The following is a 72,089-nucleotide window of genomic DNA, read 5'->3' as shown; positions in this document are numbered from 1 at the left end:
TTAGATCCCAAAATAGACATGGCAGCAGAGAATAGAATTCTGTTGTTGCAAGTGTCAGAATTGCCTGGGGTTTCTTGATATTTCCTTGTAACCTATGCAACCTTTGCCCACTTACAAGAAATCTCAATAAGAAAGAGAATTGTTTTCTACTTCCTGACTTCAACAAGATCATTATTCTTTTATTGGGTAGCTTTGCAGGAAATAGTTCTCATTCATAAAGCTTTGAATATCCAGCTCTATTTTAGCTCTGCTCCACTGTCGGACGGGTGCATTTCTCCTCTGAGTCATCCGTGACGCTTCTCCCACCTCCCCTCTCATATGCGCTTCAGTCTCATGGCATCCTAAGTCGCCCTGTCCATTAACACCTGTCTAATCTTCTCTATCGTCATCTCTGCCTCTTCAAGGCAAACCCACCATCCCGTCCCATCATGTTACATCAATTTAACCAAATCTGCTATTGTGCCCTAATCTATTCTCATTATGCCTGCTTCAAAGAAGAAACAGGAATCTCAAATTCTTAATCTTCTTAAAAGCCCTGCATCTTCTAGTTCTTGTCACATCTCCAACTTCACCAGGAGCTGGTTTTCTCTCAGACTCTCCTCTTGAACTAAGATGTACTCTTTCAGTTGCTTGAATGTTCCATGCTTCTTCATCCCTCCCCAAAGCCTTGGCATAACCCATACCCTTTGCCCAGGGTTCTGTCCTCCACTCTGCACACAGCCTTTTTCTTGAGAAAGTTCCCTCTGCCCCCATTATTTCATCTACTGCCCCTTGCTCTTTTCCTTCACAATCTTATCAGTGAGTGGGTGTATGTGTGTGCATGTGTATGTATCAGTGTTTCTCTCTTTCACTAAATCATAAGCTCCATCAGAGCAGGGACCATATCTATTTTATTCAACATTCAATGTTTAACACACAGCACTTACCAAACCCTTGTCTTGGTGCACATGTTTACTGAATAGTTATTGAACTGTAAAAATTGGGTATCTGTATCACCTGACGAATGAGTAAGCAACTGGAGGGTAGAATCCCAGAGATCTAGCAGTGTTTATGAAAAATGAACTGAAATGTATAAAGAAACCAGCACCCTTACCAACTAGACCATCAGTAGCTGCCCCCATAGCTCACCAATGGCTACCGTGCAGGATCCCTGCATGTGAAGTACCTGCCAGGGCAGCTCTCCCCTCACGAGTGCAGCTACGCCACCTCAGATGTTCACTACTTAGCACATCCAATATACCTTCCTGGCTTAACTTCTCAGGCGAACTAAGCAAACTCCTAAACACAGGATCCTCAGGGAGCTGGAAGAGCACATGCGAGCTGTAATCAGGCAGGAAATGGAAGCCTGGATACTTAGGACTGAGAGAAGCTCCCCAGGTAGCAGTGGGGAGGGAGGTAAAATGCAAATGCCAGGAGGGAGCATTTAGCTGTTTCATCTCTCCTTTAGCTATTTACCCTTTTGGGGGGAGAGTAAGGACAAAGAAAATTTTAAAATAAAAAATGTGAGTTGTGTAGTATTTTCATGGCTCTTTGCAGCATCCCATACATTTCATTGCTTCCTTTCCACGCCCACATGCCATTATCCTCTCAAAATGTGAAATTCCCTTGTCTCTCTATGTTTAGGACCTCTGGTTTTTGCATATTTAATATATCTCAGACCACTTGTAACTAAAAAGCTATTCTTAAGGAAATTGTTTTTTCCTTGAATACTTTTACCTTCAAAACAAACAAAATTGGAAACATTTTTGTATTTAAATAACTTCAAACTATGAATCCCTATGATTGAACCTGTGATCATATCTATTCAAAGACATGGCATAATAATTTGATTTGCCTTTGGTATATATTCCACTTACTATTGAGGACTCTAAGAAACAGGAATCCCTAAACTGTCTGAAAACATTGCTTTCCTAGGGTTTTAAGACATTCTGTCCACATTTAAAGACAATAGTAAAGCACTACTGGAGGCAACTTTGACATCTTTTGAAACTGAACAAATAGTAGCATGGTCATTAGCTATGAAATCCACAGACAAATGAAATTCACTCTAGAGGTGAAATGCTTCCTGCCCAGGGCAAAGATGTATGAAAGCAGATTGTGCAAAGAATGTATACAGATGATGCAAAAGCTAAAAAAAAGACAAAACAAAACAAAAACACACACACTAAGGCAAATATATTATCACTGCCTTGGAATTCATATTTTTGTAATTCTCTAGGTCTACAAAGTATTACTCCCAGAAAAAGTGGCTGAGAACTATTTTTCTGGCTCTCAAAATTAATTATAAAGTTATGTTAACAAAACCAGTAAAGTTTAGGGATAGATAAATGGAACCAAACAGAGAATCGAAAGTTAACCCAACATACACATAGGAACTTGGTATATAATAGATGTGCCATTATAATTCAATGAGGTTTTTTTTAAAAAAAAGGTTGTAGAATATTTAGCTATTGTTACGGGGAAAAAATTTTAATTAGACCTGTGATAGATCACCAAACTCTCTTTCTCTTTCTTTTCTCTTCTTCATGGGCATATGGCTAAATGACATTTCTCAGCCTTCCTTGCGTTTAGATGTGACCACGTGCCTGAGCTCTGGTTGGTGGAAGATGGGCAGAATCAATGTATGTATTTCCATGTGGGACCCACTGAAGACTTCCCTGCACAGTTGCATGGCTTTCCCGCTTCTCTGACAACCTTGAAGCCAAGTCTAGAAGAGTAGAACCATGATGTGAAAGGAGCCTGGGTCCCTGAGACAAGTTTTAGAGGATGGACACCTGCCAATCAGAAACTCTCATTTTGGACTCGCTTGATGGAGGTGAATTTTCTTGGGTTAAACCACTGAGATTTGGGGGTTTATTTCTTAAAGCAGTCAGCATTACCTTTTCTAATACAGATTCCCTCTTTATACCAGGCACAACATGACACCTATGTCATTAAAGATCTTTGACAACCTCTAGAAGAAAATACAGGAAAATATATTTGTGACATGTAAGTAGGAACGGAATGCTTAAACAAGACACAAAGGCAAAACAGCAAATCATAAAGGAAGAAATTAGCTACATCAAAGTTAAAAAGAAATCTGTGTAATAAAATACGTTATAAGCATAATAATCAAAACAACGTCAAGCAGACGAGGAGAAGATATTTATAATGCATGTGACTGACAGAGGGTTAGCATCGAAAAAATTTAAATTCTTGTAAATATTTTTAAACAAAGAACACAATAGAAAAAATGAACAAAGGATGCAAATAGGCCATTCACAGATGATGAAATATGAATAGCCCATATAAATATGAAAATGTGGTCAAATTACTACAAAATTACTAGTAATTGAGGGAATACAAATTAAACCACAGTGAAAAGTTTGACAAACATTTCAAAGCCTAATAATACCACATGTTGAGAAGGAGAAGAGTCTAGAGCAACACTCACGCTGTACTGCCAGCAGGGCTGTGAATTGGGGCAGCCTCTTTGAAGGGCAGTTGAGAATATCTGGCTCAGTTGTATATGTAAACCTGCCACAACCCAGCCAATTCCACTCCTAGGCATAAAGCCCAACAAAGTTACTGCACACACATACATACAAGAAAATATACCACAGAGACATTTATACTTGCAGAAACTCGGAAATAACCTTAAAAAGTCCATGAATAAATAACAGGAAAGTAAATTCGGGAGTGGTCATAAAATGGAATGCTATATAATAGTAAATATTAATAAACTAGATGTATTATGTTTCAAGAAGTCTAATATTGACAGAAGAAGCAAATTGAAGAATGGTAAATACAATAAGAATAAATACTTCTAAATTTTCAAAACATAGAATAATATTTTATTTTGCATATAGAGACATGCATTTATCACTAAAGTTCAAAACTTTGCATGGGAATGACGCAGAATAGCTTCAGTAGAGGAGGGAGGGCATGAGATGTGGGTCGGTCTGTGACTGTGGCTGCCTCTGCAATATTTTGTGTTTTTGAAGAAAAGCATCTAAAACAAATATAGAAAAAATTATAAAAAATCTAGATCACATGCCAGTTGCATTATTTTCTATATGTTTACAATATTTTAAAATTAAAAATTAATTAGAAATGAGTTAATAAATATGGTAACCAAATCATAAGAATAATTATCCTACATTCTTTGAATCAATGTCTTCTTATGAGTGAACACGTAAACTTTCAAACATCCTCCCCACAAAAAATAAATGAAAGAAAAAGAAGGAGGGAGGGAAGGAGGAAGAAGTGAGAGAAAGAAGTGAAAGGAGGGAAACATTTAGTTTTAGAAAGATGTACTTTTCACCCAAATGAAAAGATGACAATCTACTGAGAAGAAACCATTTGCCCAGAAAGTAAATTTTTCATGTATTAACATGCTAAGGAACTAGAAATTTACTATTAAATGTTCTTGCCTTCAGCTAATATGTCTCACCTCCTGATGGATCCAGCAAACACTGAAGACATTATTAATCATCATCTTGAATCCTCACAACAAGCCTATGAGGTAGCAAAATTGAAATTCAAAGGACTAAGCTGGCCCTAGTCAGAGAGCTAATACAGGGGAGGGTCTGGATGTGAACCCAGGTCTTCTGACTCCTCATTTGCTTCTTATTCCTCTGGACCACAGCTGCATAGAAAAGAGGAGAAAGAACAGAACCAGGAAGGAGGAGAAAAGCACAGGCTGTTTCTGTACTTCGAAGCGCAGACATAATTCAAGACACCTTTTTAGAGTAGCGGCTCATGTTTTCAACTTCAGATTTTTCTCCAAAGAAATAAAAACACTAACTTCTCTCTACTAAGAACGTTTATACTTTCAACTGTTGAAAACAAGACTACAGAGGAGTGACATCAACATCTTGGTGGAGTGAGGTCTCTCAGAAATTTTTCCCCTCCAATATACAATGAAGAAAACATCCATACTCCAACAGATGACATGCAAACACAACACAACAACTTCAGAGAGATCCACGCAGCCATATGGCAGATGGCAGAGAGGCTGGAGCCCCATTCTGAGGAGGTGGAATGGGGTAAGAGAAATCTTCACTCCCTCCCCTAAAGAGTGTGATCTGGGACTGCCAGAGGCCTCCAAGAGGGAAGGAATAGGGAAGGGCACATTCATTCACAGGAAATGCAAGGACTGCCAAGGGCCCTTGCAGCCTAGAGGGAAGCCTTCTACCAGGGCAAAAGCTTTCGTGGCAGGTGACCTTATCAAGCCAATACCCCAGGAGAGCAGAGGGAGAAAACCCTGAGAGCATGCAGGAGAAAGTGCCCCTCCTCCCACTCACCCAATGTCAGCTCCAGCCCCTGGGATTTTGGCTGAAGGCAGAGGGTTCAGAATATGTAGCTCTTGACCCCAACCCAGAGGCTATAGGTGGTAACTGCAGCCAAATAACATCAGGATGCATAAGAACCATGTCACTCCCTCTAGCAATATCAAACACTTTCTTAGATCTCCAGACCAGAGAGAAAATGACAAGTACCCAAAAATCAGTCCTGAGGTTGCATAAATATGTAATCTAAATGACAAAGAATTCAAAATAGCTATCATCAAAAAACTCAAGGAGGTAAAAGAGAATGTAGAGAAACAATTCAACAAGTTCAGGAGCTACTTCACAAAAGAGATTGAAACTATAAAGAAGAATCAATCAGAAATATTAGAGATGAAAGACACAATGGAAGGAATAAAACAAAATGGATTCCCTGAACACTAAAGTGGACACCATAGAGGAGCATATCAGCATACCTGAAGGTAGACATGTTGAAATGATCCAGAAGGAGGAAGAGAGAGAACTAAGACTGAAAAGAAACAAAGAAAGTCTCCAAGAAATATCTGACTCAATTAGGAAATGCAACTTAAGAATTATAGGTATTACAGAAGCAGAAGTGAAGGAGAATGGAGCAGAGAACTTCCCAAACTTAGGGAAGAAAATTCATATGGAAGAGGCTGCCAGATCTCCTAAATATGTCAATATAAAAGACCTACTGCAAGGCATATAGTAGTGAAACTGGCAGAACTGAATGACAAAGAAAGAATACTAAGGGCAGTAAGGCAGAAGAAAATGACCTACAAAGGAACCCCAATCAGGCTTTCAGCAGATTTCTCTGCAGAAACCTTACAGTCTAGGAGAGACTGGAATGAAGTATTCAAATCATTGAAGGACAAAAACTTTCAACCAAGAATATTCTATCCAGTGAAAATATCCTTCAGACATGACAGAAAAATAAAAACTTTCCCAGATAAACATAAGCTAAGGGAGTTTGTAGCCATGAGAACCCCCCTACAAGAAATCTTCAAGAAGGTCCTCATACATGAAAAAAACAAAGTGGGGGAGAAAGGAGTAACAAAACGTGGAGTAAGGATTTAAGGAGTTAAATAGGTAGACAGAATCAGAGCAGGAGAGCAAATACTCAAGTATAGCATTAAAGACAAAGGGAAGGAAAACACAAAAAACAAAGATAATCTGGTCATTTTAATCACAAACTCATACCACAAAGGAAAACACCATAAACAAAGATAATCTTGTTATTTTAAACACAAACTCATAACACAAGATGGAATAAAATGTGGGCAAACAACTTAGGAGGGGAAGAGGAAAGGGACTGAATCGATTTAGTCTAAGGAAATTAGAGGCCATCAGAAAAGGGACTATCTTATCCACAAGATCTTGAATACAAACCTCAGGGTAACCACTAAACAAAAAAACAGAACAGAGACACAAATAAATGCAACATAAAAAAATACATAACTCGATTGGTAGACCAAAATATACAGAATGAGAAACAAAGAAAATGCAGGAGAACCAGAAAACGAAGTATAAAATGGCAGCATTAAGCTCTCATATACCGATAATCATCCTAAACATAAATGGATTGAATCCTCCAATAAAAAAAACACAGAGTGGCAAAATGCGTTAAAGAACAGGACCCAACAGTATGCTGCCTCCAGGAAACACATCTCAGCTCCAATGACGAACATAGGCTCAAAGTGAAGGGGTGAAAGACGATACTCCAAGTTAATGGCAAACAACAGAAAGCAGGTGTTGCAATACCTATATCAGACAAAGTAGACTTTAAGATAAGACAGGTAAAGAAAGACAAAGAGGGGCAGTACATAATGATCAAAGGGACATTCCATCAAGAAGAAGTAACACTTATATCTAGGCACCCAACACAGGAGCACCAAAGTACATAGCAACTATTGACAACCTAAAAGAAGATATTAATAATAACACAATAATAGTAGGGGATCTCGACACTCCACTCACATCAACAGATAAATCATCTAGACAGAAAATCAACAAGGAAACAGTGGAATTAAATGAAAAGCTAGACCAGATGGACTTAGTAGACATATATAGAACTTTCCATCCAAAAACAGCAGAGTACACATTCTTCTCAAGTGTACACAGAACATTCTCAAGAATAAACCATACGCTGGAAAATAAGGCAAGCCTCAATAAATTTAAGATTGAAATAATAACAAGCATCTTTTCCTATATAAAGCTAGAAATTAATTACAAGAAACAATCTGAGAAAAGGACAAAGATGTGGAGACTAAACAACATGCTATTGAACAAGCAATGGATCATTGAAGAAATTAAAGGAGAAATCAAAAAATATCTCGAGACAAATGAAAATGAAAACATACCATGCCAACTCATATGGGATGCAGCAAGAGCCATATTAAGAGGGAAATTTGTCACAATACAGGCTCATCTTGACAAACAAGAAAAAACCCAAACAAGTAATCTCAAACTACACCTCATTGAATTAGAAAAAGAAGAACAAACAAAGCCCAAAGTCAGAGAAGGAGAGAAATAACAAAAAGCAGAAACTAATGCCATTGAAACAAAAAAAAGCTAGAAAGGATCAATGAAACAAAGAGCTGGTTCTTAGAGAAGATAAATAACATTGAGAAAACTCTAGCCAGTCTTACAAAGAACAAAAGAGAGAAAGCTCAGATAAATAAAATTAGAAATCAAAGAGGAGAACTAATAATGAATACCACGGAAATACAACAGATTATAAGAGAATACTACGAAAAACTACATGCCAACAAAATGGACAATCTAGAGGAAATGGATAAATTCTTGGACTCTTACAACCTTCCAAAGCTGAATCAAGAAGAAATAGAGAATCTGAATAGACCAATCACAAGTAAAGAGATTGAGACAGTAATCAAAAGCATCCCAAAAAATAGAAGCCCAGGACCAGATGGCTTCCCTGGGGAATTCTACCAAACTTTCAGAGAGGATTTAATACCTATCCTTCTCAAGCTATTCCAAAAAATTAGGGAGGATGGAACACTTCCTAACACGTTCTACGAGGCCAACATCACTCTAATACCAAAGCCTGACAAGGACAACACAAAAAAGGAAAACTACAGTCCAATATGCTGATGAACATAGATGCAAAAATCCTTAACAAAATATTAGCAACCTGAATACAGCAATACATCAAAAAGATCATACATCATGATCAAGTGGAATTTATTCCAGGGACACAAGGATGGTTCAACATCCACAAATCAATCAATGTGATACACGACATTAACAAAATGAGGAATAAAAACTACATAATCATCTCAATAGATGCAAAGAAAGCATTTAACAAGATCCAACAGCCATTTATGATAAATATTCTTAACAAAATGGGGATAGAAGGAAACTACTTCAACATAATAAAGGTCGTATACAACAAACTCACAGCAGACATCATACTCAAAGGGGAAAAACTGAGTGCCATCCCCCTGAGAACAGGAACAAGACAAGGATGCCCACTCTCATCACTCTTATTCAACATAGTACTGGAGATTTTGGCCAGAGCAATAAATCAAGAGAAAAGAATAAAAGGAATCCAAGTAAGGAGTAAAGAAGTGAAACTCTCACTGTTTGCAGATGACATCATCTTATATACAGAAAACCCTAAAGAATCCATTGGAAAACTATTAGAAATAATTAACAACTACAGTAAAGTTGTGGGCTATAAAATCAACTTACAAAAATCAGTTACATTTCTGTACTCTAATAACAAATTTACAGAAAGAGAATTCAAGAATACAATTCTACTTACAGGAGCAAAAAAAAGAATAAAGTACCAAGGAATAAATTTAACTAAGGAAGCGAAGGATTTATACAATGAAAACTATAAGACATTATTGAAAGAAATAGATAATAACAAAAAGAGATAGAAAGAAATTCCACACACATGGATTGGAACAATAAACATGGTTAAAATGTCCATACTATCCAAAGCAATCTGCAGATTCAATGCAATCCCAATCAGAATCTCAATGACAATCTTCACGGAAATAGAGAAAAGAATCCTAAAATTCATATAGGGTAACCAAAGACCCCAAAAAAGAGCAAACCTGGAGGCATCATAATCCCTGACTTCAAAATGTACTACAAAGCCATAGTGCTCAAAACAGCATGGTACTGGTACAAAAACAGGCACACAGATCAATGGAACAGAATTGAAATCCCAGAAATAAAACTGCACATATACGACAGCTAGTCTTCAACAAAGGTGCCAAGAACATATGATGGAGAAAAGAAAGTAATGGTGTTGGGAAAACTGGACAGCCACATGCAAAAGAATGAAAGTAGGTTATCTCATGCCATACACAAAAATAAACTCAAAATGGAACAAAGACTTGAAGATAAGTCCTGAAACCATAAAACTCCTGGAAGATAATATAGGTAGTACACTCTTTGACATGGAACTTAAAGGGATCTTTTCAAATACCATGTCTTCTCAGACAAGGGAAACAAAAGAAAAAATAAACACAGGGGAGTTCATCAGACTAAAGAGCTTCCGCAAGGGAAAGGAAACTAGGATCAAAACCAAAAGACAACCCACCAATTGGGAGAAAATTTTTGCAAATCATATATCTGATAAGGGGTTAATCTCCATAATATATAAGGAACTCGCACAACTGAATGACAAAAAAGCAAACAGCCCTATCAAAAAATGGGCAGAGGATATGAACAGACATTTTTCCTAAGAAGATATACAGATGGCCAATAATAAACACATGAAAAGATGTTCAACATCACTAATCATCAGGGAAATGCACATCAAAACTACACTAAGGTACCACCTTATGCCTGTTAAAATGGCTATAATCACACAGACTAAGAGTAACAAATGTTGGAGAGGGTGTGGAGAGAAGGGAACCAACATATACTGCTGGTGGGAATGCAAACTGATGCAGCCACTATGGAAAACAGTATAGAGATTCCTAAAAAACTAAAAATAGAACTACCATATGACCCAGCTATCCCACTACTGGGTATCTACCCAAACAACTTGAAATCAACAATCCAAAGTAACATATGCACCCCTATGTTCATCACAGCACTATTCACAATAGCCAAAACGTGGAAGCAACTCAAGTGCCCATCGACTGATGATTGGATAAAGAAGATGTGGTGTATATATATATACACAATGGAATACTACTCAGCCAAAAGAAAAGACAAATTCATCCCATTTGCAACAACATGGATGGAGCTGGAGGGAATTATGCTAAGCAAAATAAGCCAGACTGAGAAAGACGAACACCAGATGATTTCACTCATATGTGGAATATAGATAAGCACATGGACAAAGAAAACAGTTCAGTGGTTGCCAGAGGAAGCGGGGTGGGGGTGGGCACAGGGGGTGAAGGGGAGCACCTATATGGTGACAGACAGGAAATAGTGTACAACTGAAATTTCACAATGATGTAAACTATTATAAACTCAAGGAAAAGAAAAAAAACAGGCCCAAAATGGAGTGGCTTATGCTAAGGCTCATGTCACAAAACCCAGACTTCCCTTAATCACAGTGTCACCTCTCTCGGAAATGGAATCTGAAACCAGTCAATCAGGGATCGCCTGATCAGCACTAGTGAGGTCATCAGCTAACAGACCCTGCCATCCCCTGAAGGACGATGACCTAGCCATAACCAACCCTCTTTTGTCTTGTATGACTTCCTTGTCCCCGCTCCCTTCTGTCTATAAAAGTCTGTCATTTTGTACAGCTCCTGGGAGCTCCTTTCTGTCTGTTAGATTGGATGCTGCCTGATTCCAATCTACTTTTGCTCAAATAAGCTCTTAAAATTTTTAATGTGTCTCAGTTTATCTTGTCACAGTTCTGGCATCAGGAGAGGGAACGGAAGGAGACCCCTATCAGCCCCCAAGCACCAAGCAACTGGGCAGAGGTGCCTGCTGAGCCCTCGAGCTCATAGCTTTCTCGCCACCTCTGGAGGTCACGGTAAGTCCCTCTCTGGGATCTGGCTCCTTTGTGATCATGAGCTCCCCGGCTTCATGTGAGCATTGTTTTTTCCAGACTTGGTGAGGAAGCTGGCACTAGAATGACTAGGTTCAACATGAAAACCTCACCGGGTCCAAAACCAACCGGAGGCAGACTGGGTACAACTTAAAAACCAGACCAGGTCTGACTTAGAAACCAGACTGGGTGCAGGGTGAGCCTGGATCTGACTGAAGCTGGACTGGGTCCGGTGTGAGGCCTCAGGGGAGTAAAATCTTGGTTTAGGGCTAACCAAGCAGGTTAACCTTACCAAAGATCATCTTGAATCATGTGGCCACTGTGGAGAACGGTTAACCTAGATAAGCTTACTCATTTAGCAGGTGCCCTAGAGAAAAGGGGGTCTCAGTCAGGCACTCACCATAAAGAGTGGAGAGAAAATTATTTTTCCTCCTCTGCAGTGTCTGGTGACCAGGATGAGAAGTGCTGGGACACCCCACTCCTCCAGACCTTGTAGACGGGATCCTGGGAAAATGCAGAAGCCAGCAAAGAGTAAGAATTCCTACCAGAGTCAGTGTTCCCAGATCTCCGTCTAAGGTAAAATTCCACGCAGTTCCTTCCTTTCCAAATCCAGATTGGCAGGAAAAAAACATCTGTAAGGATTACATCTTTGAATGTGACTCGTGAATTAGCTTTCGGCACCCACTGGTTGTCGATCCTTTCTCTTGCAGAGACAGCTATTGCCTTCTTGTTTGTCTCGTTTTGTGTCCTGAGAGCTTGGCTTCCCAACTATCAAACTGGGGTCCCCACATTACGGCCGAACTGAAACGTGTGTTGCAATCCATTTGTACCTCGGGTCCTACTGAGAGCTGTTGCCAGCTCTCAGAGGAATTGTCTGAGTCTTTCTTTGGGCCATCTTTGGGGTCATCTCTGGATCTTGGGAGGGTAGTAACTTGCACGCTTTTTGGGTGTTGGTGATCCTGTACTTCTGCTTATCATAAACTTCTCCCTGATTTCCAACACCTCAGTTTATCGTTTAACACAACTCGTCTAAGGCAACAGCTAGGTAGTCAATGAATCCTTTCCAGCAAACATAGGTTAAGTTGTTGAATACTATTTGAGACAGAGTTAGAGTCAAATAACCCCCTGATATGGCTGGAACAACCAGAATTCGACTTTGAATAATTGAAGGCATCATTTTGGGCAGGTGCTCTCTTTCAGTTAGCTTACTTGGCTAAATCTGTGTGAAAACTGAATGATGGTTATGATTCAAACCATCAGATGGGCATTTGATTGTGTGCTGTAAACAGCATCCAAAGCTGAACTAAAGATGTTTAATGGCTCGGAACAAAGTCAGGCCTACAAAAGGCTGCAGGGCCTCTGCTGGTCTCATTTGGCCTCTAACTTGCAATCTGCCCAACCCTTTCCATCAACTGCATGCACTCCAGTTGCAGACAAAGAATGTGTGCTTCACAAAGCTTCGTACTTAACTCAGTTTACACAACTGTAAAATGGATGATCTCTCAGGCTTCTTTCAAGTTAGAAAATCTTCGGTGTCAAAGCAATCACCATCAAATACAAGAACTGTGGCCTCAAAGCACCAAGTCCTTTCAATGAAATGTCTTTCATTTTGTGAATGACTTGTTTTAAAAATGATTAGTTCAAACAAAATGCACGTCAATCCTCTTTCGTGATTCAAACCCACCAATGTGCATGCAATAATTTTCTCCACAGTGATGCACTAAACTTTGAGAGTATTGCTCTCACAAGCCCCCTGCCATCTTTTCTCTCACTCATTTGAAGGAAAAAAAAATATGTCCTTCAGAAGTTTCCAAGTATTCCCATGTAATCAACAATAATCCTTGACCAGCATCCTGCTAACCCCCAAAAACTGCGTGAGAAATGGCCTTCCTTGTGGCAGGAGTCATCTTCTGCAATCCACTTCTATTTTTGTCAGCTTATTATGCTTCTTCTCATGTTGGTCATGATCCAGGCCCATAGGAATTGCCTGGAAGGAAGCACTCTGGAGCGATGTACGGCTATATCAAGTTCATCTGTCAAGCCAATTTATGCAAATCGGGTTGCTGGCAGGGACCATTTTTTAAATCAGAAAACCAAGTAAGAGCTTCTTTTTTAAGGGACAAGAGGAAAAATGCAAATTCAGAGGAGGAAACTGGTGGGAGGGAATGGAGTGTGGGGTCATCAATTTAAAACTTTGGAAAAGACTCTCCTTTTTGCAAGTCCAGACCTCAAAAGGAAGCCGGACTGGAGCACGAACGTGACTGGAGTCCCTCAGAAAGTGAATCAGTAGCTCTGAAATTCTCGTTAAGCTAGCAGACTCCTATGGGAGCATCGTGGCACTTTTGTTTCTGTTCGTGTCAGGGGAAGGAAACTTGAGGACGAGCTGAAGACGATACAGTTGGTAACTTCAATATGATTTATCAAGTAGGGAGCCCAGTATTGGCTTTCAGTTTAATGACTACAGAAAGAAGACCCTACCTCGCACCCTTTCTTTTTATATGAAAAGTGCTCTTTACTGCATCTAGCAGGAATATGCCATCACTCCTAATTTCTGGCTACTTGAGAATGTTCAGGAGAAGCATAGTGTTTCTAACATAATATACCTAAGGGCAAATGAAGCTGTGGGACACTCAAGGAGAAGGAAATAATTGCTTCATATTAAGAGACGGGGCTGATTTTTTTTAAAAAAGTGAAAATGTATTAGTGGTTGGAGAACTTTCAGTTTTGACGTTTTCCTTTGAATAATTATAACACATAGCTATTTGTTTTGGAGAAAGTATTAATCCCACTGTCATGTTTTGGCTAAGGCCAGAAAATAATCTGTCTATTCTCAAGGACATAAATTGCTTCTTCAACTATTATTTCTCTATTATGCATATGTTGCTAGAGAGTTATGTAACATAGATAAATACAACACTTTCCTATTTAAAAATTCTAATTTTTTCAAGCCTAAGTCTCACTGTATTTTTAAAGTTTGCTTGTCGTATAAAGCTCATTTACTTATCGTCCCCTTGTTCAAATGAAAGAATGCTCAAGCTGTGGTTCTATTAAGTTTGTTTAGAAATGCTGTATTGTTGTAATAGTCATGAATCTCAGAAGTCAACTCCATCGCCCCCAGTAGTTTATCACTCCAAGCCCCAAAGCTTTCTTGCAGATAAGATACCCGGTAGCTCATCCTGATAACACCAAAGTCCTGTGGTAGGCAAGAAAACTGAGTATGAGCCCTGACCTCTCAGCCCTGGGAAGCAGCCAGGAATTTGGAGTCTGTCCTTGCTCTGAGGCAAGGTCTCTACAGTCACTGAGGCAGCAGCAAGAGAACACAGGAGAGCTGTTTCTGGTTTGTGGGGCATGACCAAACTTGCAACAAGAAGGCCAGAAGGATGGAATAGATCTAGATAGGTGGAGGGAGCAAAGAACAGAAAGGGATGGAACTGACAGCGTGATCAAAGCAGAAAGGAGAGAAGGGGTGTGGCACAGAGAGGGGTAGAAGTGTTTGCAATGGGGGGTTCCATGGTGAATGACGTTAATGCCGATGAATGGTAAAAATTCAGTTAGGTGTATAGAGTGGGACCAGATTGCTGAGCATGAAAATGTGAAGAAACAATTATTCATTGGATGAGACAGAACCAAAAAAAGGAAGTAATAATGAATTCTGAAGCAAGAATGTGACATGATAAAAGCAGTGCTATAAAAATACCAGCAAAATTGCTACAGACTGGAGTCGGCCCAATGGCATAGTGGTTAAGTTCATGTGCTCCACTTCTGCAGCTTGGGGTTTGCAGGTCTGGATCCCAGGCATGGACCTACATACCACTCATCAAGCCATGCTGTGACAGCATCCCACATACAAAATAGAGGAAGATTGGCATAGATGTTAGCTCAAGGACAATCTTCCTCAAGCAAAAAGACAAACATTGGCAATAGATGTTAGTTCAGGGCCAACCTTCCTCATCAAAAAAAAAAAAAAATGCTATAGACTGAATGCTTTTCTGTCTTCCCCCAAAATTCACAGGTTGAAATTTAATCCCCAATGTGATGGTATTTGGAGGTGGTATCTTTGGGAGGTGACTAGGTCTTGAGGGTGGAACGCTTAGGAAGGGGATTAGTGCCCTTATAAAAATGACCCACGGAGCCCCCTTGCCCCTTCTGTCATGTGAGGACACTGAGAAGATGCCATCTATGAACTAAGAATTGGGCTCTCACCAGACACCAAATCTGTTGGGGCCTTGACTTTGGACTTCCCAGCCTCTAGAAATCTGAGAAACCTTTATTGTTTATAAGCCACTCAGTCTATGGCATTTTTGTTAAAGAAGCTCAAACTAAGGCAAGAATCATCTAGAATGCACGGGAAGTGGAAGAACTTTCATTAGGTCACCAAAATAATTCCAACCTGAAAAATAGCACAGCTTGAATGGTGAAAGCAAGTGTGGAACGAAGAAAATAAATCTAAGAGAAATTTTTAAAGAAGAGTTTTTCCAACTAATCTGTAATGAAATAAGTATGAGATAGAAAATACAATCACCTTTTAAGCTGGAGTGAATCGTTTTGAATTCATTATACCATTAATGGGAGAAAGTAGTATATTCTTGTTTTACTTGGCTGGCCAGATGTGAGAACAAGACTATTCTTATAGCTCTTAGTATTGCCTAAGGTTTAACATTTCCTGGCATTTTTAATCTTGTACCAGAAATTCTCTAAGCTATAAGTTACCCAGAAAAATAAGTTTCTTTTCTTCAGCTTATCTGCCAACAGCGAGCCTGTTGTATTTATATCTTCACTTATGCTTCATTTTCAAGAAATTGCACCAGAGTATTCATGACTATTCAATCAACACAGGCGGATGGGTGGGAAATTCAATGTCATTTCATGATACGTTAGAGAATAGTGTTCTCTCCCTTAAAATTTGAATAAACAGCATACAAGGACACCCAGCTCTGATTTTACATTCAAATTATAAACCTGCGGTAACGTGGATGTTATAAAAGAATACATCCTATTCTTCAAACATAGCTTAGGTTATCTCTCTTTCTTCATTTCACACCATTCTTCCAATGCACATAACCACAACTAGCTTTTATATGACAACTTAGTAGAATGTTCAATTCCAAAGTCAACGGAAATGATCATATAAAATATCTCTGGCTGTAAAAACTTCTCTAAAATAGTCTATGGTTATACTTGCACCTGGCCAAGTGCTCAAGTGAGAATGTGAGCATCAAGTATATTAGCTTAATTAAGCATTTTAGCTTAAGATAATATCTAGATTCGTGCAATTAGGGAGAAACATTTATTCTGTAACTCTGTGGTTCAAAAGATATGATAACAAATGAATTTGATTCCATCCCTGATCTTGTCATGGAAAATATAGGCAATATTAACAATAACGGCCAGTAACGTTTATGTATTTATTTTCCAGCTTTATTGAGATATAATTGACATATAACGTGTAAGTTTAAGATGTATAATGTGATGATTTGATATATGTACAAACTGAGAAATGATTTCCACAGTAGGATTAGTTAACCCCTCTATCTCCTCACATAATTATCATTTCATTTTTGTGGTGAGAACATTTACGATCTACTCTCTTAGCAACTTTTAAGTACATAAGACATTATTGTTAACGTAACCACCATGCTGTACATCAGATCCCCAGAACTCATGCAACTTATAACTGGAAGTTTGTGCTCTTTGACCAGCATCTCCCCATTTCTCTCCCCTGAGCCCGTGGCAACCACCGTTCTATTCCCTTTTTCCATTAGTTTGGCTTTTTGAGATTCCACATATAAGTGAAATCATACAGTATTTATCTTTCTCCGTCTGACTTATCTCACTTAGCATAATGCACTCAAGCTCGCTCCGTATTGTCACAAATGGCAAGATTTCCTTCTTTCTCATGGCTGCATAATATTTCAACGCATGTGTACCCATCTTTATCCATTCATGCATAGATGGATGTTCAGGTTGTTTCCATATCTTCACTATTGTGAGTATTCCTGCAATAACATGGAATTCTGGATATCTCTTCGAGACAGTGATTTCACATCCTTTGGACATATACCCAGTGTGCTGAGTTTGCCCATGGGTCAACTGGGGGGATCCATGGGTAAGGCATCCACAGAGGCTCATGGGCAGGCTTCTTGATGGAGTCCACAATGCAGTTAGGAGGATCAGAATCCCTTTAACGCCCTCTGAGTGGCCTATCTACTGCTCTCCCAGCCTCTTCCCAACCCCTAGTCATGCAGCTCACGATTCTTTGCTCTGGATGGGGTGAGAGAGAAATAGGTGTCTCTGGCAGCATCCGGCACAGCTGGGGAAGGCAGATGCTCACCCACATGCTCTCGCTTTCCCCCTGGGGAGAAATCACGGGCGAGGAGGTCTCTGAGCTGTGTTACCTTGGGGGAGGAGTGGTGGGTAAAGTCACACTGTTCCTCTTACTCCCCAGTGCATCCAAACCCGTATTTTTTTGTTCCAATGGTGTGCTGGAAATTCTCCACTGGAGACCTGGACTTCCACAAAGGCTTTCTCATCTGTGGGTGATTTTCTCAGACAATGCTATCTGCGGATTCCAAGAACACGGTCAAGTGGGGCTGGGGCCATTTCACAGGCCACTGCAGGGTCCACAGCTGGGACCGAGGTCTGCATGCCTGTTACCCAGCACACAGCTGGGCAAGACTCCTCCCCTCCCTTGTGTGTATGGTGCTGGATCCCACAGCTCCCACAAAGGCATTATGGTTTATGGATTGATGCCAAATTGTTGTGGGGAGACACAGACAAGGGACACCTTATTTAGCCAGGGTATTGACATCACCCCTAGAACCACTTTTTAATAATATTTATTTAGAGCTTACTTAGTGGCAGGCACTGAACTAAGAACGAACTTTACAATGATTATCTCATTTCATACTCTAATAACACGAGGAGATGGGGAATATTTTTATCCTGCTTTTACAGATAATAAACTGAATCACAGAGTTTAAGTAACTGGCCCAGGTTCACATGGCTAGCAAGCTACTATGTAGAAATTGCTAATGAAAGTCCTGTAGGGAGAGTTATAAGCAGTCTACTGCATGTGCTCCAACAGAGAACGAGGCAACCAGGTACAGGAACACATCCCAGGGACACTGACATTTGAGCTGAGTCTTAATAGACATTGAATTTCTGGGAAACAGAACAGTAGTCCAAGTTCTCACATTTAGGATCCTCATATTCGTACTCAAAGGAGAAATACACAAATTCCCTGACATACGGGGTGAACAGTTGAATTGTTCAGTCCCGGCATGCTGAAATGGATTCTCTCATGAGTGAAGTTCTGAGATCTCAATCTTTTGAGCAAAGTTTCTCTCTCTCTCTCTCTCTCTCCCCCCACCCCCTGTCCCGTGTCCAGAGGCTGCCACAAACTTTCTGTATCTTCAAGATCCCAAACTCCTACTCCTCTGCTTTCAGCAGTTTCCTTTGTCTCCACATTCTCTGTGCACAAAAATACTGTCCACCTGGACACCCTCCTTGCTTGGCAGCCTGGGGAAGAGGAGGGAGCGGACTCTCTGGAGAGAGGAAAAGCGTCTGCAAGGGCATCATTACAACCCAGGAAAATGAGTTCCATAAATTTACCGTCCCTTCAGCAAGAAGTCTTTCCATCAATGTTTCCTGGTATTATATTTTCCATGCTTCAAGGACTACCACATGGTTGTAGAACTCATAAATTCCAGCAATTTTACAAAAACTGCAGACATAAGATTTAAATAATAGCAGACATAAGATTTTAATAATATCCTCCATCACAATTTGAGATTAAAGTACCCTAAATGTTAAATGTCTTCATATGAACCCTTCTCCCTCCTCATAACACTTGCCTTTCCTACAAATATGTTGAGCTCAGTTAAGTTTTTAATGAGTCTATTTGCAAAATGTTGGACATTTTCTGCTTTGTTCCTATGTCTCTGTTGAGTTAACATTTTTGACTCCTCAGTCACAGTAAAATGGCTCTTATTTCTGATCCTCTTTTTAAAAAGTTTTCCCAAGACCACTATCGAAACTCAAGAGTTCACTGTCACTGACCTAAGCCAGTATAATAGCTTTATAGTCTTACATGAAGCATCTCTGCCTCCAGTCTGCTTGCCTCAAGGCTCTTCCATGTTGCCACTCAGGTATCTCCTAAAACATCATACTAATCAGATTATTTTCCTGCTCAAAAATCTCTGATGGATCCTCTTTGTATACGGAACAAAATTTTTAGCAGAGTACTAAACATCTTGCATAATGTGGGCCTAATACACTTTCTCTGTTTCATGCTCTACTTCATTCTCAAGCTGTCTATGCAATTCAGGTACCAATTTGAACATACCCAACCACTCTTGCCTCTGTTCTTTCACTCAGCCAATTTCCTTCCTCCTATTGTACTGGCTTTGTAGTCCCTAGGTTTGCCTACATAAGTCCTACCACAGCTCATGGCCCTGTTAGATTCATCCTCCCCCGTACAGCCTGCCCTTAAGATTTTCCCTTTCCAAAAGGATTTTGTCCTTCTCTTTATGGTGGACTTCGTATTCTGAGTTGTATTACAGTTACTCACACACAAGCCTGTAAATCATAGAGAGCTTGAAAAGGCATGCCACACACCGTGTCTCACCCTTAGCATGAGCTCAAGCAACATTTCATGAATTTAATTATTTCCAATGTTGAACTTCAAACTTTTATTCTGGAAAGTTCAGGCATTTGTTGGCCAACTGAACTTCTCTAATCAATGAGAATAGAGTCTTCGAGACAAAGTCCATCTATTGTCTCATTGGCAGGATACATATCCAGCCCATCTGTGGCTGATGCCATTGACAGCTTGAATAACATCTGTTAGCCCCAGACATTAACAAGGTTCTGTATCCACCTATCCATCAGGATCAGCAAGGCAATGAAACTAATTTAATACACTACATTCTCTGTCCAAAGGCTCACTAACATGAACCCCAAAGATATATTATGCCCTCAGTTAATTCTTTTCAGTTGCTCTGAAACTTTGAAACAACCCATTCCAGTTGTCTCATAAAACTAAGCAATCCAAGCTATACACAGAGATGACTAATGATATATTTATTTCACAATGACCCAAAACACTCGTTTAGTCTTATCTTCAAACAGCCTTTCAAATCTATATACTTTGGCTATCATTCTGTTTCTCCTCCTCTAAGAACTTATCATTACTCTGCCTTTGGGAAGAGCAATTTATTCCAAGCATCTGAGATTATTTTACCCTGCAATTTCCAGGAAAAGATTTCATCTTGCTTATATTTTAGAAGGATTTTAATTTAACCTTCTTCTACAGTTTGAACTACCACCTCATGTTGTTTTCACTGAAATGTTTACTGGACATTTTTTATACCAGTTTTGAGAGAAGAACCCTGTTAGAGAAAATTTTATTTTATAATATAGTTTGATTAACTAACAAATAATTCTCCACCACCGGCAGTAATCTAATTGATAGATGGGATAATATTGCAGCCAGCCACATATTGCATCTATCAATATATGAAATGGAAATCTAAACACTGATCTAATATCTGAGACTGGACATTGGTTGATGAGTTCATACATATATGTATAGCTTTAGAATGAGGAATTTTTAATAGGTGGATTCTTCTTGTAATAGATAATCTTCATAAAGTGGCTCAATCATAAATGAGTAGTGATTCAAGAACTTTAATCAGTTTTTAATGTCTCTCGTTATAAGCGTTTTGCTGTGTGCTTTGCAGATATATGGAATTTAATGAAGATATTGTATAGTAAGCAAAATTCAGCTGGAGAGTAAACGAGTATAACAAAACCCAAATTCAGGATAGAATCTTAGCCTCAGTTGAATGAATCAGCTGTGTACAAAGGCCAGTCAAAGTCATTTAATATTTAAGCACCAATTAATTGAATGAATGGAAATTAGAAATATTTAGAAAGGCCTAGAGGCCCATCCAGGCTAAAATGTTAGAAAATGAAAAATAATATATGCTGGCTTCTTAAGCCCTGATAGCTTGACCATTTCTACAAATTCAAAACAATCAAACTCATTGAGGTAGTATCAAGATCAAAACTAGCTATCATCATAACCTGCCAAAAATGAGAGTTAAATAAATTTTGTTAAATACAGTTGTACTTGGTTATTCCTTTGGGATACGATGGTAGAATATAATTCTTCCTCATATAGTCAATGACGAATCACTTACTTGTAAGCAAGAAATGTAAACGGCAGACATGCCTACCGAAGTGTGGCACACTTCACTTCACACGTCACTTTTTAATAAAAGCATCTGTCACTATCATTTGATGATTATCCTTCCAAATGTTCTCAGTGGAGGGTTTAAAATAATCCACAAGCTGATATGGAATCATTGTTAAAAAGTAATACTATACTCATTTTTCTAAGGCCTAAAAATGTGTCCGCAAAACACCAGCAACCAGGTTGGGTAGACTAAATCCATGTACTATATAAAGGACCTTCAATCTAAAAGTCTACAATACATGGAAGAAAAGTGACACACAGCCAATGCTAAGTTGCATCTCGTGTATCAATAAGCTCCATAATTACTATTTTCATAGTGTGAATTGTCCATATTTATGAACTATACATACATGTCCACCAAGAGCTCTCCAAATCTACCTACATTTTTGAAAATTGTTATCATTTCTCCTTTTACTGTCAACTATACAGTCATAAAAATGTAATGATTCTGTACTATCAGAATGGAAGCTGATTTACAGCCTTTCCAGAACTATTCTGTTAGAGTAAAGGAAGGATCACGGTGGAATTTAAAGTTTTAAAGGATTTGTGATGACAATTTGGCTCTTTCGTTGTCTGCTATACTTCATTTTAAGAAAGAGACACAGGTTCCTTGCAGGCATTTACTTCCTGTGTGCCCCATTTTTTTAAGCACTTTCCATGCTTTTCTTTCTGACTTTTGTAAGGAATAAAAATGGCCCTTTGGAAGCTAAAACTCATATTGCTCCTTTAAGCTATGAGAAAGCCCGGCGTCATCATGGGTATAGTGCGAGGATATCCTTAACCAGAGAGCTAAAACAATTCCAAAAGCACGCTGGTGCTTTGTTTTTGTGAAAATCATCAGGGCGATCTTCCATGGTAATTTAATTCTGGTGGTTACATTTCCAGGTTTCTGTGGACTGTGCCTTCCTTTTGGTTAAACAGACCTAAAATCAAAACTGAATATTGTGTCAAGGAATATGGAACCAGCAAGCCACGACGGTTACAGAAAAAGCCAAGAATATAACATTTTAAAGCAGAAATGTACACAGGATAATATCTAGTGAGTAGTACAATAAATGCCCCTTTTTGCCAAAAAAAAAAAAATATTCTGACTATTAAAAAAATTATGGCAAGGTCTTTAACTTGTCTGCTTCTGTGCTCTCTTATTTGGAAAAACAGATGATTAGAGGCAGGAAGGAAGCTGGTTGTTAGCAGCAGAGCAGAAAGTGGAACCCGTGTTCTCCTATCTTGTTAACTTAGGACGTGTTTTAAGATTCCATGTGCTAAAGCAGTCAATATGTTGGATACTAGCTGTATTAGTTTCCTATGGCTGCTGTAACAAATTACCAAATGTAGTGACTTCAAACAGTAGAAATGTATTCTCTCACAGTCCTGGGGCCAGAAGTCCTAAATCAGTATCACCGAGACACAATCGAGGTGTCAGAAGAGCTGTTCTACTTCCAGGGGCTCTGGGGGAGCATCCTTTCTCTTCCAGCTTCTCGTGGCTGCCACGTTCTTTGGCTTGTGGCCACATCACCCCAATCTTCAACGGCAGCAGTGCCTTCAATTCTCTATTCCATCTTCACATCCCCTTCTTCTCTGTAGTTGTTAAAGCTCCTCTGTCTCTCTCTTTAGGACGCTTAGGATGGTATTTAGGGACCATCTGGATAGTGCAGGATGCTCTCCCCATCTCAACATCTTTAATGATATCTGCCAAAAATTTTTCCAAATAATAAACATTTACAGATTGAAGGGATTAAGACCTGACATCTGTAGGGGGCATTATTCTGCTGACCCGCTAAGTAAGTAAATTAAATTTTTAACCATGTGTAAAAAGAAGTCAACCTTATATCGACTTGTCAACTTTTTCTCCTGGCATCATATGACAAATCTGAAATGACATGAAACGTATAAAGAGAACCATAGCAAATAACCACTGCTTCTGCCTGTCCGACATCCATTTACTCTTTCATTATGTGACAGCAAAAGGCAGTTACCTAAAAGCAGCCTGTCTGCTTTGCATTGTCCCGCACACCAGCACACGTGATGTTGTCGTCTTCACAGCCTGTGTGGAGCCACTGTCCTTGGAGCAGGAGACTCAGTGGCTACTGAGGAGCCTTGTCAATGCATATAAATAGCACAAGATGGTCACGGTCCATTGCCATGAGGACTGTGCTCTCCTGGTGTAAGTCAGAAGTTAGACAGACAAAAATTCCACATGTGCTGATTTCTCCTGTAACTGTATTTCCCAAAATTCTAAATATGAGTGCTTCTTCCACTCTTGTCAGCAGGGTGAACATGGCCGTCTTTTGGTTGCATAAATGGGGTCTCAGACAGAAAATCAATAAGGTTGCTTTAAGGGACATCAATTTTATGCTGCTTTCCAAATCCTGCAAAAAAATCCACTCCAAAGTGCTTTTTTCACGAGCCAAAAAGATGAAGGAATATTCTTTTACCAGTAGCTACATGCAATGTTGATGGTTAGTACTGTATCAATTTTAAAAGAATGTAGATTTGTTTCCTTGAACGTTTATTCTATCACTATCCCTTCTATTATGAGCTGTTATTTGTTTGCATATATTTTTAAACCTACTAGAAAATTTATCTGAAATTAACTTAAGCCAAAATTAAATAATATCACGGCCTCTATTTCTCTACTATCATTTACCTGGTAATGTTGTAGGTAGTAAGTCATATTAGCATAGTATCTTTCAGACAGCATGTATTCGATCAAAATTTGTTTAGTAATTATTAATGATAAGTTACTTAGTACACAGGATAAAAATCAGAAGTTCAAGGTAAGTTCATCCTCTGAAAGTTTATTGAAATCAATTCACATTAGATTAGATCAGCCATCTGCAGAAATCATTCTAAAAGTCACTATGTCTCTTAGGTCAAAAGCAGAAAGGGCAGGTCTAGGTATTAAATAAAGGCTTGACAATGAACATGACTCTTGGTGTGAGTGTTGAATCCCAGTGTCCTTCTTTATTTTTTCTGAGGAAAGACAATACTAATCATTAGGCCATAATTAGCATGGATTCTAGAAAAACGATCAGCCAAGAGAAAAATAAGTTAGGTTGTTTCCAATACCTTTCAAGGAAAGGATATCCCCATTGATCTGTCTAATTACCATGAACTGTCAGTTCCATGTGGAAAAACAGCAAAGGCACACCGGCCATTGTATCACACTTCTAACAGATAAGCAGAAGATAAAGGCAAGCAGGAAACCTGTCTTGCTCTCAACAAGCAGAAGTTATCATGAACATCAACCCAGTGCCTATGGACCATATTCAGCCAGCAATTGAGTTGTATTTGTGGAATAGAAAGTAAATGTTTTAACTGGATTAGAGTGCCTTTAAATGGGCCACCTCTCTCCAAGTTGACCTCAGGTCCCACCATCATACTGTCTCATGCATCACCTCCTTCAGCTATTCACTTTACCTGCCTGGCTGCTGAGGCCTTTTGAGTTTATAATCCATATTCAAGTGATTATGCTGTATGAAGTATCAATCTAACGTACTGAGAGGAACCAAGCTGGATAGGAAAACAAAAGAAGTAATCATTAACCTTCCTTGGGTCCCAGAATCCTATGAAAATGTTTGAGGCTTTCCCCCAGGAAACTGTGTGCATGTACACAAAAACACAAACACACATTTTTGTCACATAATTTCAGGGGAGTATATATAACATATAAAAACCATTTAAAAGACCCAGTTAAGAAACTCCAGAAATGAGCAAGTGAAACCAGCTGAAGATGAAAGAGAAAGGAAGGAATCAAGAGGGCATGGCTGGTGGGCCACCCCAATGGGTATTTTCCCCATGGAAGAGAGGAGGGAGAGAAGCCGTGGTATCCCTAATGACAGGTTCCAGAGGCTTTCCTTAAGGCCACTTCTCCTTTCATACATGGCCCAACATTTCCCAGAACCTATTTTGAAAACTCCCTAAGAGAAGAGAAGGATTATGCAATTTGTGTCCATCCTTATAAAGGTGTCGAGAAGGCCTATGTACCCTGGAAGTATTTGCATGGGCTCTCTAGTCCCAAACAATCAGACTTTATATGCTCCTAATGATGATGGACAGGCTCTCCAGGTGGAAAAGAAGAGCAACAACAAACCCGAGGATAAAAGTATTGTTCTTTTTGCAAGCTGGCTTCTATCCACTTTTGGCCCTGCTGCCCTTATTGAAGGTTTAACCTCCTCAAAATAAGTAAATTTATTTTCTTTTTGTCCTACTCCTTCTTACTGTCTCCATCTCTCACTTTTTTAGAAGCAAAATTTAAAGAATTTCTCCAGTTTTCCCAGAAATTGTGTAAATGACTTTATAAAAGTCATATTCCTGAAAATGTGAAAGTGTGTCGTGTTAGTTTTTCTCAAGTGTCATAGCCAAAAGTACCAGGGTTCGCTACTGAAAATCACCCTTGCAAGATTTCCAATGCAAGTTGTGCAAAAAGCTATTAAAGAAAATATGTGTAATTCTATCTAAATCATGAAATTCATCCCAAGTAAAAATGTCATTCATCTCAGAGTGTTGAAACAGAAACATACAAATATGCGTGCTCGAATTGGGTGGTTCAGCAGGCACGCTCGACTCCATACTACGTTACATGGAACTTTAAATGCCTTTACCTCATTATCACATTTTAACTCACAAAGCTGACAGGGGATGAAACGCTATGCAAAACAGTGTTCTATAATACTTCCAGCAAGAGAAGACAAGCGAAGAAGCCAGCCCAAAACTCACAGAAGAGTTCCTTACAAAGGTACACATTTCTTTTCTATCGCTAGAGGGATTTTCTATGGGCAGAAAAAAAATGAAATGGACCATCTGTCATTGGAGACTTCACTAAGGAAATACGTTTTCAGCAAAATGGTAAGTTTTCAGAAATGATTTCAAAGCAGCTTGGCATTAAGCATTGGAAGCAGAAGTATCTTACAGAGCACACTCTGGAGTGAAGGACAGAAAGAAGATGTCAGCAAAGACTTGGTGAAGGAAGAGTGTGATGTGCTGCCTCTGAGATATAGGACTTAGCAGAAAATTAATATGGCAAGTTTGAGAAGCCAGGAAATGTATTTTAAAAGCAGCATTCCAAGGTAAGATAATTAAGAGAGCAGGGGAGATGTATGAGAGATCCAGAACACTATGCAGCAAAGGAAATGGAGAAGAGAGTTCATTTAATGTGGTGCCAGGTGGCCCATATTTATCTAGGATGCTCAGATCCTTGGTCATTGCAAAATAACATAATTTAGGAATTATCCACATGCTTTGCTAAATCCTGTGAATGAGACTTACACCGACCTCATCCCTCCCTCCCAAGGAAATAGCTGTGGATGTTGAGAGAAGAGAACAACTTTGAAGAATGTGAAAGACCGAGCAATAGGAGTTAGTTAAAGCTGATCTACAGAGAATGGGTAAGACGGGGATTAAAAAATTACCAAACTGCAGTTTTAAGAAAGAAGGGTGTGTAATAATGCTGAAGTCTATAAAGAAAGAATGAGACAGAGGTGTTAGGAGAAAATATGAAGATGTTCATAGACAGGCTTCAGACCCCTATTTTGACAGTTAAATTTTCCCTTACAGAGTGATGCAGAAAGTCCCATTGTGTGAGAGCAGTTGGACGACACCACAGCCAAGAGCAGTCCCTTTGAAATCGCTCATCTGTTGTAGGAAACCCTACCTGCCTCACGCTCACCTGTGCTCAGGTGTAGCAGTCACAGGTACGATGGTGACAAGAGCCTGGGGAATGATAATGTTGCAGGCATGCCACAGCCTCTTGAGGTCACATCCGCTGGAGTAGCCCAGTTGGTGGGACTGCTGCCCAGTCCCTCCTGACTCGTGGGCCACAGCCAGCCTGTGACCCCGAGTCTCCCCATCCCAATGTCTGGTTCACTCCACTAACCTCCGCTCTTCCACACCACAAAGTCCAGACTGAGAGGACCACTCTGTGCTGCACACTGGGCTCTTCCTATTCTGGAGTAGGATTCTGTGACTGGGTGACATTCAGCTGGGGGAGGGACAAGAGGCCAAAAAACACATTTTATTAGCACAGAGTAGAGTTTTCTTCCCTTCTATTTGTTTCTTCTCACAAATACCTGAGCAGTTTTTCCACTAAAAGGTCATAAAATACTGGACAGCCCCAGTGACCTAATGGTTAAGTTCAGCACGCTCAGCTTCAGTGGCCCGAGTTTGGCTCCCAGTCCTACACCACTTGTCTGCCAGTAGCCCCGCTGTGGTGGTGGCTCACGTGCAAAAAAAGAGGAAGATTGGCAACAGATGTTAGCTCAGGGCGAATCTTCCTCAGCAAAAAAAAAAAAAAAAAAAGAAAGTCATAAAATAGTGTGTTGGAAAGTAACTGTGGTCCTGTCTAGCCCTTACATTTTAAGTGATAAATGCTCAGGGGTCACAGAGCCGTGGGTGGTGAGCATCCAGGACCACCATCGTCTTCTCTTTTCACACCCTCCAGTATGACACTGCATCCAGCCCTAAAGAGTCTCGGTAACCTAAAACTAGGGACCAGGACTAATGGCAGAAGGAGAAGTACATCATTTATATTTTATATCTTTCTATCTATCTATCTATCTATCTATCTATGTAGGATAGCACTTTTAAATCAACAGGAATTCAGCAGAGAGTATAACTTGAAACCTGTAGGATGCCTTCTTTTATTCCCCATGTATAGGAAAACAGCTGAAACAATTCAGTTTTAGATAAAAAATAGAGAAACTTCTTTCCCAAGGTTAAAAGATAAAATGAAAATAAAATGATATAGTTTTGCCACTTAAAAATGCTCTCAAGGTCGGTAATAGATTTTTCGAACACTACCAGAAAATTTAGCAGGAAACTTTCACTTACCAGTAAATCACAGCAGAGCGCTACATTCTTGACCCTGGATGCAGGCACCACCTCACCCCGGAACAGCAGCTTGAGGAGAGAGGAGAAACTCGAGCTGCGTCGTTTGAGTGGGATTGTCAGAGCAAACCTTCTTCTCCTTCCACGGGGATGGGATTCCAGTTCTCCAGAGAGTTGTCAGCGCTATTTTCAAACGTTCCTAAGTAACAAGACCACATGCAAAATAAGACTTCTTCACTCTAAGGATTGGTTCTAAAAATAAAATGAAAATGTATCTTTTTAGCAAGTTTCCTGAGAAGTTTAATCATGTTCCTTTAATTTCTAATGATAGTGTTTGACGAATGTTTTTTTCTTTTTCTTTTAAAGATTGGCACCTGAGCTAACAACTGTTGCCAATCTTCTTTTTATATTTTCTGCTTTTTCTCCCCAAATCCTCCCAGTACATAGTTGTATATTTTAGTTGTGGGTCCTTCTAGTTGTGGCATGTGGGATGCCACCTCAACATGGCCTGATGAGCAGTGCCATGTCCACGCCCAGGATCCGAACCAGAAAACCCTGGGTGGCGGAAGCGGAGCGCGAACTTAACCACTCGGCGACAGGGCAGCCCTTGAAGAACGTTTTAAAGTCGAATGCATGATGAATTCCAACATCTTCATGACCTTCCCCACGAACCTTCCTCACCGTTTAAACATTTTGAAGGCAAAGAAAAATGCTCTCCACACAAGACTCTGTATTTCATGCTTTGAAATAGCAAACGCAGCACAGGCATGTGAGGACTTCAGTCACCAGCCGGTAGAATGTGTTTGGTCCCTTCGGGGTCCACAAGGGATTCAGTGAAAACGGAGACCCCGGCCAGAGAGAGAAAGGAACCACAGGTGCCTGTCTTCACCCAGACGCCCCTCCTGTTACCCTCCTTGTTATGTCTTGTGGAAGTCGGCAGCTCAGCAGGAAACAGATGGCAAACTCAAATTCCTATAAAATGAGGAACTTAACAAGAATGCTGTTTACAGGGTGGGCAGGGTAGAGCTCCCTTCCCAGCCGCAGGCCTGAAGGGAAGAGGGAGGCCAGTTACCAGAATGTGAGGAGACGAAACCGAGGGGACCTGGCCGAGGACACGCCCAGCCCACAGAGACCATCCAAGGAGGAAGCTTTGGGTGGAGTGGAAGGTGATAAATCCCCCAACGGCAAGTTCTTGCTCCCCTCTGTATCAGCGTCCTATTGCTGCTGTAACAAATCACCAACAAAACTTTAAGGGAGAATCTGTTCCTCGCTACTTTCAGCTTCGGGAGGTAACCTGTCTTCCTTGACTTACGGCCGCATCACTCCAATCTCTGCTTCCATCATCACCTGGCCCTCTCTGCCTTTAATCCTCCTGTCTCCCTCTTATAGGACCGTTGTGATTACAGTGGATCCAGGTGGATAATTCAGGATAATGTCCTCATCTCAAGATCCTTAGCTTAATCACCTTTGCAAAGTCCCTTTTGCCACAGAGGGTAACCTTTGCAGGCTCTGGGGGTTAGGATGTGGGCACCTTCAAGGGTAAGAGCACTATTCAGCCTGCTCTCCTCTGATCTCCCGCTGGGGCACCCCATCTGAATCCAACCAAGGCCAGAGGACAAAAGAACCTCTTGATGCACCCCATGAAGGTCAGCATCCCTGGGCACAGACCAGAGTCGAGAAGGGGAGATGTGCTCTTGTAAGGCAAACAGAAGTCACCCAGTGCGTCTCTGTCACCCCAGTGTCTTCAAAACTAAAGCTACAGGTATGTCTGCCTGCTCATAGCTGCACCTTAGTAGACTCAGGACAGGTTAACGGTGATCTCCTTTCCCATCCTGTTGGACCCCCAGCCCAACCCATGAGGAGGCTCCATCTTCTACACATAAAATTGGAAAGAAAAGGGAGCTCTATATTTTACAATGTGGACCCCATCAAGTGGTTTTCAATTCATTTCCATTTCAAAGGAAAAAAAATGAAATTATTTTTTGCATATATTTCAAAAATTTGAAAGGTTACCATTAATTTAGTTGTTACAGAAATCTCATTTCATCTTAATAAGCATTACATTCCTAAAGGTCACAAATGGGCTCAGTTTGAATCAGCTAAATTTTTGATGACAACTCACAACTTATCTTGTCCAAGGTATTTTCAAATCAAGTGAGCGCTATCGTTTACATTTGTTGGAGTTGAGATTTGGTTTTCAGTATTTGATTGTGCGTTATCCTCAAATTAAAAATAGAAGGATGGATGGTTCAAAGTTCATTCATTGAGATAAGGTGTAGAATTAATGATGATAATGGTAAGCTGAATTCTAAAATTCAAAATTACCTACAGATTCTTATATTAGTCTGCTGGAGCTGCCATAACAACATGCTACATTCTGGCTTAAACAACAGAAATTTATGTTCTCATAGTTCTGGAGGCCAGAAGTCCAAGACCAGGGTGCCATCAGAGTTGGTTTCTGGCAAGGCCTCTCTCCTCGACCTGCAAATGGCCTTTGCTCTGTGTGTGAACATGAATAGAGAGATCTGTGGTGTCTCTTCCTCTTCTTATAAAGATGTCAGTCTTACAGATTTGGGTCTCACCCCTTACGGCCTCTTTTAATCTCAGTTACCTTTTTAAAGGCCTCACTTCCAAAGACTCTCACATTGGGGGTTAGAACTTCAACATCTAAATTTGTGGGGGTGGGGGACACGATCCAGAATATGACAATTTTATGTGTTGGGACCATTTCATCCAAAACTGTGATTTCCTACAAAGAGCTAAAAAAGGGAGAATGGGAGAGCAAAAAAAAATCCAATAATGATTATCTGAAAATTGGACTTTCATGCACCAATGATCCATTTGCCCCATTTTCTCCCAGTGGATTAAGATTTGTGAGCTTTTCCTAAAGGACAGCATGAAGCCATCAAACCCTCCCATCATGTTCAAGAAAGTATAGTAAACTCTCTGATAAACCAGTCGATTTTTTCCAGAAAGAAGTATAAAATAATGTCCTCCGTCCAAAATTAGTTTTCCATCTAAAATAAGATAAAAAAGAGACCAAAACCTAAATGCATTCACAGGATTAAAAAGACACTATCTAGTGGCAGAAGAAGTCCCATAGGAGCCCAGCCCTGTTTACTGAGTGCCTACTATGTCCCAGGCACTGGGAATAGAGCTGTCAATCAATCTTGACGCTTGTGGATCTCACATTCTTGCGGAAAACACAGCAAACAAGTGAACTAACAAGGTCACCACAGACTGCAATCAATTCTGCAGGGAAAATAAACAGGATGATGAGACAGAACGTAGCTGAGTGAGGGCGTTCTAGAATGGCCGGTCAGTAATGGCCTCTCCAGGGAGGTGATATTTGGGACAGAAACTAAAGATGAAAAAGAGCAGGTCCTGCAAAAGAGTTAGGAAAGAAACAAGGCAAATATTTAGACACGAGCCGAGCCTGGGTATCCGAAGACCAGAAAGGAGCCAGTGTGGCTGGAGACTCCAAGTGGGGGCCAAGTAGGAATGATCTTTTCTTCTCTGTTTTCTTTTCTCATTGGAGTAGATATGACGACATACTATGGAGCATCTTTTGGAATCACGTTCCAAGGTGATAACTGAACATGCAAATACACCTCGTAGGCCCAAATGTTTCCACAACATGAGTTCAGCATTCATTCCTGCCATCTCCACGTTGAAACATGCAGTAAGCTCTGGAGAGCGATATGGGCACATAGATCTAATGTCTCATAGTGTCCTGGGTAAGGAAACGCCCTATGACTTCTAGGACCATGTATAATAAAATATCCAAAACCGTATCGCGGCCCCACCAGACAACCATGCCATTCCACACCACCTCCAATGAGGAAGGATTTTTCATTCTGTAGAAATAAAAAGAAAAGAAACTGAATTTTCGTGGAATGTGACCTTCCACCCAGACTCTCGCCTGGGAGCTTGATTACAGATATTGAGAGAGACACTTTCAATGATATAAAGCAATTAGAAGTATGATGCTATCGTTTAAAATATTTTACTTTTGTTTATTTTAAAATGGCAAGTTTTAAAACGAATTTACTGCAGACCAACAAATCTGACAGTTTGAGAAACACTATTCTAAATATAAACCTGATTTTCAATTAATTAGCAAATCCTCTCATCTATTTTTTTCTGTCTCATACACACTAATTTGAGTCTCTCTAAGTTATGAGGAATTATATGTTTCATGTTACATCTTTATCACTTGTCAAAGATCAAACAGTGCTGATAAGGGGAATGATGCTACATTCCTGTAAGAAAACCAAGATGATATATGGTGTCTAAGATGTGTTTTGTCCAAAAAATAAAAGGTCAGAGAAAAAGGCGAAGCCCCTTTAAGAAGAGATTTGATGAGTGCTGAATACAGATAACACCTTCCAAACCAGACACTTTCACACTTGCACAGTCGCCAAAGAGAGACAGTTGCCAACATGGAAAGAAAAGGCCTTTCAGAAATTTCTGATGAGCCAGAGGACTGGAGGCATAAGAAATGGAGAGCACCTGTTTGCTTACAAATAAAAGTAAACAGGTCAAGCTAGAGGAAGAGGAAAGGGTGTCTTTGTTTCAAGGATTCAAGGATGTCTCAGAGAAGCCAATGGAAGAAATTTAGCCAGGACAGAGGAATGTATGGGAACCAGCAGGACCACTATGTACAGTTGTGGAGATTGTGTACTGCACAAATACACCTGGCCAAGAGAGCAACCGGGCATGACTGAACACCAGCCCAGTCTCCTTTCTATAACCCGTGCACGCTCGCATGCAGCTACATTCACCTAAGTCGGTAGTTCTCACAGGAGGAGATATTTCTCCCCAGGGGAATTTGCACTGTCTGAACACATTTTTGATTGTCACAACAGGGGGTGATGCTCCTGGCCTCTGATGAGTAGAAGCCAGAAATGCTGCTGTAAACTCCTACACACAGGACAGCCCCCATAACAAAAAATCATGTGGCCCAAATGTCCACAGTGCTGAGGATGGGAATCTCCAACCTGAATGGGGTGACCTTTGCTAATTTGTACCAAGGGGCAGCCCAGGGGCCAGGCCAAGGCCCCCGAGGCAGGCAGCACCCCAGAAGGGAAAGCTTATTCTGATTCACACGAAGAGCCTTATGAGCTGGTAGCAACCCTGGCACCAGGGGTTCTGAATCCACTGTCTATACCTCAGCCCTGGCTCCCTACCCCTCCTCTTCTCCCTCGCCCTCCCTCCTCCCACCTCTCCTCCCCCTAGACCTCTCTCCCCCCATCTCTCTCCCTCTATCTTCTGTGTCTGCCCTAATTCATTGAGATTTCCAGAAATAGTCAGGGGTCCATCCCTAATGCAAGACGGTGGAGCCACATTTTATACAATGGCTTCCAGCATGTTTCTTCCCTTCCCACCATGGTGGGCAGAACAGACTCAAGATCCATCACTTGAGCTGGGCAGATGATCCAGCATGTACCCACCATAACACCCTTCACTCTTCCGTTTGTGAGGCAGTTACTGACTGACCACTAGCCATGTGCTGTTCACTGTGCTGGCAGATGAGGAACAGAACACAGTCCCTATGCTCTAGGAATCGGATATTTTACAGGACACTGATGTGTACTCAATACACACATATCATAGGGTCACTAGGATTCTCTCATGCAGTCTGAGTAGAGAATAAAATTACAGAGAGAAGAAAGAAAAGGAAACAAACTGGAATGGGTTTGTTTATAAACAGAATAAGCTCTGGAAGGAGACATAACTGATTGTTTCTGCTGAAAGGACAAATACAGTGAGAGCTGTGCAATTTCATTTTTCATTTTGTTATGTTACGAACTAAGGTTTATAAGGAACTGGATTAAACAAAGAATCAGGTGTCCCTGGACAACAGAAATACAACATGTCAAGTCTTTGTATATATTGCAACAGCTTTGGGGTTCTGAAGACAAACATATGGAGAACAACATTAGCAGGAAACATCAAGCCTAAATAAAACAAGCACGTAAAGTGTGCATAACTGAGATGAATTTCAGTTGCCTGAGGGAGAAGGCATCCAATGGTTCCTAGGTGTTGGCATTTCTTCATACAGTCACGCGGCGCTTAACGATGGGGTGTCTTCTGAGAGCTGCATTGTTAGGCTATTTCACCCTTGTGTGAACATCATAGAATGTACTTACGCAAACTCAGATGGTACAGCCTACTACACACCGAGGCTATGTGGTACTAACCTTTTGGGACCACCGTCGTCTATGGGGTCCATCGTCGATCTAAACTTCATGATCAGCACTTGATTGTAGTCTGCTTCTGGTAGAAGTTCCACTTTTTGTTTCTATGTAAGTGCAAATTACCCATAATAATAATATATCCTTATTTTGTTAGGGACATATTTTAATAGAACATCAAGAATGTCTTAAAGTGTGCCTATTCATTTCACTTCCTTAAGCACAATCACCTAAGAGCAGCTTTGGGAATTGATGACAGAAATCTACCAGTCTGAACTTGGCCACAAGGGGCTGCAGGCTGGGTCTCCGGGGAAGCAGATACCGAGCCTGTCAGGACACAGGTGTTTATTGAGTAAAAGATGAGGGGAAAGGGAAGCGGGAGTGGACAGAGCAGAAGTCCAGCTGTGGGGCAGGCCCAGGACAGCCTCTTTAGTCCATGGGAGCTCTGTGGCTGGACATGCCCTCCTGGATGTCCGGGCACATGTCCCCTGCATCGATCAGCCAAACATGCGGCTGCTGGAGAATGCAGAGCCTGCAGCTGCGTGAGCCTGCAAGGGGCTGAAGACAGGAGTCCGTGTATGGACTGCTCTCCCAGCAGCTGGAACAAGGAGCTCTTCCCTGAAGGGGTCTTGGCAACACATCACAGCATGCACCAGACACGCTTCACCTAACTTAGTGTACCAACTGGCAGACTGACACCTTTAAAATGCTGATGTAATTCAGTGAATATTAATACTCTCATATCCACTTATTTGTTCATTCAACCAGTGTTTATTAAGCACTTGCTATGTGCTGGGTACTGCGTCAGGCACAGTTATCCGGGAAGCCGATTTATTCAGTGTCCGCTCTGCCCACTAGCACCACTGTCTCAGTGAGCTCGGACTGCTGTAACAAAAGCCCACGGACTAGGGGGCTGAAAGAAGAGACATTTGTTTCTCACAGTTCTGGAGGCTGGAAGTCTGAGCTGAAGGCACTGTAGATCCAGTGCCTGGTGAGAGCCCGCTTCCTAGGGTATAGGTGGCTGCCTTCTCCCCGCGTCCTCACAAGGCAGAGAACAGAGAGAAAAGAAGCAAGCCCTCCCCTGTCTCTTCTTGAAGGGGCACTAATCCCATCATGAAGGTTCCACCCTCCCAACCTAATTGCCTCCCACGGGGCCAGCCTCCTAATAACATCACCTTGAGGTTTAGGGTTTCAACATATGAATTTGGAGGTACACAAACATACCGGCCATAACATCCCCCGACCTACCCACACCCAAAGAAACGCAAGTCCTTCCTGCTTAAAACACTCCAACAGCATGCTGAAGTTAGAGCTTATGCAAGATTAAATATCTGGTTGCAAATTTAAGAACTGATTAAGACTCAGGAGAGGAAGTGGAGGGGAAATGAGAAAGAGGAAAGCCACCGCTTATATGAACTTGCTTTATGGGACTATGGGACGAGGTGGTAGGGACATGGACTTGTCCCCATCGGACCTGAGTCCAAATTTCGTCTTTTCCACATACTGTAAGCCACGTGATCTAAACTTCTCTTAACTTTATCTTTTTCTTATAAAATGAATGCCTATCTTACACAATTTCAGGGGAGAGTTAATAAGATATGTGCAGAGCGGGAACCTAGCCCTAAGCAGTCCTGCGCACAGTGGCGCCCACACCATCCTCATTAGCATCATCACCAGCTTCACCTCCACCTTTACCAAAGCCGTATGCGATCACATTAGGGCCTTCTATGGCTCACACAGCTGCAAGTATACTTCAGTTGATCACAACTATCCTAGAACATGGAGCCCATGGAATGGATTTAACATTACTCATCAAGTATCAAAGAACCACGTCTCTGCACAAAAAAGACCCTTTGCAACTCCACTGTAACCTGAAATATACTCTACTGAAAATGGGTTGAAGCACAGCCATGTCCCTGCACTGAATTGTGAGCAGAAATAGAGGCTCAACAGCACTCAAAGAAGGAACCCAGGGGCTGGCCTGGTGGTGCAGTGGTTGAGTTCAAACGTTCATCTTTGGTAGCCCGGGGTTCGCTGGTTCAGATCCCGGGCGTGGACCTATGCACTGCTTATCAAGCCATGCTGTGGCAGGCGTCCCACATACAAAGTAGAGGAAGATGGGCATGGATGTTATCTCAAGGCCAGTCTTCCTCAGCAAAAAGAGGAGGATTGGCAGCAGATGTTAGCTCAGGGCTAATCTTCCTCAGAAAAAAAAAAAAAAAAGAAGGAACCCAGCACAGAAAGACAGTGCCAATCTCAGATGGAATCAAGGTGTCCTTACTGCTAAGCATCTAACAGTGCAGATTCCACAAAGCCTACTAGGAGGCAGCAGACCCTTTGAAATACGTTGAGAAGAATTCTTGCTTAAAACCCCAACTGGGAAGTTTTCACTGATTGTAATAAGCACCTTGAAGACAGGAAGCAGCACTCCAGCCCAGAACAGCCTGGAAACCAGAAATAAGATCCGCAGAAATTCAAGGAGGAAAATAGTGCCATGGCCCCAAGACACGCTTATCAAAGGTGTTAACTTGGTGAGGCTGAACCTGGAGTGGGGTACCTGTACCTCAACACGTCTGTCACAGCTGTGTGTGTGGGTGTGGGAGACTGTGTAATTATTACTCTCAAGTCCACTGTGTATTACTCTCCTCCCATAGCATAATTTTGGTCATTTTTGGTGCATAGATTTCTTATCTTCATGAATATCTAAATTTAAAAAACCCTCCAGGTATTGTTACAGAGTGATGTCCTAGCACTGACTGTTGCATTTGAGGATTCTTCTGTACTCATCATGAAGAGCCACGCATGAACCACACCACAGGCAATGCTTCCTTAACAAGTCCCAGGCCTTGTTTTCAACACATTTTAGAACGTTATGTCTCATTTGTCTTCACAACCACCACGTCGGGCAGGCCTCTGTCCTCCTTCCATGCAAGCAGACAATGTCCTTAAGAAGTCGGTTCACCTTGGCACAGCTGTGGCCAATCAAGGACGCCTCCCATTGCTGCCTGGCTCAAAGCTTACACTCTTCTGATTCTTTTCACCTCTTTAGCTAGTTCTTCCCAAGAAAACTTTTTCCGTTAAAAGTTCGGGTTCAGTTCAGTGAACCTCTTTGGTTTACTGGTCTTGAAGAGCTCATACTGACCATCATGTGGTCTTGAAGAGCACACACTGACCGACACGTGGTCTTGAAGGGCTCACACTGACCATCATGTGGTCTTGAAGAGCTCACACTGACCATCACATGGTCTTGAAGAGCTCACACTGACCATCACATGGTCTTGAAGAGCACACACTGACCGACACGTGGTCTTGAAGAGCTCACACTGACCGACACGTGGTCTTCAAGAGTTCACACTGACCCATTTCTCCTTTGCACGACTCAGCGACGCTCATGGACTTCTCACCTCCTGCCCCTCACTGCCAATAAAAGGTCCCGTAGAAGAGGGACCACCATGGACTGTTCAGGCTAAAACCCTGGGCCCCATCATACTGCAGGGGGCTGCAAGACTGAACCTCATGATCCATATGATGAATAATGTTCCAGTCTCAAGTATAGAGTTTGCACCTCTGTGTGAAAACCAAAATCTTTGAGTAAATACCAGTTGCTCCCCACAATGTCTTCCAAGCTTGTGTCTGAGACAGGAAACAGTTAATAACACCACAGACGACGTAGAAGGACACCTAGGAGAATTAAGCTGTTAAAAGAACAAATCGGTACTGGGAAGAATGTAACGGTTTTTACACCCTAACTCTGGCAACCGAGATAGATGTTAATAATGTGAAGAAATTAGGTGTGAGCATGACATTTTGGTGTCAGGATGCTCAGCATGAACCATCCTTTCAAAGGGACATAAATCCTTCTCCAGATTTCTTCAAACATCGCTCTGCCAGGAAGTGGCACAGAATGGTTTAGAAGAGCTGCCCTGTAAAGGAGAATTTCCATTACAAAAGTCCAGGTTTCCTGACGGTTCAAATACCAGTCTTGGAAGACGGGCGGCTCATTTAGCATTTCAATCACGTTCAACAGCCCCCTGCGTTGTCTTCTTTTTAGTACATCAATTTTTTTCTCTAATTATATCAATTTTAGCAAATTGCTGTGTCCGTCGGAGCTGATTTTTGAATATGAACAGCAAAAACTTTCAATGAAAGGGAAGAATAACTCCATTGTGCTCCAGCGAGATGCATTATTCCCTCTAACTTTCTACAGGAGGACAATGGGCATTATAAGCAGGGTAAGAACTGCCTGATGAAATGATGGGATTCTGAGAAATAAACAGCCACTTCAATTCCAGGCAATCATAGTTACACCCCTTAAGTGTTCATTATTCTTCTTGCCTGAAAACTAGGTAAAAATCAAGGGTTGAATCTCTATTTACAATTTCAAGTTTATGCCTCAGAGGGTGATGAGGTGGCAAGTCAAAAACTAAGTGATGTTTTAAAATCAAACTGTTGAGTCCTTTCATCAGCCATAGAGAAGAATGGCCTATGCACTCCACTTAGAATACCTGCTCTCTTTTTAAAGACAGAATACATTTCTGTCCATGCCTCATTGCCACCCTCAAACAGATCATCTTCCAACACTCAACCCCACGCCGCTATCTCTTTTCCTGTCTCCAGCCGGGACCTCAGTCTTGAGCTGCAGACTCATCGTCCCAAGAATCAGCATGATCCAGCCGCCCTGACGTCACTCATGCGTGCATGCATGCAATCATTTATTTTAAATATTTAACAAATATTTGTGGAGCACCACATCTTTGCTGGGCACCGTGCTAGAAACTTGATGATATGGTGAAAAGAATAAATATAGTCCCTACTGTCATGCAGTTGCAGTCTCCCAAAGGGGGGCTTTGAATGGACTTGCCCACAGGTAGCTGCTTTTCCTCCCAGATCACCCATTCTGTCTGTGGTAGCCCATTCTCTCAGTCACACAGACAGGAGACCTGAAATGGACATTTTCTCCTCTCTCCCCACGTCCCGGCAGTTGCCGAAGGCCCAGCCCCACACAGTCTGGCCCCCGCCCCCCTCCCCGGGATGAATGCAGTGATTCCCTCGCTGGTTTCTCACTTCTTATCTTGCTCCAGTGCCTTAATATCAGATCAAGTATCCTCGGATGGGGCAGTAAGCACGTGGTCTCGGGCTGTGCGCTTGCCTCGCTCTCTCTCTCACCATCACCTGCACACAGTCCCAGGGAACATCCTGTCTCCTCTCCTCTATGGTGAGTGACGTGGATCTTTTCATACCTGGGGAGAGGGGGCAAAAATTCTAACATTCCTCTGCATAAGCCATTTTTGTCCAGCACCACCCCACCCGGCTGTTCCTTCAAAATTCCATACTATGGACGGAATGTTTGTGTGCCCCCCAAATTCATAGATGAAATCCTAACCCCCAATTTGATGGTGTTAGGATGTGAGGCCTTTGGGAAGGGATTAGGTCATAAGGGCAGAGCCCCATAGTGGGATTAGCGTCCTTATAAAAGAGGCTCCAGAGAGATCGCCCCTTCCTCATGCGAGGACACAATGAGAAGGAAGAGGGGTCTTACCCAACCATGCTGGCCCCCCAGACTGCCAGCCCACAGAACCATGAAAGATAAATTTCTGTTGTTCATCATTTGTTATAGCAGCTCAAATAGACGGAGACAGGCATATCCACGTCCTTTATCAGCTTGTCTTCATCACCCCAAACTTTATTGTCAGAGCGCTCTCAGACAAAGACTGCAGCCCCTTTTCTGTTCTCTCTCTCTTGACTCCATCCCTTCATACTGCTGCCTTTCAGTCTCTCCCCTCACCTCAGACTCCTTTATCCAACCAACTGCTTGGCATCCCTAATAAGACATTTAATCAGCGTCTCAGACTTAACGTGTCCAAATCCTGCTCCTTTCCTCTCCTCATCAATCATGCTTTTCCTGAAGTCTTTCCAATTCAGTAAATGAGAATTCCATTTACTAGAATTACTTAGGTTCAAACCAAAGAAACAAACAATCACCAGAGCCATTCTCCACTCCCTTCTTTCTCTCCCACCTCACAGTCAGTCCCTTAGGAAATCCTACAGGCTCTGCCCTCAAAGCATGTCCAGAATCTGCCTGCTTTCCATCTCCACGGCTGCTGCCCTGCTGCTAAATGTGTGCTCTTCCCTGTCCCCCTGCTGCTGGCCGTGTCCCTAAGGGTCTCATCCAGACACCGCAGACACTGTGAGACACTCTCCGTCCTCTGCTCAGAATACTCCCAGGGCTTCCCATGTCATGCAGAATTAGAGCCAAAATCCCAACGAAGTCTGCAAGGTCCTTCCTAACCTGCAGTCCCACCTGACCGCATCCTGGCCTCTTATCGCCTCTCCTTGAGGCCGGTGCTGGGGCTGGGGGCCTGAGGGCTCTCTCCACACCCTGCTCCTCTCTCTGAACTGGGAGCACTTCTAGAGGCTCTGTGCATCCACCGCAGAAGCTGTGTGATGATACACCTGCCTGGTCTCCTTCAGACTGAGACAACTGTGACAAGTCATCACCACTTGTCACCCCAAGTGAAGGATGTTCCCTCCAATGCTGGGTTTGTGTGGGTGTGTTAACTAAATGTTTGTCCTCAATGTCTTTCTCACTTTTCTTCTGCCTCTTGATCAGCTGGAAAAACAAAAAAATAATAATAGGGAATGTGAACCGTTGTGGTTGGTTTTTACTTTTTGCTCAAGTTCAGAAAAATTGTCACACACAAAACATGTGAACGATAATCAAACATAAGTTTATATTCAAGGTTTGTGAACAAAAATGAATTCAAGAGAACGCGAGGCTGGGAAGAGCAGATTCCTTGATTTTCTTATAGATACATCTCTGCTGTCTCTCAGATGCCTGTATGGGGACAGTAAGACATTTGCTGCCATCACATTTATTTGATCACCTTCTAAAGGGCCAACATTGATTGCTACTGATGATTTATAACAATTCTCAGTAATAATATGCACCCAATCAAAATAATACCCAAACCCCACCAACATCAGCAAAAATAGGAAGAATCTAGCTTGTTGGGAGAATATTATCACACTTGGATGCCTTCAGAGAGCTGTCCCTAATATTAAAGCAGTTAAGTATATGTTTATGAATAAGTCATGAACTTGAACCAAAGTGGTTGCTGGCCTCGTCAATAACATTCTGGCAGAACTCCGGAGGCCCCTGTCCCCCAACCCTGCCGCGAACAAGGGAAAATCCAACTGTCGGTCCTCCTGTTCATGGTGGTTTTACAGATATGGTCTGAGATCTTAATCTTCAGCAAACTCCTCTGACCTCAATTTCCACTACCAATTATGAAATTACAGTAATGCTGCAGATCCTTCAAAGGGATGCTCCTCTCTCACAGAAGCCAGTTTGTGCCAAGAAGTCATCTTGGCCAGTGGGTGGAGGAGCGTCACCATGTGCCTCTTATAAAGCTCTGCAGGAATCCTCTCAATTCGCTGGAACAGGGAAGAGACAATGATCTAGGGTCTCATGTCAGTGAGCAAGGGAGATCTGTTAGCAAAGCTTCTTGAGTGATTGGAAAATGAGAATTGCCTTAGGAGCACTAGGTATTATTAGTTTATTATATTTCCTATGATTAAAAGCCACTGAGGTAAAACTATTAATCAACCAAGGACACATGAAGTCAACTAGGAGATAAAGCCAATTGGAAAGTGCTGGGAGTCGAAATGAGCTGTGTCCACTCCCTGATGCTGATGAATGTCATTAATCGTGTGCTTTAAAGAAAGAAGAAAATGATAATTTAAAAAAAAGGGAAAAGCGCTGAGGAATCCTCAGAGTGATTCCTGTTACGATTGGTGTCATGCATCGAAATGGCTCTCTTCTCCCCTGTTACTCTATAGGTGAAGGAGTTTATTATTCTGGCAACCACTTTACTCACTGTCACGGTCGTGCTTCCCAGATCTGGAGCAGTGGTGCTTGATCCATCACTCTATATTTCATGCTGGTTTTGAGAAAAATAAACATCATTGGTAGAATTTATTTCACAGATATTCACGGCAGTTCCTTATATATTAACTCTGCAAAAGTTTTAACTACCTTTCAAATCCATATAAAAATCCAGAGCGATCACTGTAACTTTAGGAGGAGTCCAAATTCCACGTGCCTGTTAAGGGGCAGGGTGTGGAAGCAAAGGTGGGACTCAGGCTGAGTGAAAGGCAGAGGGATTTTGGGGGGCCGTGGCAGACAGGAAAGTACATTTCTGAACCAAAGGAATTCAAAGATATACATATATATTTTTAAACTATTATCTAGGGGAAAATATTATATGTCTATGGAGTGATTCAACCTACCAGCCATCAATTTGTAATTTCTCACCCAGAGCCATTAGAAGACCACATTTTTACCCAAAAAAGGATAGTGTTTGTGTGTGAACAAATATTTTAGCATAAGTGGAATGACAATATATTTCCTTTCTACCTGTTTTCTGGAACAATTATTAATAACATTCCCTTTCATTTTTGCCAGTGTTTGGATGATAATTAATATGATCACCAAACAGCATTTACTGCTTGGTAAAAAGCTAGGTGCCTCAAAAAACAGAAAAACAGTCCTACACTAATAAAAGTTTACACAATTTCTGAATTATGCTTCTGCCACACTTTAATTTGCAAAAGGCAGCTGTTAAGGAGGTTTTGTTTAAATCTAAAATGGGGAAATTAACAATACATATGTCTCAATAGAGGCATGAACTAGTGAGCGAAAAAACCTAACTGAAAGGAAGTAAACTGCTGCTCTGAGTGAGCATTACTCAGGGCATTAAAAAGCACTGTTTTCTTCTCGTCTCTCACGTCCCTCTTGTCTTCACTCTCCTGGGTGGTTTTCTGCTGGCTGTGACAAAAACTTCTGTAGACCTTGCTCCTCCTGCCCAGACGAGGTAGCTGGATGGATCTCTGCTCACGAGGAGCCTCAGCTCATTCTCTCCTTGGAATGTCTGGCCCAAGATACCGATCAAACCCCTAGGGACAGGGCCATGGGCTTCAACACACACTCTCACTCCCACCTCACCCCCTCACAGGCATTGGTTTTGTTTCCATCAAGGTTGAAGTGGGGGAGAAAGGGGAGCCTGGAAGGTGGTCACAGCTTGTATCCTGGGTGGGTCTGGCTGACAGTCAAAGCTGCCTCTTTCTCATGGTGATGTTTTGGTGGCCTTTCTGGGGTCCCTTGGGGACCCCTTTTCCTGCAGTTCTTGCTTGGGGCTAATGCAACTGGACCTCAGATATTCTCTGGACCTGGGACCCTTCTACTGAGGTCTCTGTCCCCTCAGGTGGCCCTATGACAGAGGCTCAGGATAACCCCCACGTGGCCTGCATTTGGTCTACAGGAAACACTCATGTCCCAGTGCCTGGGACATGTGGGGAGTGAAGGTAAAGAGCTGGACCTCACAACACAACTACCCTCTCTCCTAAGAAGGCCCTCACTAACCTCTTCTCCCCATATTCTCCTTCCTGGAAGACCCATTTATATCCTCCATGCATCCTGAGGAGGCATGAACAGATCCCAGAGGCATTTGCATTGCATTCTGATGTGCCTGGGAGAGGGAGTGGGGTGAGAGGAGAGGGGTGGTCTCTGCCTTCCTTTGAGCCTGGTATTAATGCCAGTGCCCCTTGTACGTTCAGGCACAAGCAGAAAAGACAAATGCTTGCAGAGCCAGTCCTGGGGGAGCAAAGGAGTAAGCTCCGGCTCTCAGCCTTATGGCCAGACTTACTCCCAGTTCCTACTACCAGCCAATCAAAACACCTGTAACATTTTCTCCCGAGATTGTAAGCAGGTTCTGGCAGTTCAGAAACAACAGGATCCACAGGCCATTTTATAACAATGCTGACCTGGAACTCTTTCAAAGTGGGCAGACTGTTTTCAAGAGAAACAGAAAAAATTGCACTGAGCATCATGACCTAAAATGAGAGAGAGTGGTGTAAATAAGTGCTTCCTTGGTGTACCTGTAAACACACCACCCCCAGCAAGGGGGAGGACACGAGTGTCTTATCTGATCCACTTCATTCCCTCGGCTGTTCAGCCATCCATCTGCCAGTATTGTTGAGACACTGCTCTGCACCTAATGTCTCGCAGAGCCTCGGCTGGGGAGGGGGCATGAGTAAATGTGGCGTGATCCTGTCGTCAAGTACTGTACAGTTATACTGGGCGGAGAAGGGGTGAAAAGTTAAATCAAAACAGCAAGATGTCATCCAGCACCTGCAGATCTTTGTCTGTGATATTATTCTCCAAATAAAACAACAAACAGGGCTCTTTGGAGAAATGGCTGAATTTGGGGTTGGGGCAAGAAATACACAAGAAGAGGTAGACTGAGCTTGCAGCGCAAAGGATCGGGGCATGCCAAATGGACCCAGGAAGCGATCTGAAAGAACTCTCAGTGGCCATGGCCAGAGCAATTTGAACAACAAAATAAACAGTGTGTTACTGGATTACAAATCAAAGTATAAAATAAACATACACAAGTCTGTGCTGATCTGTGTGTATATGTGTACATACATATATATAAATATTTGAATAAATGAATAAATAGTAGATAAGGGACAGATATTCCTTATAGAAGAATTGTAAAAAATATCTATGAATATGCCCCCTCCAGGAGGTGGAATTCAATCTTCATCTCACCCCTTTGAGTGATGGCTAGACTTTGTGACTCACATGCAACAAATAGAGTTTGGAAAGGGAGAAAAGCTGTACGGTTACAGGAGAGAAACATGACAAACACTCTACTGACCAAATGACCAAGGTTAACATGCCCAGAGATAAGTCATGCTGATGTCACTCATGACCTTCTGATGTAACGTGATGAGAAGGGAACTTGACCACTGTGGCATCTTCTCAAAAAGCAATAGCCCCAGTCTGATGATGACAAAAAAAAATTCAGAAAATACAAACTGGGGGTCATTCTACAGGATACTTGCCTAGGACTCCTCAAGACTGTCAAGGTCATGGAAAATAAAGAAAGACTGCAAAACTGTTACAGATTTGAGGAGACATGATGAGTGAATGCAACATGGTGTCCTGGATGGAGTCCTGGAATAGAAAAAGAGCATTTGTGGGAAAACTAGTGAAAACCACGTGAAGCCTGGCATTTAATTAATAGTGGGGTAGCAACATTGGTATCTTAGTTTTGACAAATGTAACACAAATATTAGATGTTAATGTTAAGGGAAACTGGGTGAAGGGTGTGTGAAAACCCTCTCTATTATCTGGGCAACTTTCCTGCAAATTTAAAATTATTTCAAAGGAAAAATTTTATTTAAAAAAATAAGAAAAGAAAAAGAAAGTCTGCAAGTAATTGTAAGTAAAAGAAGAGGAGCTTTAAGTGGAGAAGTTAAAACTATCGCTCTGGAATCTAGGTTCTTCATGAAGTCCAACTTTAAGACTGGCTGGCATCTCCTTCTGTGAGACCACGTTGGACCTATTCTGGGTGGGCGTTTTGTCTTCCCTGGTTTGGCAACACTCCTCCTCTATTCTCATCCCTGAAGAGGAGGAGATAGTCTCAGTCCTGATACCTAAACACAGGAAATGTTCCATGGTATCCAAGGAAATAGGACAGATTCATTCTCCAGCCCCAGATTACACCATTAGCATACATTATTATGACGTCTTTGGCTACTAAGTAAATGGAGAACTTCTGAGCCTCTCCAACCAAGTGCAGATGGGGATCCACCACCTGTGTCCTGTAGTGCACTCTCACCAGTCCTAACCAGCAGGAGGGAGGTGAGAGAGCCAGTTGTCTTAATTAGCAATGCCCATTGTGATAGTCTTAGCAGCCTCCTGCACAAGGTACCTTCCTCTTTTCTCTTTAGGACATGAGCCAAGTAACAGAGCCTCTTATAAGAAGCCATCTTCCAAGGCACCTGGAACCAGCTATTATGGTAGGCTTTATGCCTATTCCGAGAATCCACTATTCCAATCTTGGTATATCATTTATATATTATTGCATGAAAAATTATCTCAAAACGTAATGTAGTAAAACAATAAACAATCATTATCTCTCAGATTCTGGGGATCAGGAATCCAGGCACAAAGTCTTCCTAAGATCCAGGTGAGCCTGGACATCAGAATAGACATTTACTTGCATAAAGGGCTCAGGAATCTCCAGTGATAAACACTGAAGTCTCTTTGTGTGTGGCTGGGAACCTAACACCTTTCATAGCAATGTGTCTGTAGGAAATTCATTCCAATTCTTAAAAAATAACTTGTAACAACTTTGGCTAACGATTTTAGAGAATTTCAGCTGAAATTTGAGTATGCGTTAAGGCCAGAAGGTTACAACGAATCAATTCAACATAGTGCCCTTCCCTACTTGCTCTGTGCCTATGGAAGATGCCAATATTTAAACTTGTTTAGTCAAACGTTCCATCCGTTATAAGTCATTTTTACAGTAACAAACTTCTAAAATTCTCATCATTATAAATATCAATTCATTTGGGAAATAGACGAGTTCATTTTAAATCTCTGTCTACTTTATGTTCAATATATGTAAAGCCAAATATTTTAAGTCATTTTGTTAGCAAACCTACACCACACATCACCAGAGGGGAAAACAATTGGCACAGTTGCATCAGTAGCATAAAGTAAGAAAGAAAAAGGAAGTTCATAAATTGTAACTAGGGAATAGCATAAATAAAAAAAAATGAAGAACATTATCAGAAAATGCAGGGAAAATAATCAAGTGAAGGGAAAGGGGACTAGATATATAAAGGGATGTGATGAAATGTGAAAAAGTAGACCTCCCAAAAACATCCGCTTACAGACAAAAAAGAACATGCCCAAAAAGGAGTGGTTTGCCTGGTCTTTCACAGAGATAAATAAGACAGTCTGTTCCCTCAAGGATCTTACAGTTCCACGACACACTGCTACATTACAGACAGCAGAGGGGTAAAAAGAAAAATAGGGAGAAATGATGCTCATTCTCCCAAGCTGCCCAGGCAATTAGGGACGAGGCTGGAACTAGAAGTCAGGGCTCCTGATCTCCTCTCCAACATTTCATTCTGATCCGCAGCCCCTTTATGCCAATAGAACTAATCACCAAGCGCAGTAATTACAATCTCCCTCCCTCCGTTGCAATTACATAAGATGTCGTTCCTCCAAGTCAAGTTCTTGCTGATCATAAATAAAGCTCTTGCTGATGATAAATAAAACTCTTAATAACCTAGGCTTGAAGTGAGATGCAATCTCGTCCCCTTGTGACTTTAAGAGCCCTGGAGAGTTAATTTAATTCTCGTTGCTCTCCAGCATGAGGATACGTGTGTGCAGGTAGAGTATTGTGGCTTCCCCACTTGTGAACCTGTCCCTGGGGTGCCTTCTGAATAAATCTACAACTCTATGGGTTTAGGTTTTATTGTCATCGTTTCAAAATACATCTATTACTGGTAGAATCTTGAATCGATGTATAACCAAAAAATTCAATTCAAGAGCAAATGAATAAAATTCCCCCAAAAGATGAGGTGGAATGACAGGCAGTGCAGAGATGGAGAGAGATTGAAAAGAGTCCTAAGAGGTAAAGAAGATTAAAAACAGGGAAGGTTAGCTTGAAGAGATCTGCGAAACCCACATAGAGCTGTGGGAGAGAATTTCCATAGAATACCTGATTTCTTCAATTCCGATGGCACCAACTGGGACCCCGGGCTCCTTCTGACCTTAACTGTCACTGTGGGGGAAAGGTGAGTTCTCTGGTTGCCATAGTAACCTTCCTTTTCAGCTTTGCCTCTCATTTTCTTCGATTCATCTTCTGTGAGTAGCTTATCTCTCCTCTTTATCAAGTTACTAGCTCCTCTTCAATTACTTTTTAAATTTGAGTTGAAATCCCAGCTGTATTGTTAGGGGTTCTATATACATTAGTAAAATTAAATCACTTCCTGTCATAAACCACTGGCTCATTGCGATGAACTTTATTAAATAGCTACCCTCCACGGCTCATTCTACTGATGAGTTAACATCCCCAAGTAGACTCTGTGTGTGTGTGTGTGTGTGTGTGTGTGTGTGTGTGTGTGTGTGACAATGTTGAGGGTGGAGAATTCCAGTTAAAAGTCTCATTTATCTGAATAGACTTTCGCTCCAGGGTTCTACTAAATAAACCTGAATTTCCACAAATTTTTCCTTTTTGCATTTATCTCCTCATGGATTTCAAGGGGGAAAGAACAAGAAGAAAGAGGTCATCAGATCAGAAGCAGGGAGGCCACCCTCCCACTGATCAGCTATGTGATCCTGGGTAAGTCTGTTCACCCCGCTGGACTCAGTTTCCCATTTTATAAAGTGGAGAGAGTAACACCTATGCTATGTATGTCTCAGGGATGCTGCGAATGTTCAAAGATATAGTCCACATAAAAACGTTATACCAATGTAAGCTATTATTATGTAATTTAGATGTTTTCTACACCCCTCAAAATTCATTTCAGCGTGATGCTGGCTGCTTCTCAGTGATGGCCACGTGAGCTTCAGTAAGAAGAAACAGTGAGCCATCCAGCATCCCGGATTAGTGAGTTCTTGTTTATGAAGAAGTTCCTGATGTTTAGAATTTTTTTCCCTACTTGCTAATTGGCCTTAAACGCTAGTAAAGAAAAAGCTGCTGCTGACAGAAAATTAAAATTGCCTTCGTTTCATTCTTTTTAAAGCCTGTTTATCCTAAGACAGGATTTATTTTTGTCCCACACTTTTAAAACTTTTTTTTTAATATGTTAGGTGGTAAAAGTATCAAGAAAAACATGATTCAATGCTTAAGCTCTTTGGGTGTTTTAAATTCCATAACAGTGTGTGTGTGTATGTGTGTGTATATATGTATGTGTACATGCATGTATGTGTATGTGTGCGTGTGTCTGTGCATATGTGGAAGGGTTTGACAACATTTTGGATGGCTTTAAGACCTTTTTATACAGCCATAAGGTTAAGATTTGGGATTTATTAAGAACTTTGACACTTAAGCTTAAAGTTTTGTATCCTAAGTCAGCCCTTTTATGTATACTATATTTTCTCCAGGGTTTTATCCCAACTTGGGACAAAACTGGCCTCTGCCATTTATGATCTTTGGAGTCTGAAAAATGTTACAGCCTCTCTAAGCCTTGGTTTGCACATCTCTGCAAGTGAAGATAGCATCACCATCTCCAGCGTTGGTTGTGAAATCAAGAGCAGAATGTAGAATGCCGAGCACACAGTGAGTTCTCAGTAACCCATTACTGTGGACAGAGCCAGCATCCTGGGCCACTGCTGGTAAAATCTCTTTCCTACGCAGTCCTCCGGAGAGGGATGGAAATTGGAGCAGCGTTGGCTCTGCCACATTCTCGCTGAACCTCAGCCGCCTCCACAGAAGACAAAAGCAGAATTTCCACACTCCAGGCTGTGTCTCAGAGACCATTTAGAACTTATCTCATGCTGCCCTCAGTCTTAGTACCAATCTGTCTATGTTCAGCAGGATAACTCATCTGAGTGTGAGGACCTCTAGAGAAAATAAAATGACAGTTCGTCTCTCTCACATACACACACAAAGCCCCTATCTTATACCATAGACTTCAAAACCCAGATCTGTAGTGTGGAAACTTCTTCCTCTTACTAAAGACAAGAGAATTTGAGACAAAGTTTCGCCATCATGAGAACATTAACTGAAAAGCAATTATCCAAATCAGTGGCTCTGGAGAAAGGCATACAGAATTAATTAGAATCTCCTCTTCAAGTTAAAGAGACAGAGAGCCGCCCCCGGAGCTGTAGGAGCGTGGGCTCTGGGCTCAGTGGCCCCGTCTCTAATCCCAGGCTCACGTTCACTAGCGGTGAGGGATCGACCAAGTTGCTTAACCTCTTTCCCTCAGTTTCCCCAAAGTGGGATGAAATAGTGTATAAGAAAAGTGAGTTACTATACATCACACACTCGGAACATCCTGTGGTGAGTAGCAAGCTGTGAGTGTGAGTTGCTATTGTCACCTTGATCGTAACAGCACAGGTATCTCAAAATACTGGAACAACGAGGACTCACAGTGAGTCGAGACAGGTGTGAACAACTTGCCCTGCTGCCGGGACACGCCCTTAGGGGAGGAACAGAATCACATAGCTCTATCTGGGGGGACCTGCCAAGATTCAGGCCACACTGCACATATATTGTCTGAACCAACATCACAACCAACCTGTCAGGCAGGCAGTGTCCTCCCATTATCACCCATCAAATGAGTTAAGTAATTGGCCCAAAACCACATCGCTAGTAAATGCTGGAGAGGGGATTCAGACGCAAGTCCTCATAGAAGCTAAATGGAAAGGCTTAATGATTACTCCACAGTGAGGATGAATGCTTGCTCCAGGAGCCCGGCTCCCGGCGTCTTCCCACCCGTGTCACCGAGGGGACCTCAGCAGAGCAGAAGGCCTGTTTCAGAAGACTCCGTGACTGCTTCATGGTCCATAGCCCTAGCACCACAGTCCTCTCAAACATGTAGCCCTCATGCCTGGTCCTGGGTGTTTCTTTCTTTCTTTTGTTATTATGTTGCTTTAACCCCCAGTTCCCTCCCCTATGAAATGAGGACAGTGCTATCTTCCTGCCCCTGTTCACCAAGGTTTTTGTGTGGACTGAATCAGCTTCTTGGTCAGACACCTTTTTGTTGGTGGCGGTGGTAGGTTTTCGTTTGTTTGTGTTTTGTTTCATTTTCCCCCATAAATCTCTTAAGAACCTCATGTTCCAACTCTGCGAGCTCTTGGTGGGAAAGCCCTTTCGCAGGAGTTGCTCTAGGGCTGTTGGTAATCCTAGAAATTGCACATGCATCTACCATCAGCGACCGAATGGCTCCATGCTGGATCGAAGACTTACATGCATTCTCTGGTCTGGGGTCTCACTCCATAAATAAAACAAAAGGCATAATTATGGTCACTTTTGCCACACTACGGATCAAACTAGCTTTACCTCTGGATTACGAGGAAAAAAGAAAACATGCCCTCAGCCAGCACCCTCCCACACCCCCACTCCTCCCCAGTGATTCAGCTCCAAAGGAGAAAAGTAAAGCTTTTTAAAATTGAACATGAACTCTTGAGAGTGGAGGCCTCAAACAATTTATTCACTGAAGCACGTGTCACCCAGGAAAAGTTTAAATTTCCAGGGTTGTGGAGCAATTTGTGCTGAAAATCTGTGCTTATGAGCAGGCTCTGAAGGCAAGAGCATGGAGCTGATCAGAGAGTCAGTGCTGCCTAATCTTGACACCTTTCCTTCAGTCAAGGTCTTCTGTTTGGTTTTTCACCTTGAAACTTCCCACTAGCAAATGCTTAAGGTACAGAGTGAGGGAGAGTTCTGGCGAGGTTGATTTTCTTTTATGTTCAGCTGGTCTGGAATCTATCTTTGGTGGAATACATTTCCAAGGTTTTCCTAACCATTTTAGAAGACATCCATTCTGTTGTTTTTTCTGTTAGGATTGATTACTTATCTTCTACTGTTATTGTACTAATCTTCCAGGGCCGCCATAACAAACTACGACAGATTGAATGGCATAAACTACAGACATTTATTGTCTCACAGTTCTGGAGGCTGGAAGTCTGAGCTCAAGGTGTTGGCAGGGTTGGTTTCTCATAAGGCCTCTCTCCTTGGTGTGTAGATGGCAATCTTCTCCCTGTGTCCTCACACGTTGGTCCCTGTGTGTGTATATACCTCCCTCACATCTCTTTGTGTGTCCAAATTTTCTCTTCTTATAAGGACACTAGTCCTATAGGATTAGGGGCCACCCACATGACCTCATTTAACCTTAATCATCTCCTTAAAGGCCTGTCTCCAAATACAGCCACATGGGGAGTTAGGGCTTCAGCATATGGATTTGAGGGGACACCATGCAGTTGATAACAGTTATGCAGCATATTTTACTTTCATGTCACTGGGATGAATTATTGCAGCTCCTTTGTTCTTCCGCTCTTACTTCCTGGCAAGGTGAGTGGAGGAGGGCTGAGGGCTGACAGGGTCATCTTTAAGCAGGAGTTGCTTGTGGGTGGAGGGGAATGGTCCTAGATATGCAGACCTGTTGATTGGAGCAGATGCATTTTGGAGCCATTTCTGTGACTTTGAGATTTTTCCGTGCTGCCATGAAAACCACATAAAATGAGAGAAACATTATCAGTCTGGAGGTTTCAAGTGAACAACTCAAATGCTTAATGAGGGAAATGAAATGATCATTAAAAATTTAGACAGACTCAGGAGCACATTTAACTAAGTTCTTATAACTAGAGGCACAGAACCTTGGATAATGATTATATGAACTTGGATGAAACACGATTTGTCTTTAGAAGAGTTTAAGATCTACACGGAAGTGAATGGGATGAATGCATCATCTATCATGAGTATGTTAATAAATAGGAGTGATGCCCACTTCTCCATAACTTTTTTAAGCATCTCTGTATATTATTTGATAACTTTTGATGTTTTTCGTAAGGATTTTGGAATCATATGCTAAAATTATTTCCAGAGTTTTCTGAAGAACTGACAGAGAGAGAAAGATCGAGAGAGATGAAACAAACTGCATCAGGAGGACAATGACCTTCTCATTCTTAGTGAAGTGCAACAGGCTTATTCAGGGCCTTTCCTCTGGAACTTTGACTCTAAAAGTCTTTCTCTCCAAAGACTCAGGTTCTTTCTTCTTTAGAGGATGGCTGCGGCAAAAACTCTTCCGTAAAATATCTAGTCCACGATAACCACCTCCTCCCCTGAACTCCTAGCCGCCATTTGAATTTCTGACTTTGGTTCTCCATTTTACCCCTTTGTCTTGTTAAGTATTAGATTTGTCTCTGGGAAGGGGCAAAAGTTTAGTATTTCAGAGCAGAAGGGTCCTGGTGAGATCCTGAGGAGTTGAGAGATTTGCTTAAAGTGATGCAGCTGAGTGACAGGAGAGCCAGGACCAGGACCCAGGTCTCTGGGGCCTCAGGTCAAGGTTCTTCCCACCCTACAAGCCTATGAGGGCAAAGACTCGTAAGTGTCCTGGTGCATCATGTACAACCTTCCATATGGAGCCTGCACTGGGGGAGTCCATGTAAATGCCAACCTTGCAGTCCTCAGGACAAGTTAATCAGTAAGAAGGACAGGAAAGTGAAAAGTTCTGCCACTCTCTTGAGAACCGCAGGCCTCCTCCTTCTGACCAATGTAGTATTTGCACGCACTTCCTAGCCCACCTTTGCATTTGGTCAGAGATCCACACCCTGTATCATCCACACGTTGATTTGGTAAAATTGCCTCGCATCTTGCTAAAATATATTCTGCCAGCTCACGAAATTTTATTGCATTTGAGATATCGATGGCCAGAGGGAGGTTATTAAGAAGTGAGAGTTATTATCTGGATGTGAGCACAGAAATGAGTCATTATCCGCAGTGTTTTTCCAATAGCGTCACCGAGAAAAGAGACAAGCTGGTGGCAAGCTTGAGTTAGCTCACATCTCACATTCCCCTCTCCGGAAATGTGAGATCCAAGCGAGTTGGAAAACACGTTTGTTTCCAGGCAACTTCCCACTGGCTACCCAGAGATGTGGCCTCACTGAGGTCTGGCCCTGAATTTGATTTGTCTTCTCCATGGGGCAAGTCTGTTGATGAATGTGACAATAAAGTTACACACACACATGTCAATAAGAGAGCAGGTACCAGTTCCAATTCTCTTACAGAATGAACAAGGGGTAAAAAAGAACAGCAAGTAATTTTTAAAAATCACCCACCTGCACATAAACAATATCTTCTACCAGTCAGGGGCTGGGTTTTAGGAAATTTTAAATTCTTGTGGTGAATTTTATCCCTGGTCCAGCCCGTTCCCACCCCTTTATTCTCACTGGATCCATTTCTGACTATTCCTCATCTATCTTACTGTAATGACTCCAACACGACACTAGAATCTCATTTCTCTCCTACTGCCACTCAAAGTAATTGGCTACAAATCTCCAAAAGAAGGCAACGTGAAAAAGCAGGTACAACTTGACGTTAAAGCTCAGCTCTGTCAAAGTGTGTAATCATGATCGACTATGTTTCCTATTTATTTCATTTATCTTCATCTATAAAATGGGAATGATAAAATTTACCTCATGGAGTTTTCATGAGGATTACATGGTAACATATGTAAGCAGTTGGCATGGTGCCGGCACATGGAAGGACTTATGGAATGGTGGCTCTGACTTCTTTAGATAATAACATACTCCTTGACATTCCTCCCCATACTTGTCTCTATCATCACCTTAATCAATGTGCTACTATTGACTAAGAACCATAAAAGTTGTGTACAGTGTCATGTCCCTTAACCACCTGATAACAAAAGGTATATTCTTATGGAGAAGTGAGTCTTCAATTGTAAGACAGACCATAACCATAAATAGTTAAAACAATTCATTAAGTATTTATTGAGATGGGAGATAGGTCATTGAGAAACCCACAGTGAAGTATGAACCACAACCCCTGACATCGAAGCCTTACAGGTCAATTGCCAAGACGTGAAACATAAATAAGAATACAAGGCTTCTTGGGGCCAACCCAGTGGCACAGCAGTTAAGTGCGCACATTCTGCTCCGGTGGCCCAGGGTTCACTGGTTCGGATCCAGGGTGCGGTCATGGCACAGCTTGGTAAGCCATGCTGTGGTAGGCGTCCCACATATAAAGTAGAGGAAGATGGGCATGGATGTTAGCTCAGACTTCCTCAGGAAAAAGAGGAGGATTGGCAGATGTTAGCTCAGGGCTAGTCTCCCTCGGAAAAAAAAAAAAAAAAAAAAAAGGAATACAAGGCTTCTTAAAGGCGAGAGCTACACTGTGCATCTCTAGACACAAACATACACATTTAACCAAGATCTTATGTATACAGATGCATAGAGAATAAATGGATGTAAGTGTAAGTACATGGTTAAGTAATAAAATGAAGGCATGATATTGTGATTTATAAGAAACATTTATTTGGTGTTCATCCCATTCCTGGCACAGAGTTCATAAAACTCTTGAAATTCCTAAACAATAAGAGCAGGAAAGATATCTTTTGTTATGTTAATGAAGGGACTCTTGGAAAGCCCTAGATCGTCTAAGGCCAACAGACGGACCAAGCAGGTTAGAGGGCCAGAACTTTCAGTCCCACTCCAGACCTCAGTGGAGAGGAGCTGGAGATTGAATTCAATTGCCAATGGCCAATCATTTAATCAACGGTGCCTATGTAATGAAGCCTCCGTAAAATGCCAAAAGGACAGGGTTTTGAGAGCTTCCCAGCTGGTGAACCCGTGAAGACTGGGGAAGAGGTGCACCCTGGTGAGGAGATGGAAGCTCTATGTTCCTTCCCACATACCTTGCCCTGTGCATCTCTCCCATCTGGCTGTTCCTGAGTCATATCCTCTTAGAATAAACTGGTAATCTAGTAAACAAATGTTTCTCTGAGTTCTCTGAGCTGCTCTAGCAAATTAATCCAACCTGAGGAGGGGGTCATTGGAACCTCTGATCTATAGCCAGTCGGTCAGAAGCACAGGTGACAACCTGAGCATGTGATCGGCATCTGGAGGGAGGGCAGTCTTGTAGGACTGAGACTTTAACCTGTGGGATCTGATGTTAACTCCTGGTAGATCGTGTCAGAATTGAGTTGAATGGTAGGACACTCAGCTGGTGTCAGAAAATTGCTTGGTGATGTGTAAGAAAACATACATGGGAATTGGAGTTAGAATTGCGGAAGGTAGGTATGACAGCAGTTCCCAGGAGGGACAAGGATGGGCTGGAGTAGCTGAGGGGAGATCAGAGGGAGCAGAGAACCGAAGGATGAGAGAGACTTGAAACAGGGGAGAGCTGTGAGCAGATGCTTCAGGTGAGGAGAAGGTGTTTGCCCTTACAGGTGGGAGTGAGAACATGCTGGAACATGATGAGGCCCTGAGATGCCAAGGGCTGCTTCATGGCACCAGAGCTGTCACCAAGACCTCTTGTCCCGCCTGTTTTTCAGCAGTTCTTAGCTCAACAAATAGTCAATGATTTTTTTTCATCATAAAGTCTCCCTTGTTAAAAACCACCTGGGAGCTTTGTAAAAAGTCTAGTGCCCGAGCCCGTCCCCAGAGATTCTGATCTAATTGAGCTCGAGAGCACCATGGGTGATTCTGATGATGCTGTTAGCAGACAGCATCTTGAAGATGGAGGGGGGTGCAGCAGATGCTCTAGGAATTCTATAAGGGACATCATGCATGAGATGCTATGATGCATATAAGCACAGGAAAAGTGGCAGACCAGGAGTGGATCAGAGCACACAGCTGTCCAGAAGAGAGGGCTTTATTTTCCAGGTTGGATACCGAGTGAAGTAGAATCAGTAAGAGTAGCAGTGAGGGCATTCACATCAGGTGACACAGCTGAAGCACTTGGATGATGCCCCTGAAAACAGACACTTGTGAAAAAATTCCTGAGCCATCAGTCCACTGGCACACTGCATGCCCCTCAAGTTCAAATCCACCCACACCTTTTTGAGCCTACCCACAAATGATTCCAAGTTTCAGGTGCAATCACCAGTAGTCTACAGGGGATGTCTGTGGCTTTGTAGCTGACTGTCATCAGAACCCCTCTCCTAGCTATGGAGAACTTCCTCCTTTAGAATCTTGCCAGCCTCTCACTATGGAAACTGAAATCCAGACACCGGCTCTCCTCACTGGAAGGCAGAGCCACACAACCCTGCCCTAGTCACGCAGATGCTCCCTCATGGGGCTGTGATTCTGGAGTGAGTTTCTGGAAGGAACAGGGACCACAGAGGACTCGCCGAGGTAATGTCAGAGCAGCACCCTTAAGGGCTTCAGTCCCAGCAGTCAGGCTTGATGTCCATGATGGGTAGGGCAGGGTTCTCACCAGAATGTTCCTATGGAGCTATGTTAGCTGTGGCCCCCATGCCTGGCTGCCTTTAGTACCAGCCCATCATCAGAGCCTTGATATCCAACCTTGCCCACATCATCACAATAATTGTCTTTTCCGCTTAAATAAACCAAAGCCCATTTTGGTAGTTTACAGCTATGAAGTGTTTTTCTCAAGCAGTTATCAAACTAGGAGTCTGGCAATCTATCTGATTGCAGAAAGAAGTGGACACTGGTATGCCCTCTCTTTGACCATACAACACCCCAATATGAGTTGTACCTTAAAAACTAAATAATGAGAGGCCATTTCTTTTGCAAAACTGTGGCCCCTTCACAAAATGCCTACAGTCTAGACTCAGTGATTTCCACAGGCATGCACCATGTTACACTATAGGTCATTCACCAAATTGCTTTTGATTTTTGAAATGTGCAGATTGCCTTTTTTGAAGGACCTGTTGGCATGAGAATGCATATTTAAGGCTTATTAAGTATGCTAGTTACACAGGAGGGAATGATGCAATTGCTCTGGCTGCATGTGGATGCATAGAGGTGAATTTGAATATAACACTCCAGAGGAATCAGCCTGATTTCTTGCATATGGCATATGACCTGAGGAATTAGGTTCCATCTCCACCTGCTTTTGAAAGAAAATCTTTATGAGTCCATAGTTAAATAACCCTCCCCTTCCTGAAACTCATGCGCAGCAAGACTTGAGGCCATTCTAAATTGCCCTTTCCCACCAATGCATAGGAGCCCAGTGAAGTGGGCAACTTTTGGTTCTTTTCTTTAGCTGTTTTTACCGTGACCGTCTCAGATAAGAGAAACTAATCTGGGCAATTCTATAGTGAGTTTTATGACGGATTTTCTGTTACTAATAAAATTTGCTGTCAAGTGACTTTGGCAGTTCTGCTTTCATTAAAGGTCATCCAGAAAGTGCACAGTGACAGCTATTGGCAAAGGATGCTCAGGTATTTTCCGTGGGGTTCATAGAGGAACACCTGGTGGCCAGGACTCATTCCTGCACCGGAGAGACAAGTAAACGGGGTGTGTGTGTGTGTGTGTGTGTGTGTGTGTGTGTGTGTGGGGAGAGAGAGAGAGAGAGAGAGAGAGAGAGAGAGAGAGAGAGAGAAGGGGCAATGGAGACTGACAGAGAACCACGGAAGGCTCATGGCAGGGAAAAGTCCTGTAAACAATCTCCAGCCATTTACCCAGCTTGGTTCTCAATACCTGGTATCTTTTTTTCCATGTGGCCCCCAAACTGGGACCTTGACTCATGACAAGTACATATGATTGGGTAACTGGCTAGTTTCCCCTTCCCCAATTATGCTTGCAAGGAACCTGTTCTAAGAGATTTTGTGAAGTACCATACCTATTTAGGTAAAATTTCATCAAAATATGTTTCACAAATATACAATAGTAGTTCAATCACTTTTGTTATTAAGACTTCATTTCTTTAGAGCAGTTCTAAGTTTACAACACAGTTGAGAGGAAGGTGCAGAAATTTCCCATATACCTTCTGCCCCGACACATGCATCGCCTTGCACACCATTATTAACACCCCGACCAGAGTGCTCCATTAGTTACAACTGATGAACCTACATTGACATGTCATTATCAACCAGAGACCATAGATTACATTAGGGTTCCCGCTTGGTGTTGCACACCCTATGGCTTTGGACAAATGTATAATGACATGAATCCATCATCATGGTATCATACAGAGGATTTTTACTGCCCTGAAAATCCTCTGTGCTCCACCAAATCATCCATCCTCCTCCCTCACAGTTCATTTTTTTTATCTTTTCTCCATGAGTAAAATGACCGCGATCCTCTGTATACTCACTCAGAATATTAAAAGAGAAAATAAAACTTTTTCCCTTAATTTCAGTGATGACACATTCTCTGGTTATTACTCAATCAAACTGGGAATCAGCCACTCAAATTCCATTCAGTAAGCAACAGGCTATGCTCAGCACTGGGCTTCAATACAAAACAGAATAAGGGGAACTGACATTGCCAAGCGCCAGCTGCTCGAAACACATTATTTCTCTTTGATCTCTGATAGACGCATTAGCTCCATTTTGCAGGCAGGGAAATGAGGATTCATCAGGTTGGGGAGGTATGCCCCACACAGATGAACCCACACTGACCACCACAGGACAGGAGAGAAGTGAGAACTAAATCATGAGAGACATTAAGCATACGGAAGAGAGAAATCATTGAGCATCACAGCAGCCAGGAGGGTGGAAGAGAGAAGCTGAGCTGAGAAGGCCTTTGGCAAATGTCAGTGAAGGCAAAGAATGAGGAAAGTGCCCTCTACAGGGGCAAAGGGACATCTGTGAGAGAAGACAAACAGGTGTGAACCTGGCATGTAAGTGGCTCAATAGGATCTGCCTAAAGTGTAAGTTGTATATTAGGGAAGAGTGAGAAATAAGTTCAAGTAGAAGAAAAGGTAATCTTAACAAGCAAGCTTAATAAGCTTGCCGTCTAGCGAGGGAGATGCTCAGGAACTACCCCCTAAATGGTTCATTCTGTGCTGTGATGTGGGCTGGGAGACACACAGCCTGCCGTGGTGATGGCACTAGAGGTGGCAGGGGCTCATTCAGGCAAGGGGTCTGATAGCCTTGCAGAGAAGATTCCCATGGAGACCTGAATGATGGAAGGAGCTGGCCACACAAGGAGCAGGAGGAAGAAAGCTCCAGAGAGAGGGTGTTTGGCAAGACTTCCTCCTGGCCTACTGAAAACAAAGAACTTTCAAAACCTCACTCACCTCCAATCCTCAACATTGCAGCCACTCCTGGAGACAGTTATCATCGCTCCCTCTACGAGGTGATCCATCAAAGTGGCTTCCACATTGTGTGTGCTTGTTCACCTCTCTGTCTCTGTCTCTGAACTCCATGAGAACAAGAGCTTTTCTTTCTTAAATCAGCATCTGGCACTCTAAACGTGTGATGAATTGAGTTGCAATCCGAAATACCAGTGTAAGATGCTCATTGCTTCACCTCGGCTTCAAGCCCATGTCACAGCAGCTGTCTACTCTGTTAAGGCATAAACCTCTGTGAAAAATAAACTTTAAATCTCCTCTTTTTTAATCTTATTAAACTCCTTGGCTGGAGGTTCTAAAAAGGGGTAATATGCAATCCTAAGAAAGTAATTTGGAGAATCTGTAGCGGCAGACTAAGAGAGGGAGTCAAATATTCATCCAGAAATGTATAGGGATTTGGAGCGGTCTATTTGTGCTTTTTCGTTTGTTTGTTTGTTAATTTTTTAGTGATCACCAAAAAGAAGTTTCTCCTAAGTGTGCCCAGAGACCCTCTGGAGGGCAGAATGAGTGTGTGATGGGAGTGTCAGGGTGGAAAGTCTTTTGGGGTCCCTGAAGGAAATATTCAAGGGTTCTTCAGGTTCTTCAGCTGATTTAACTCTGAATGAACAAATCAAGATCTTTTCAAAGATGAGCCCAAGGTAGCCGTCCCTAAGACCAGCACTCATGAGAAGGAGAGGAGGAGCTGGCCACAGCTGAAGGATACTGCCTTACTTTGGGGTTCTGTTAAAAGCAGAGAAGAACTGAAAAGTCATCTCCAAGATGAGGTCTTGATTTAAGCTGATAATGGATAGGCATCCACAATAAAGTTCCAAATAGAACCAGTATGAGGATTTCTTTTAAAACTTGCGATTAGGGTCGTCTCCTTCACTTTTAATGTTTATGCTTGGCTGGTTTAACCAAGAGGCCCATTCTTGTAAAGAAAAGTAATAACTATAGAAGCACATTACCCTATATGGCCGTTAAGTTTGATTGCAGCTGAAGGCTGCTTTCCTAGCACGGAGCAGATTCTGATGTTTCATGGGCACTCAATAAAAATGTGTAGGATGAATGAATGAATGAACGAATGAGTGTATGAGCAAATGACTGATGCAATTACCGAGACTCTCGCGGCAGCATAGCTTCAATGGAAATTATTTAAGAACACATAAACTAGCTTGTGATTGCAGAGCTTGAAAACTCTGCATGTTAAGAACTAACCAACAAATCTTCATAACGAAGACTCAGAAAGAGCATAGCTTTGCATATCCAATTATCAATTTTCCTAAGGCACTCATCTGCCCCACAGTTCATCTGCAGAAAAATCCTGCTTTTAATTTCTTACAAATCTAATTAAACAGAATAGGAAAGAAATGGCTTTGTTGTCACCCCCATCATCTTCGGTTTGCATTTCCTATTCCATGAATCCTTCAGTCCAACAGTGATCTTTGAAACTCAAACACTTCGTTACCTAATTACCTCCTCCAGACCTGGAGATGTGTATGCTAGAGTCCCAGTAGAAAGAGACCAGAGGGAGAGGAGAGGAAGGGGATTCTGCAGAACATGCAGTTTTACCTCAACCAGAAAATTGACGCTATTTTCCCGGATCTCAGAAGCCAGGGAAAGTTTAAAATGATGAATAAATTAGACAACACTCACCTTCTTTTGAATCAGATTTTCATAATGTAGCTTCATTATTTTTTCAAGGTTATGTGCCCTCCCACAGTATCATCATAACTCACAGTGCAATAAAAGCAAACAGAAGGGCGTTCACAAAGTATTTTATGTCTCTGGGGTTTGCCTTTCTTGATTAGGTATGTAGTGGCTTTATACTACTAACACGTATAATTCATTCATTTGATAACCATCTAGATTTCATTTTTAGTGAACAACTATTATGTGAAAACCCTGAGCTAACAAAATACACTCTAATTAATTCTTTACAGATTGAAAAATATTTACACATTCTAACACAAGGGAAAAAGAGCTATTCATATAAACTTAAGCGGAGAACGGGACTCTTTCTTTGGAAAATCTACCCTCTTAGACATACAATTTCATGAGATACAGTCAGGAAGATCTAAGGGGAAAAGGAGAGCTCAATAGCTGAGTAAACCCAACACTCAACAGCATGACAGACGTCTCGCAAGATTTCCTCCTGTTCCTATTTGGACACCAAGCTCCCGACTTAATCACCAAACATATGAGCCCCCAATACTCCAAGAACTCTAAAGTATTTTGTTCCTTCTCTGAGCATTACAATAACCCAGAAAATGGCTAGCTGAGGTCTGAAGCTCGGTCTAGGAATCTAGACCCTGGGAAAATGTCCAAGCTCTCAGGCCATTTAAGTAAATGGGTCTCAGAGTCACACAGACTCGGTCAACCTTTTACATGCCATGTATGTGTTACCTGACCATAGGGTATGGCCACACAAGCCTGTGGGCTTTAGTCCCAAGTCCTGTCACTTTCTACACTTATGTGTCATTAAACTGAGGGGGCCTCAGACAAGAGACCTAGGAATGACAGCACCTGGGCTGTGAGTGCAGAGACACAAGGGAGCATGACAGACCAGGGCAGCCTGAGTGCCTGCAGCAGCTCCCTTCACAGACTTCAGTGTCTGCCCCCTGAGGCCTCCCAGGTAAAATTTTTAAATTGCCTATGATCAGGCTTGAAAAATCAGACATCAGTTTTTAAACAGGAGCCAGACTCCTCAAGTCTCAATTTCCTCCTCTATAAAAATTCTTCTAAGTTTGAAGCAGTCATCCTGGCGGACCACAACGAATTGTCACCATGTCACTGAGAGATTAGGAATGATGATGTCCAAGCCAGGGTAACTCATTCATGTGTCCAAGAGTCCTGGACATGTCTGCCTCATGTCTATTCCTGATCCATGCCCTCTCTGGTCCATACAGGCCGTGTCTCCCACGTTCCCTCCTCAGCTGGCTTCTGGCTGGGTTCACCAGTGGAAAACATCTGCTCCACACTCCCTTCAGCAGCAGAATTTCCTCCATGGCTCGGCCCCGTGCACAGGCCTCCCACAGCTACAGTTCCATCTCCACCCTGAGACCTGCCCCTGGCTATGGGGCTGCCACCTCCTTCCTTGTGTTGCTAATCCCTAGGTCACCTCATAGCCCCATTTGGTTTCTTAGCTTTTCATCATCTGTATAACAAATTCCCTCAACTCAATTTCCTTTGTTTCAAATATAGTGATTTCTGTCTTCCCAGTTGGATTCTGACTTTTACTATGTGAATTAATATTGACCATAAAACCCACACCTCATTCCCATACCTGGTCAGTCATCAATCAGAGTTTCATAATATAATACCTTTTACAGTGAACCAGGAAAGGAGCTGGTACTTTCTGCAAGAATAGACGGACAGGGAATAAAATAAAGGCAACATAAAATAATTGAATTAAATTTGAGCAGAGATGTGTTCAGCAAGATCCCACTATTGTACACTGAGGAAGGCTGGCTGACTGCTTTGGTGTGTCCCCAAGGGTCATTGGGGTCACTGGGCCTCTTTCATTTATTGAAAAGGTGCTTTATCCAAAGGTGAATGTTGGTATTAATGATTCTGGAGTCATCGTAGATGGCCCATTAATAGTGAAATAATGAGTCCAAAAAGAGCAAGATTTGAATATAAGAATTTCAGGGAAATAATTCCAACCTAACTGTGTCTTAGAATGATAGCTATTGGAGGTGAAAAGCACCTTAAAAGACTATCTAATTCAGCCCCTTATCATATTATAGTACAACGTTGCTTATAGAGCAACTGAGGTTTGGAGAGACTGTGATGCCAAAACTCAGGGAGCTACCGATGGAAGCACACCACCTGCTCTGGGATGAGCCCCGAGGGAACACAATGGGGCTGCACCAGGAACACAGCACTGGGATGGGCCAGGGGAGTGGGTTCCACACCCTGAGCGGCCAGTGTTAGAATAACCAAAAAGCAAGTTCAAATCAAACTTCAAGAAGTAAGAAAAAGACTGGACAAAGGGAGGGAGTACTAAGTGTTAGGTCTGAGGGAGGAGCTGGACCATGAGGGATGTCAAGGTACACGTTTCATTGGCACTCCTTATCTGGCCAAGTATTTCCTTTACAAGCTAAATAGCTAGTTTAGGTTAGGGCACGTTAGTGTAGTGTAGTTAGTCTAATTCAGGCATTTTTGTCTCCCACTTTACAAAAGTTTTCTATTGCAGCTGTAACAAAGTCCCACAAACTCATAGGTCCAAAATAGGGTTCACTGAGCCAAAATCAAGGTGTAGCAGGCTGCAATTCTTCAAGAGGCTCTAGGGGAGAACGCGCTTCATGTCCTTTCCAGTTTCTAGATCTGCAGTTCTTCTATTCCTTGGCCAATACGCCTTCGCTCCAATTTCTGCTTCCATCACTTTATTGCCTTCTCTTCTGTCCTAAAGTCTCCTTCTACCTCCCTCTTATAATGAATAATGACTCTTGTTGTTGCATTTAGGGCCTGCCCGGTTAATCCAAGATCATCTCCCCATCTCGAGATCCTTAATTTGATCACACCCATAAAGACTCTTTTTTCCATATAAGGTAATAACCACAGGTCCCAGTGATTAGAACCTGGATATCTTTGGGGGCCATTATCCAGCTTAACATACCCATCTCATAAGTAAATTACCCATCCCTTGATGTTAAATAGTTTCTTTTGAAAGTCAGCTGGAATTTCCGACACGTTTGCTAACTGAGCGGTGGTTCTCCATAGCCCTCAAGATAGCCTTATCAGCCTCTCGGGGCTCTGGCGTTCTATTATCTAGACTCAAAGACGTCGCATTTTTAAATGCCTTAAATTGCATTGCCTCGTGTGTAACAGACAAAACTTTTCCACATATGGCCAAGATGAAAAAGTTGTGTTAAATTGTGAACGCCTTAACTTTTGGGAGAAGGATCCACACATCAATTGTTGTCACTTTACAATAAATTTTGACAGTGATCACTCATCCACCAAGAAACGTGTGCTCGCTATATTCCAAAAGTCTGTATTTTCGCTTTTTGGAATACACAGTAACTTCTCATTCAGTGCTGCATCAAAGTGTATCCTTTTCAAGTCATTTAAAGCAACAACCTGGAATCCTAATTTAAATTAAAATTCAATTGCATATGGTGCTACCAATGGGAATAAGTGGATTGAGGTGAGAATCAGATGAACAGATTCCTTCTACACTTGGTTACGTACCCGTATGCAGACTCAGTGACAGTTTCATCAAAATTTACTCCTCTGCTGGGGGCCGGTACATTTCTTTTGATTTTGGTTGTAAAATGCCTTCCAGTTGCAGAAACTTTAAAATGTGAAACAATGATCTTAAACGCAAAAACACAATCGTTAGTTTGGGCAAGATTCCTCTCTGCTTTTCCATTTGCGTGACCTCGTAAAGTCACAGCTAACTTAACGAACCCGTATTTCAGACTAAATTTGCATGACCTTTGCTGCTGTTTTGTGTTTTACGGCCCCTAAGATAAGGGTGGCCTGATTTGATAGTAAATAAAGTCGCTCTGCCGTAAAGTTATTTCCAAAAAATCTCACTAATTCTAAATTCCTATTCAAATCCATCTCTGTTCAGATATATTTTTTTCTAGCATTACATATTACAAAGTCAAAAAATCCCTTCTATCTGCATAGGACATTACCTTTGAACGATAAAAATGTCACAATTTTCTCAGCAGCATAAATATCACAAGGTATTCAGTGTTAAAATTCAACCCCATGATACAAAGCTTAGACTCATATATTTCACGTTACATAGGAAAACTGTTTCCATAGACGTTATTGGGATTATTCTGTGATCCCAAGGAAAGAGTTTCATGATGATGTGCCTTATATTCATTCATTTATTCATGCATTCATTCCTCATTTAACAAACACCTGTTCAATAAGAATCTATTCCAAGTTAGGTCCTAGGGAAATGAGAGATTAAGAATTCAAGATAAATAAGAAGCGAATTCTCAGTCTAGTTGGGAAGAAAGCACGCAGTTAAGTGTTACCATCAAGATATATTCAAAGTCCTATCGGGGCACAGAGGACCAAGTGATTTACTCCATATGGAAAAGTCATTGAAATGCTTCAAAGGAAGAAACAGTTTAACTGAGTCTTATAAAATTAATACAGAGTTATCAAATGGACAAAAGATGTCAATATGCATATGCATGTATTGCATTTCTTTTTTTTTTTTTAAAGAGTGGCCCTGAGCTATCATCTGCTGCCAATCTTTTCTTTTTTTTCTTCTCTTCCCCAAAGTCCCCCAGTACATAGTTGTATATTCTAGTTGTAGGTCCTTCTGGTTGTGGCATGTGGGACACCACCTCAGCATGGCCTGATGAGTGGTGCCATGTCCGCGCCCAGGATCCAAACCTGTGAAACCCTGAGCCACTGAAGCAGAGTGTGGGAACTTAACCACTTGGCCACGGGGCAGGCCTGCAAGTAGGAGGCCACAGGGTAGTGAGAAGCAGCTTGGACCAGAAATCATGTGACCTGCAATAAGCTCTCAATCTGCCCTGCCACTGCATGTTCATCTCCCCCTCTGGACCTCTGTGCTGGAATCAGCGATCAGGTGCATTTTGTGTCTAAAATGGCAGGAATCACATGCTCCCATAGGACACTATTCTCCCCAATCCCATCATCACCATGACCCCTCCACCACACACACCCCTCCCCCCAACACCCAGCTAATCCCGTACCAGAAGAATGATAAGCATTAAAGCTTTGCTCAGGAGAGTGATGATACTTTTTGCACCATAGCCTCTATGTCAGGGACATTCACTGGACTGATCAGATTGATGACCACCCTGGGAATGACCTGGTCTATGATCATCAGTCCTATGACCGGAGAGGACTTTCAGCAGAGGAAGGCGTTGGCCTAGAACTTGCCACTTGAGGTCCTTCTCTCAAGGTTGCAGCACCTCAAGTGGGATCTGGCCATGGCTAGTCTCTTCTGTCACACTGATGTCTACAGGAGCTGTGGGGTGAAATACCCTTCCCCATGTAAAATGTCCACTTGTTTTCTGGCGTTTCTTTCCCTCCACTCCACAATCTCCCTTTGCCTTATAATTTAAAGTTCCAACTTTTCTATCTGCTTTCAAGACTCTTCAAAAATATCCTCACCCACCACATCCAGTGCTCCAGCTGCATCATTCCTTTAACTTTTGATGGCTTATCTCATGCTCCTCCTCTAACATTCTGGAGACACTCTGTTCATCCTTCAAGGACAAAATAATGAAACCTCTCTCTGAGCCAACCCCTATCTCCATCAGATCTCATATCTCCTTCTTTTCAATGTCTGCTAATGTATCAGGCACTTTCCATATAAAATGTTACTTTTTCTGTACAACAATCCTATGGCAGGTTTTATAAGAAGCAAAAAGGAGCTGAAACGTTAAGGATCTCACCCAAGTTCTTACTGATAGTAATTGGCAAATTCAGAAAGTCAAACTGCATCCATATGATTACAACAGTCTTTGCACAACAAAGATTTGATACTTTTTGAAAGTCTCTAAAGAAAATTATCTTATACTTCTTTTGTATTTCAACAATGTGTGTTCTCTTTTTAGTCCCATTACTGTAAACTCCTTGAGGCTAGAGACATTGCCATATTCAGTTCTATCCCCCACAGGGCTTCACACAGAGTGAGCCATATAGTGAGTGCTTAATATTTGTTAAATTGAAAGGATCTGAAGCATGTTCCAACTTCAAGTTCCTAAAGAGCCTGAGGTTTTCCATGCAGGAGGTTAATGGCCCTTGTTTTGCTTTTGTTTGGCTTGGAAAAGGCAGCTCTGCCTTTGAGCTTGTGCAGGCTGAGCCCAGAGAGCAGGTGACCAGCCTCAGTGCATTACCCATCATTGTCGCAGCTCTCCTTCTTCCAACAACTGCTGGCATCCTCTTGAATCTACTGTTGATACTTAGCATAGATTACCTGAATCTTTTTCGGGTCCAATCTAGCCCAAACCTTGCAAAGGGCAACAAATAAGTGGCTTGGCAGGAATTTGAAATAAAACCTAGTGTAGAGTTGTGTAGATCTGATTGGTTCTGCTCCAAATATGAGTTATGTCATTGAGTATATGCTAGGGACTGAATGTTTGTGTGTCCCCAAAATTCATGTGTTGAAGCTCTAATCCACAATGTGATGCTACTTGGAGGTGGGACCTTTGGGAGGCAGTTATGTCATAAGGGTAGAACCCTCATGAATGAGATTAATGCCCTTAGAAGAAATGACATAAGAGAGATGATCTCTCTCTCTGCCACGCGAGGACACAGCAAGAAGGTGTCTGCCTATAAAACAGAAAGAGAGCCCTCTAGGAATCTGACCATGCTGGCACCTTGATGTTGGACTCCCAGCCTCTAGATCTCCGAGAAATAGATGTTTCTTGTTTAAGCCACCCAGTCTGAGGTATTTTCTTATAGCAACTCAAACTCATCAAGACAGAAAGGAACAATATAGGAGTGTTAGGGTAAGAATGCAAGGCACGAATGATGACGTTCAAAGCTCAGATGTGAAGAATATATATACCCCTGTAGATGTTCCACCATTTCAAGCTGGAACCTGAGAATTCTAAAATATAAACATAATATCTGAGGCAAGCGAAAGTAAGGGGACTATATATAATGAGACTCAAGAGACTGCATTCTAAGACAGGACCTGGTATCAATTAACTAAAACAGAGGCAATTCTGGGCAAGATCTTTCTCCAGTGTTTCTCCAAATGCCAAGGGAAAAAACGCAGAATCCCTTGTTTCTAGGCTCCTTCTAGCTCTTAGAATTTGTAACTCCCATCTCTGGTCAGACCACACTGTATGATTTTAATAAATGAAGTAGACCTTTCAGATCACCAAGAAGCAAAAACTGTTTGAAGGTTTCATACGCGCTTGTATTGCTTATTAAATGTCATAATCAAACAATACTTAGCTATATAACCAGAAGTACTTTCATCTCTGTGCCCAAAAGTGGAAAAATTCAATTGCCTCTGCTTCTGTTGTTGATGAATGGCTGGGTGTCTCCTCAGCCTCCATGTGGCCTCTGAGGAATGTGTAGGTGCCTTTCCAGCCCTGAGGAGGAGGTGTGTTGAATCCTTAACTACTTTTCCAAGAGCAGAAATTAAGCCTATTGACTATATCCACGCATAGCTTCCCCAGGGCTTAATCCCTTTAGATTTTGCCCAAGCAAAGTCCACTAGGGGAATCCTATTAAACCTTAAACATGTCTCTCTATATAAGTTAAGGACACATATCCAGTAAGTGACCTCCCAGAATCTGGAAAAGGATGAACTTCAAGCATGGCAATACATTCTAAGAAACAGGTGCAGAGTACGTTGGAATTTCTTGATTAAGAATAACAAATTACATATTAAATTTTCTATTCCTAAAAGAAAGAAAAAAATGTTTCAATACTGGTGCTAAGTGCATTTTAGGCCCACCTAAAATCCACCGAGGAGATTTTTTGAAAGATTCTCACAATATATTTTATGATTTTATTGGTATAAGAAACCACAATAAGTATGCATGTGAAGTGGCACTGATTGAAAATTTGTTCCACATAACATTTTTACAGAAAGATACTTAAAATCCATGATCTTGAATAATGGAACATAGGCATCAGCTGGGCATTGATAAGGGTTCCAGAGGAACATGTCCTGTTCTGCAGACAAATTGCCCTGTTCTGCAGACACCTCAAAGATGAGCTTCAACTCAAGCAGAGAACTGAAGACTAGCCATATCCTTCCAGTCTCACTCAGTAAGAATCCCATGCGCATATGTGTTTATAACTGAGCGGGTAACCATTACAGTTAACACCATCTACCATTCATCTCTAAGGGGGAAAAAAATCTTGAAATGTTACTCAACCAGTGCGTTTTTGCACTTTGAAACTTTTATGCTACAATTTCTTGGCCAAGACTATTTTAGCTGCGAAGAATACATTTCGTTTTCTCTTTTAGAAACATCACCTACTGAACAACCTCTGAAGGAAAAAACTGGCTATGTTGAAACTGATTATTCTGCAGTGACATGTGTCAGGTTTAATTAATACAGATTTGGCCTGAGAGCACTTATGCTCTCTGTAACATTGAACACATGAAGCCTAAAGAAAATGGCGCTCATTCCAACAGGAGAAAGCAGTATTATCTCTATCAACAGTGGATCTCAAATTTTATTGACATCAGAATCCCCTGGAGGGCTCATTAAAACAGATTGCTGGACCCCTCTCACAAAGTTTCTGATTCAGTAGCAACTGAATGAGAGTTTGCATTTCTAACGAGTTCTCAGGGGATGCTCCTGCAGCTTGTCCAGGAAGCACACTTTGAGAACCTCTAATGGAGTGGATCTGACCCTGACTTAGCATTCGGGAAGACGAGGGTTTAGTCTTAAGTCATGCCACGCCCTAGCAACAGGTTGTTTGAGTCCCATAACCTTTCTCAGCTGGGCATTTTTGTCCTCTTCCAGGTAGAGAGGACTCTTAAGTTCTTCTCAGACCTAGGATCTCTGGACCTTCTCCTGACTCACCCTATAAAATCTTCACCGTATTAAGTGGAGCTTATTAAGTATAATGCAAATACCCCACGAACAAGACATCTGCTCTTCAAGTCCAAATGGAAACTGTTCGTAAGAAAAGGATGCCAAATGACTACCTAACTTTTACTTCTAGGTTTCCCAAGAATTATCCAAAATTATGTCTTATCCTCCACCTGCTCACTCGTATTTAAATTGTCCTAGAAACCTTCTGTGGGAAATTTTTAAATATGCTTCAGTTTTAAATCAGAAATACTTCAGAGGTCTCCCACTCTTCCCACCCCATACCTTAACAGTCTGTAGGGCTTAAAAGTTCGGATTAAAAGTTGAGTTTTCATTTACTCAAGTTGTTCCCTCTTGGTATTTGGAAAACAAGCAAGTAGTTTCAATGGCTAATTGATATCTTACCACTTTAGAACCATTTACCAAATCAAAACATATTTGCACGTCTAAACTCTTCACTGGCAGAGAGCAGCTTCTACCCTCTCTATTGATTAGGGCTCTGTTATTATTGATTAAAAAAAAAGACAGGGTATCACATATTTCAGGAGGTAGGAAGAATGGTGTAGTTGACTCAGCATTCTAAACCAGATCAAGCAAGGTATCAAGCCCGCTGAGTAGATGCACACTTTGGGCTAGTCGCTGATGTCAAATTCAGTTTGGAGACCATTTTGTCAGAGTTCCCTATGAGCCAAAGTTAATAGCAAATAGAAAGACAAATTCACCCGCAATATGGTGCTGGAGGACAATCAAGCCAGCAGCCATGGGGCTGTGCTTTCTGCAATTTAACTCTGCGAGCTGCTTCGTCGTCAGATTGAGTACAAGTGGGACACACTGTTGACACACAACATATGCCCTGGAACTGACTGCTGGAATGAAAGGGACTGTAGCTGGACCACTATGAAAATCAGGAAACAAGAGACAGCTCACTTTGCAACAAAGCTTCGTGCAGTTAGACCACATGTGGGACAAACCGATGCATTTATTATTGTCCACAGAATTGCTGAATTTTATAGCAGCCAAGATCGTTAGCAATCATGACTGCTATTTCTCAGCCTTTTTTTACTGTTTCCTTTCAGACACTTATGCCTTAAAATAGTTCTTTCCTTAGGGTCTGTCCTTGGCTGTTTATTCAGTGGACACTCTCTCTGGATAACTTTATCGCTTTCATAGAGATGACTCAAATTTTTATTTCTAGTCCTGACCTTGCTCCTGAGCTCTAGACTCAAACATGAAATGGCCTGCGGGCATCTCCCTGTAGATGTCCCAGTAGCGCATTTAATTCAACACGGACAAGAGTGAGCTCACCTCCCTCCCCACTAAGCTGCCCACTGGGCTGCACGGGTGATCTGAGTTAATGACAGCTTGCACTGTGCTTGCAGTCGCCTGCACAGACCACCAGAGTCCCCTTCTGCCCATCCTTCTCCCTTTCTCACGTTTCCTCTGCGATATT

General features: G+C 41.9%; 3 long non-coding RNA genes across 4 annotated transcripts; 1 reads left to right on the top strand and 2 right to left on the bottom strand.

The window, feature by feature from the left end:
- Positions 1 to 24,310: 24,310 nt before the first annotated feature.
- LOC103547366 (uncharacterized) lies at positions 24,311 to 48,277 on the bottom strand. 2 transcript variants are annotated; one of them, XR_011534236.1, is made up of 7 exons: positions 48,138 to 48,277; positions 45,463 to 45,574; positions 42,432 to 42,494; positions 39,619 to 39,794; positions 34,561 to 34,661; positions 28,361 to 28,556; positions 24,311 to 27,512 (listed from the first exon to the last, which is right to left on the bottom strand). It is a non-coding gene; the product is annotated as an uncharacterized lncRNA (long non-coding RNA). The 2 variants fall into 2 exon arrangements; XR_543935.2 differs by lacking the exons at positions 24,311 to 27,512; positions 28,361 to 28,556; positions 34,561 to 34,661; positions 39,619 to 39,794 and adding an exon at positions 41,262 to 41,389.
- Positions 48,229 to 51,535, top strand: LOC139080077 (uncharacterized). The gene is made up of 4 exons (XR_011534237.1): positions 48,229 to 48,283; positions 48,682 to 48,761; positions 49,526 to 49,700; positions 49,779 to 51,535. It is a non-coding gene; the product is annotated as an uncharacterized lncRNA (long non-coding RNA).
- Positions 51,536 to 51,555: 20 nt separating this feature from the next.
- Positions 51,556 to 60,239, bottom strand: LOC139080079 (uncharacterized). The gene is made up of 2 exons (XR_011534240.1): positions 60,090 to 60,239; positions 51,556 to 52,580 (listed from the first exon to the last, which is right to left on the bottom strand). It is a non-coding gene; the product is annotated as an uncharacterized lncRNA (long non-coding RNA).
- Positions 60,240 to 72,089: the final 11,850 nt, after the last annotated feature.

Source organism: Equus przewalskii, chromosome 28, assembly GCF_037783145.1.
Source record: "Equus przewalskii isolate Varuska chromosome 28, EquPr2, whole genome shotgun sequence".
In the NCBI taxonomy this organism is placed as follows: domain Eukaryota; kingdom Metazoa; phylum Chordata; class Mammalia; order Perissodactyla; family Equidae; genus Equus; species Equus przewalskii.
This window is presented reverse-complemented; position numbering and strand designations above follow the sequence as displayed.